At 36.3% G+C, this 57,267-nt stretch overlaps 11 protein-coding genes, 1 long non-coding RNA gene and 3 pseudogenes across 15 annotated transcripts; 6 read left to right on the top strand and 9 right to left on the bottom strand.

Moving 5' to 3' along the window:
* Positions 1 to 2,874: 2,874 nt before the first annotated feature.
* Positions 2,875 to 5,629, bottom strand: LOC147933718 (uncharacterized; annotated as a pseudogene).
* A 7,778-nt stretch (positions 5,630 to 13,407) lies between these two features.
* Positions 13,408 to 14,571, bottom strand: LOC147933717 (uncharacterized). The gene is made up of 2 exons (XR_015571812.1): positions 14,352 to 14,571; positions 13,408 to 13,726 (listed from the first exon to the last, which is right to left on the bottom strand). It is a non-coding gene; the product is annotated as an uncharacterized LOC147933717 (long non-coding RNA).
* A 1,275-nt stretch (positions 14,572 to 15,846) lies between these two features.
* LOC104727733 (putative F-box protein At4g21240) lies at positions 15,847 to 17,377 on the top strand (annotated as a pseudogene).
* Positions 17,378 to 18,537: 1,160 nt separating this feature from the next.
* Positions 18,538 to 20,189, top strand: LOC104722304 (putative calcium-binding protein CML21). 2 transcript variants are annotated; one of them, XM_010440445.3, is made up of 5 exons: positions 18,538 to 18,801; positions 18,968 to 19,275; positions 19,365 to 19,567; positions 19,651 to 19,819; positions 19,926 to 20,189. In XM_010440445.3, the coding sequence occupies exons 2-5, from the start codon at positions 19,077 to 19,079 to the stop codon at positions 20,054 to 20,056; spliced, it is 702 nt and encodes a 233-aa protein (XP_010438747.2). In that variant the 5' UTR covers positions 18,538 to 18,801; positions 18,968 to 19,076; the 3' UTR covers positions 20,057 to 20,189. The 2 variants fall into 2 exon arrangements, with proteins under 2 accessions (XP_010438747.2, XP_010438748.2); XM_010440446.3 differs by having other exon boundaries at positions 18,673 to 18,801; positions 18,991 to 19,275.
* On the bottom strand, positions 20,132 to 23,892 carry LOC104722305 (KH domain-containing protein At4g26480). The gene is made up of 7 exons (XM_010440447.3): positions 23,361 to 23,892; positions 22,584 to 22,669; positions 21,832 to 21,971; positions 21,232 to 21,345; positions 21,036 to 21,152; positions 20,808 to 20,951; positions 20,132 to 20,718 (listed from the first exon to the last, which is right to left on the bottom strand). Exons 1-7 carry the CDS (start codon positions 23,537 to 23,539, stop codon positions 20,572 to 20,574), a joined length of 927 nt encoding a protein of 308 aa, XP_010438749.1. The 5' UTR covers positions 23,540 to 23,892; the 3' UTR covers positions 20,132 to 20,571.
* Positions 23,893 to 24,324: 432 nt separating this feature from the next.
* Positions 24,325 to 25,324, bottom strand: LOC104722303 (nicotianamine synthase 1 pseudogene; annotated as a pseudogene).
* Positions 25,325 to 26,168: 844 nt separating this feature from the next.
* On the bottom strand, positions 26,169 to 26,989 carry LOC104722302 (uncharacterized protein At4g26485). The gene is made up of 3 exons (XM_010440444.2): positions 26,842 to 26,989; positions 26,527 to 26,731; positions 26,169 to 26,445 (listed from the first exon to the last, which is right to left on the bottom strand). Exons 1-3 carry the CDS (start codon positions 26,987 to 26,989, stop codon positions 26,169 to 26,171), a joined length of 630 nt encoding a protein of 209 aa, XP_010438746.2.
* Positions 26,990 to 28,192: 1,203 nt separating this feature from the next.
* LOC104722301 (uncharacterized protein At1g08160) lies at positions 28,193 to 29,447 on the top strand. Its single transcript, XM_010440443.3, has one exon. The coding sequence runs from the start codon at positions 28,428 to 28,430 to the stop codon at positions 29,241 to 29,243; it is 816 nt and encodes a 271-aa protein (XP_010438745.1). The 5' UTR covers positions 28,193 to 28,427; the 3' UTR covers positions 29,244 to 29,447.
* Positions 29,448 to 30,258: 811 nt separating this feature from the next.
* LOC104722300 (sufE-like protein 1, chloroplastic/mitochondrial) lies at positions 30,259 to 31,587 on the bottom strand. Its single transcript, XM_087471286.1, has one exon. The coding sequence runs from the start codon at positions 31,585 to 31,587 to the stop codon at positions 30,484 to 30,486; it is 1,104 nt and encodes a 367-aa protein (XP_087327412.1). The 3' UTR covers positions 30,259 to 30,483.
* Positions 31,588 to 31,703: 116 nt separating this feature from the next.
* LOC104722299 (uridine kinase-like protein 4) lies at positions 31,704 to 36,312 on the top strand. Its single transcript, XM_087471285.1, has 16 exons — positions 31,704 to 32,054; positions 32,148 to 32,198; positions 32,690 to 32,859; positions 32,961 to 33,052; positions 33,293 to 33,362; positions 33,638 to 33,750; positions 33,932 to 34,028; positions 34,226 to 34,305; positions 34,490 to 34,684; positions 34,766 to 34,849; positions 34,929 to 34,989; positions 35,108 to 35,168; positions 35,271 to 35,364; positions 35,439 to 35,511; positions 35,648 to 35,730; positions 35,841 to 36,312. Exons 3-16 carry the CDS (start codon positions 32,703 to 32,705, stop codon positions 35,988 to 35,990), a joined length of 1,410 nt encoding a protein of 469 aa, XP_087327411.1. The 5' UTR covers positions 31,704 to 32,054; positions 32,148 to 32,198; positions 32,690 to 32,702; the 3' UTR covers positions 35,991 to 36,312.
* On the top strand, positions 36,307 to 38,360 carry LOC104722298 (fructose-bisphosphate aldolase 5, cytosolic). Its single transcript, XM_010440438.3, has 4 exons — positions 36,307 to 36,608; positions 36,709 to 36,962; positions 37,076 to 37,504; positions 37,739 to 38,360. Exons 1-4 carry the CDS (start codon positions 36,581 to 36,583, stop codon positions 38,105 to 38,107), a joined length of 1,080 nt encoding a protein of 359 aa, XP_010438740.1. The 5' UTR covers positions 36,307 to 36,580; the 3' UTR covers positions 38,108 to 38,360.
* Positions 38,361 to 38,496: 136 nt separating this feature from the next.
* LOC104722297 (fructose-bisphosphate aldolase 5, cytosolic) lies at positions 38,497 to 40,631 on the top strand. 2 transcript variants are annotated; one of them, XM_087471284.1, is made up of 5 exons: positions 38,497 to 38,750; positions 38,853 to 38,954; positions 39,053 to 39,306; positions 39,444 to 39,872; positions 40,114 to 40,631. In XM_087471284.1, the coding sequence occupies exons 2-5, from the start codon at positions 38,927 to 38,929 to the stop codon at positions 40,477 to 40,479; spliced, it is 1,077 nt and encodes a 358-aa protein (XP_087327410.1). In that variant the 5' UTR covers positions 38,497 to 38,750; positions 38,853 to 38,926; the 3' UTR covers positions 40,480 to 40,631. The 2 variants fall into 2 exon arrangements, with proteins under 2 accessions (XP_087327410.1, XP_087327409.1); XM_087471283.1 differs by having other exon boundaries at positions 38,528 to 38,750; positions 38,839 to 38,954.
* An 836-nt stretch (positions 40,632 to 41,467) lies between these two features.
* LOC104722296 (LRR receptor-like serine/threonine-protein kinase RGI3) lies at positions 41,468 to 45,359 on the bottom strand. The gene is made up of 2 exons (XM_010440436.3): positions 42,272 to 45,359; positions 41,468 to 42,173 (listed from the first exon to the last, which is right to left on the bottom strand). The coding sequence occupies exons 1-2, from the start codon at positions 45,078 to 45,080 to the stop codon at positions 41,707 to 41,709; spliced, it is 3,276 nt and encodes a 1,091-aa protein (XP_010438738.2). The 5' UTR covers positions 45,081 to 45,359; the 3' UTR covers positions 41,468 to 41,706.
* A 4,436-nt stretch (positions 45,360 to 49,795) lies between these two features.
* On the bottom strand, positions 49,796 to 51,974 carry LOC104727732 (protein transport protein sft2). Its single transcript, XM_087473999.1, has 4 exons — positions 51,510 to 51,974; positions 50,663 to 50,930; positions 50,463 to 50,567; positions 49,796 to 50,078 (listed from the first exon to the last, which is right to left on the bottom strand). Exons 1-4 carry the CDS (start codon positions 51,710 to 51,712, stop codon positions 49,968 to 49,970), a joined length of 687 nt encoding a protein of 228 aa, XP_087330125.1. The 5' UTR covers positions 51,713 to 51,974; the 3' UTR covers positions 49,796 to 49,967.
* LOC104722294 (peptidyl-prolyl cis-trans isomerase FKBP16-1, chloroplastic-like) lies at positions 51,923 to 53,743 on the bottom strand. 2 transcript variants are annotated; one of them, XM_010440435.3, is made up of 8 exons: positions 53,594 to 53,743; positions 53,286 to 53,480; positions 53,036 to 53,070; positions 52,831 to 52,924; positions 52,666 to 52,726; positions 52,539 to 52,584; positions 52,370 to 52,440; positions 51,923 to 52,275 (listed from the first exon to the last, which is right to left on the bottom strand). In XM_010440435.3, the coding sequence occupies exons 1-8, from the start codon at positions 53,644 to 53,646 to the stop codon at positions 52,198 to 52,200; spliced, it is 633 nt and encodes a 210-aa protein (XP_010438737.2). In that variant the 5' UTR covers positions 53,647 to 53,743; the 3' UTR covers positions 51,923 to 52,197. The 2 variants fall into 2 exon arrangements, with proteins under 2 accessions (XP_010438737.2, XP_010438736.2); XM_010440434.3 differs by having other exon boundaries at positions 53,286 to 53,483; positions 53,594 to 53,738.
* Positions 53,744 to 57,267: the final 3,524 nt, after the last annotated feature.

Here is a 57,267-nt window from a genome sequence, read left to right as displayed (position 1 = left end):
TGGCAAACAATCCAAGTCCACCGTTGCTTGTTTACCGCGGTTCTTGCGGTAGAAAAAATGTCAAAGAGGGCATTCTAAAACAGGTACGCACCTCTGTGATTTGTCTATAATTTATCTACGATATTAGATGACTCGGTAACCATTATTGTGTTAGATTTGAATTAGTACACTGTTTTATATCAACTGTAGACAAACTTCAGACACTTCACCTGTTTGGGAAGACGATGAAGCAGTTGACAAGATTGATAACATTTTGAGAGCATTCAATGGGGATTTTGGTCCATGGAGGTGGGGGAGAGGTTTGTGAAAGACAGATGGTATTTATGAATCCAACAATGCGAAGGTGAAGGTGGAGGAAAAGAGTGAGCCAAGTGGGAAGAGGCACTGTGCAGGTACTTCAACTGCCTTGGAGTTCAATATCTTGGATTCTATTAAAGAGGAGCTCGGCATGTGGGGAGCAGCTCTGCTCGATCAGATGAAGGAAGGTTTCAACATGTTGAATTGGAAGATTGAAAGCCTTGCTTCGGATCTTACCTAAATGAAGGGAGATGTGACTGGTACGAAAGAGGCTGATCCTTTATCAAAGGAACAGAAGGACTCTCAGGCAGCTACTGGTACGAAGGTGCCAAAGAAAGTCAGCTCTGAATCATTTGAAACTGAGTCAGACCCACCTGTATTTATTCGCACGGAAATCCCAACAGCTGTCGACTTGACTGCTAGAGCCACGAAACAAGAACCAAGGAAAGAAGCGGCTAGGATTGCGGCACATGGCAAGGCTGAAAGGGTTAAGAGGTTGGCGTCAAGTCAACGTTCTCCTTTCGTTGGTGATAACACAGCCAAGACTATCATGGGTGATAAATCAGCCATGTCAGCGTACAATCCTTTTGATAAAGCAGACATGGAGTTGGAGAAGGTTTTCCTTGATTTCTTAAAGAAAGATCCGTAAGTCTACTAACTTTTATGTGCAAAAATTATATTTGTCGAAACTCTAGTAACTTATATGTATCCAAACCATTTATCACCTGCATGACGTACAAGAACAAGGTCCCAGAGAAATCCCGATGTTGTCTTTGGTGGTACGAACTGCAGACAAAAACAGTCTGGCTACGAGATTCAGTAATTCTACTAGAAAACTTCGTCTCCAAGTATACTAGAAAACTTCGAGTCGGTCTTCAATATTATATAACTTCGTTTTAAATCCATGTGGTTATCCAGCACATGGATGCGGGGTTGAATCTATTGAGACATCAACACGCGCAGCATCCTCAGATATTTAGAACGAGTTGATTGGCTTTCCTAGACGCTATGTTCACTCATCTGTGGACAACGAAGTACCTTGACTTTGTCAATTCTAAGGCACATGCTAATGGATCTGGGAAACTGTTCCTGGCCAGTGCCTTCAGCTACTATGCAGGGGAGTATTCACTGTATGCTTAGACTAACAAGCAATGGGGTCTGGAAGTAGACGACTTATACGCGCCTTTAAACGTGAAGTCGACGCACTGGGTAGCTATGTGGATCTCGATTCCCATGAGACACATCGTCGTCTGGGATAGCACCCCGAGTGTCACCAACGACGAAGAGATTGCATCTGCCATCAAGCCTATTGCCGTCTTGGTTCCCTACGTGCTGCGGGAGTTAGCTAGCCCTGACCACAAGCATATGTATTCGTATGAGAAGTTCACTCATGAGCGGGTCAAAAAGGGAGTGCCTCCGAACAAGAAGCCAAGTGATTGTGGTGTGTATACTTTGAAGTACATAGAATGTCATGCTCTTGGGTTAGACTTTCCTACTACTTTGTGCGACGCAAACATCACACAGATAAGGGAGAAGGTGGCTTGTGAATTATTTCACGAGATTGAATGTCGTGGACCAAATGAGGAGAACTACATAGACGACTTTGGGCTCTATGATCCTCCCCCAATCCGGGACTAACTATAAACTTTGTTTGAAAGACTTAAACTCTTGTTTTAAGTATGTATAACTCATTAGGATGATGTAGGGTTGATGTTTTGTTTCTGTTTGGGGGATCTTTATATTTTGTGGGTGGGATCCTACTGATTAAACTCTGATGATGGGCGGGATCTTGATATTTTTTGTGTGATCCTCCTTTTAAACTCTAATGTGTAAGGATGATTGTTCTTGTTGTCTACTAGTTATACGTGGGATATTGGTATTTTTTGTTCAGTTTTTCATAACATATACATAACTTCAAACGTTAAGCGTTAATAATAGCGTACACTTGTCTGTTCCTCATTAGTTAGTTATTAAAATATTAATTACTTGTAGTCTTCTCTAAACAATAGCGTACAACGAAAGCCTAGTAGACATATTTCTGAAGTTAACTTGGAGACTTCAAATGGATATTGTTGTCCAATAGACATGTAGAACTTTTGTTCTTGTAGTTAAATTTTTTGTTTAACTATGATGATAGGCTGCTATCCATATATTTTTGTGGAATCCTCTCACCTAACATCTCAATGCTAAAACAGTGGTTCATCCTTTTGATATCGGACCTAATGTCAATCCATCTACAGAGTTTCAATAAAACCCAACAAAGTACTTTTTTATCTGTTCTCCCGCCGATACTCTACTCTTGCTGTCGGAACCAGAGAAGCAACATAAAATAATATAAAATGTGACAGAGTTATAAACTTTATTGGGGAATGTGTTATTTTTAATTTTTATTAAAATATTAATAAAATAATACAGAAAAGAGAGAGAGAAGAGAGAACCAATGCTTTTTTTTTTTGTCGACTCTGTTTATTTTTACACTTGTATGTTCCTCATTAGTTAGTTACTAAATTATTAATTACTTGTAGTCATCTCTAAACAATAGCGTACAGCGATAGCCTAGTAGATATATTTGTGAAGTTAATTTAGAGACTTCGAAAGGATCTTGATGCACATTGGACATGTAGAGTTGACATCAGCTTCCGCAACCTCTCTCATCTCCTCTAACCTCTTGTGCTCTGCCTAGAAGTCGACAAATTGTTGACCCAATATTTGATTCAGTTGGGATAGTTGAGCGTCGATCAGATCCACTTGATGCACAAGGGCGGTACCTCTTCCTTCTTCTTCATGTGATCTCTCATCATACGAAGAATGGCTTTAAAGCGGTCCTTCGTCTCTTCTTCAACCACGACTCTCGTCTTCTCAAAAGCGTCTTTCATGGCATCTATTACTTCCTCTTCCCACTCGAAATCGGAACTACTTCGCTTACGCTTACTGGAACTCTCTTCGGCCATAGCTCGTAACCAACTTATTCTCTTGTTATCGAAGAAGGAGATGCAATAGATTGAGTGGAAATTGAGAGAATATTTATAAGTGAAATTGAGACGGTAACGATACAATGAATGTAGAGAAATCGAAAGGGTACAACGAATGTAGAGATATCGAAAGGGTACAACGACTGTAGAGATAGCGAAAAGGTACAATGAATACAGAGATATCGAAAGGGTACACTGAATATAGAGACAAACGCATCATACATCGAAAGCTTAGTAGACATCAGATTGAAGTTAACTTAGAGACTTGGTACACATCCCAAGACACATTGCGATGACAACAATGAAACCTATCCTAGAGAGAACCATAAATTGTCGAAGCATTTTTTCCCTTTCTTTCGCTGCCAGTAAGTCACATTCAAACTTCTTCTTGTCTTCCTCATATGTGTTAACCACCCCAGAGTTCACCAAACTGTTAACAACTTGTTCTTTCATTTCTCTTACAGATTCTTTAAGTACCTTGATTTCTTCTCTATGCCGACGGATCTCATCCCTCGCATCCAATAAGCTCCGCATTTGCCAACCACGTGATGGTTCTGCGTCTGACCAATGGGAATACCCATGAACAGTGCATCTGAAGAAATTTCTTCCCGGATTTGCATCTGTCCATGATTTCACAATAATCGTTGATCTACTGCAATAGTTGCAGATTGGACCAGTTATTTGTATATGCGAATTTGTATCAGAAACTGACCCCGAAATTTGGCTCATCATTCTCTAGCTGATTGTGGTTGTTCACGAAGAGGAGTATCATAAAATGGTCTTACGAGTAAATGATAGTTACGTACTAGTCTTTAATAATGTCGACTTGAACACGTGGGATAATCCCGGAAAATTACAGAGACAAATTATAGCTAGGGAAACTCTAGATGACTTCACGATGAAGTTAACTTCTACTTGCCGTGTTCAGCAACCTATACAAATAATTGTTAGTGTAACCGACGATCATATACAAAACGTTAAAAATATATCAAGTGGGATTGTTACTTACACAATGAGGTCGAGTATGTCCAGGCTGTCTGCATTTTGAACAAGCATATTGCTTATATGGCTTCCTCGGCTTGCTCCCATTTTTACGTGACAGTTCTAGCCATGTTAGCCAACGAGACTTCTTTTGCCTTCCAGGCTTCCGCTTCGGTATGGGAGGTATACATCAGATATCTGGCCCAATTGGATCGTGCTCGACATTGGGCATGATGGTAGCCGCGTACGACGCATAGATATAATCTTTTCTATAGTAAGCTTCGACTACGGTAGACATATGCCATCTGCTTGACTTGACAGCCTTAATTGCATGTGAACATGGCATTTTCTCAACATCAAACACCCCGCATGAACAAGATTTTGCTTCCAAGTCAACCAAACAATCATGTTTCCCACCCCTAACGTAGAAACTCCAGCCATCAATGTGTTCTACCGTCATCATATCTGCGTAATGGTCCCTTATGGCCAATAAGAACTCAACACCCCGGCTAAAAGTGGTTGTGAGACTAAGTGCATCCTCTCGTCTTTTCCAATACCACCTACCTAACTTTTTTGTAATAAACTCAATGAAATATGTGATGGGATAATCTTTGGCTTTCTTTAGCATGGAGTTGATAGATTCCGCAATGTTGCTAGTCTTGATGTTGTATTTATCTTCTGGACAGTAAAGCCAAGACCATAAAGCTGGATCTGCCTCTTTCAAGTACGCTGCAAGGGCCGGATTTACGTTAGTAAGGGAAGCCATGTAGCGGTTGTAATCATCATACGTATGCGCATATGCTGCCCCTTTCATCAAGTACATCAGTTGCTTCCCACGGAAATTAGAAATTATGTTTTGTTGGAGATGGTAGTAACATATCCCTCGTGTTGCCCATGGCATAACATTGCAACATGCTTTAGCTATTGAACTGCACCTATCCGAAACTACTACCAGTGGATATTCATTCGAGATACACTCACTTAATTTGGTGAAAAACCAATCCCATGAAGCATCACACCCCGAGTCGACAATTCCAAAAGCCAACGGAAATATCTGAAAGTTACCACCTTGTGCGCAAGCGACTAGCAATACACCTTCATACTTTCCGGTGAGATAGGTCCCATCAACCACAATAACTCCTCACGTAACTGAAACCACGGATTGAAGTATCGAAAGATAGGATAAGGTATTTAAACCTATGCTCGTCATCAACAACAAGGTCAACGACACTTCCCGGGTTTGACAGCTCTATTTTTCTAAGCCAATAAGGCAACTTCGCATATCCAGATTCGGTGTTTCCTCTCACATATTCCAAGGTATATTGTAAAGCTCTGTACGAAGTTGTGTAATCCAATGTCATGCCGAACATTGTCCTCATTGAATCTTGGATATGTTGTGGGACAACACCATCTACTATTCCTACCCGGTCTACAAAAAGCATCCCAATATATTTGGACGTGCAATGCTTACGGTGAGCTATGCGGTCCACAATAGAACATGTATGCACGTTCAGATATTTGGTGACCCAAAAAGTGGTTGGATCATTCTTCACAGTGGCCACGACCCTCCACGTGCATCCTGGCACAAAGCATATTGCCACCAACCGAGACTTTGTGGACTTCTTAATTTTGAAAGAGAATTTTAGCATAATAGCGGTCAAACGCACCTCTGTTATGACATCATGTTTGCATGGAAAGCATTGACCTACTTTCAGTTGGTCTATCCAAGGATTATTTAACTTTCCATGAATACCACCAACAAACGGTTTCCCATCTTCAGCATCTACATCCGGGTGATCTCCATCTTCATCGTCATCTTCATCTTCAATTTTCCCGTACTCATTGTAATCGAAATCCATGTCATCAACATCTTTTGGCTTCTCATCTGTAGTGTCATGGAGAGATTTTTCACATTCTTCTACACCTTCATCGGCACCTGGATCTACATCGTCACCATATTCATCCGTTGGCTCCCCATCGGCAATAGAACAAGAGTTATTTATATCATTAACACATCCCTTAACCGACTGTCCATCCATGCATCACGTAGAGACGCAAAAGCGAACAACATTCCTACTACTAAAATCTATCAAGTTCTGAAATTATCTATCATTTGTGACATAGACAGGAGGGGTATCTTGGGGCAATTGCTGAAGCATCATCTCTGTTAAGGGATACGATAACTGAACCATCTCTGTTTCTTTGTCAATCAGATAATTTTCTACAGCCATTTCAAGAAGCTCAGCGTATGTACAACCGTGTCGCAAAAAAAACATTCTCCCACCATTGCGTCTATCCATATCAAAATGCCATGACCCATTTCTTGTCGCCCATACTCCGTAAACAACAGGTATTTGCGCCATCTACCTGAAAGAGTAAGCAACAAGTCAATTACTCATTACATAGCTGACTATCCGTAGAAGTCTTAAATCAATAACCTAGATGCCTAACAAAACCAAAAACATGATTGATCCAAAAGTATAATATATTATCATGACAATAATAGACAGAGGCAAGTACATAACTGATACAAAACATTTTGAACTACAAAATCAAAAAAAAAAATTATAAATTTCAATTAAACATTATTTCAAATATACAGACTTCACAGATAACTCCAACGGTTTGACTTCGTAAATTAGGCTACTTTAATGACCTAACTGCCTATGAAAACCAAAAACTTGATTTCTCCATATGTATAATATGGATTCATGTCAAAAACATACAGAGGCAAGTAAATAACATCTATCAAAGAATACAACAAGAAAATCTTAAAAATTATTCATCAATTTGCAATAATTTGGTTTTCAAAATCTGCTGACTTCATGTTGACGTCAACGGGTAGATATAAACTAGACTATATGAAGATAATTTCAAATGAAGTCTATTTTTGCAATTACAATTTAACAAAGCAGACAGCGGACGAAGTCTACTAGAACCGGTTGACTTCTTCTATGGTCATCCTTTGTTAATTTTTTGGTTTGTTTTGCAATTAAATAGATAAAAATAGGTAGACTTCAATAGAAAGTTCCACCTGTTAACTTCAATTATAGTTTACTCTGGTTATTTTTGCAATTGACCAACCCATTGACTTTACAGTAGACTTCATCTATCCGTCAACAAGAAAATGTAAACTTCGTCGTGGTTAGTATTGCAATTGACCAAGTTTGACTTTTGCCAACTAGACTACGTACGAAGTCTATAGTAATGATGACTTCGTTTGCAGTCTGCCTTGGTCATTTTTGGAGTTGACCAACATTTAAAATTTTTAATTAGTAGACTTCTTTTGCAGTCAAATAATTATTTTAATATAATAATTTTACGGTCAATGCTTAAATATTTTGGTCAATTCCAAAATAGTCACTATAGAAGTCTACTCGTTTATTATCGCAAGAAGACTTAGGCCAGCAGTCATCACTAAAAAGTCAAGAATTTGGTCAATTGCAAAAATACACCTTAGTAGACTGCAAACGAAGTATCTAACGGAAAGATTATAATGCAGTCTGAATCATATTTTTTTGTTTTCAAATGAAACTAAGGAGACTGAAATTTTAGTCTACGGGCTTGAAAGTCGATAAATTTTAAATTGCAAAACTGACCACATAGTAGACTTTACATGATATTATGACGGTTGGACTAACAAATGAAGTCTAACTTCGACAAAAAAAACAAAGAAAATCACGAAATCTACCGGAAAATAACCTTATCGGTGGTGGTTTCGCAATGTCAAGCACTGAGGACGTCGTATTTAGTCACCACTGAAGAAACACAGCGCCAATTTTCCTTGTTCACAAGATATAACAAGATTAACGAACTTTCAATTTTTTCGATTAAAATGGAGAGGAGATGGAAGAAAATGAAGTTCTCATAGCATTGGGTGTTATTTAAGCTCACAAATCGGGTTGTTAAAGCATTAAGAGCTTCAAATTTAGTTGTTCATAGTTGTTGGAAAATTAATGGCGGTGATACAACCGTAAATAAGACAAGAAGATGAGGATATGAATTAATGGCATTTCTGTGAATACAATGAATGGCAGAGGATTTAGTAGGAAGAAAGTGGCAAATGTTTGAGAGAGAAAAGGAGGAGTCTAGTCTTGCAATTGATTCAAGTTAGGGGTCTAATTTTGCAAGTGTCCCAATCAAAATTGAAGAAAAATCCAAAAATACCATAAACCAAAAAGAAAAAAACTAAGATTCTCAAAAATTACTAGGAAAATCTTATAAACCAAAAAGAAAAAAAAAAACTAAGCTCTTAAAAATTAATGATTTTTAACACATGAAAACCTTGGATATTTCATATTCACAATGAAATACTATTTAGTAAAATTTAATAGAAAATTATCATTTTATATTTATTTCATGTAAACTTTTAATTTAGAGTATGATATACATAGGAACGACATATATCACACACTATGTATAATCTATGTTTTAGTAAAATTAGAAATATGTTATTAATTAATTTATATCTACACTAGTAATTAAGCTTTTATGTATTGTTTGCGTACTCTTGCTTGCGGATTATATTAGGATATGACAGAATATGTCCAATATTAGTTAATAAATTAGTTACTTACCTATAGCAATTTATGTTTTGATAACGAGAAAAAGAGTACAAAGACGAAACCTCTCATCGAGCAATACATAAACGTAGCAAAAAAAAGAGGACGTGGATCTTCGAAGCAAGCCGTGTTTCACCGAAGTTATAGCTGTGTTGGCGACTCGTGTTTGAAACAGCGATTATCTAACAAATATAAAGTACTCTAAAATATGAAACAATGTGTGTTTTAATTTGTCTGCGATATGTTTAATTTGTCTGCGATTTGGTGTTTTGGTTTGATAATACTATATGACAAAAAATAGAATATAATGCTTTGAATGAAACCCTTGACTTTCTACTTTCATATTCTAGTCATATAATTTCCTTGACGTGGGTGACTCAGGGATGCGCATAGCCAGTTTCAATATGGGGGCAATTCACACGACTGATGACAAAACGGCTGCGCAACACATCATGGCGACAATGCAAAAGGCTTACTGTGAATTATACAGAGGTACTCAAGTTTTTCCAAGAACGTCCTCTACCTCTTCTCAGCATTCATGATCACATCTTCCCGATGAACCATCTGCATCTAGCAGTGAGTTCCATGGGGTTAGAAATGCTCACTAAGGTATATATATATATATATATATTCCATTTAACACAAACCAAATAATTTTTTTTCTATATATATTTTATTATATAAACTTTAGTTTTCAAAGTTAGTATTTCATATAATCGTGACATGTGCCAATATATCGATGATATTTTAACATGTGTGAAAAGAAAATTTATTTAATAATTATAAGAAAATTAAAAAATCATAATAAATAAAAAGATTACAATTAATATTTTTGAAAGTACATAAAACCAAAAGTAATATATTATATCACTAATTCTATAGGAACCTTATCTATTAAATTACTAATTTCAATAGAAAAATATGTGCAATTAATAAGAAAAATATATGCAATTTAATTGCAATTATTATTTATTATAATCATATAGTAAAAATAAATTTATACAGAAAAGTGATTAAAGTATGAAAAGGTTTAATATGTTAAAATTAGTGATTAACATAATGTAAGTATTTTCACATTTCCACTTGGCACTCAACTGTTATGTACTCACCTTTACATAAACAAATAATTTTCTCGTAATAACGTTTTCAAATTTTTGATTAATTTATGATAATTTTGGACAAGTAGTAAAACTATTAGTTATGAGATTATAAAATATGAAACAAATATATTAAAGATATAGTTATTTTTCAAATATGAGATAAAATTAGTTTTCGGTCTTTTTTTTTAGAATTATCTTTTATTAATTTTTAGTTTTTATAAAATAGTAAGTAAGGTATAATTTGATACAATGCACGTCAAATACCTAATGCCAAATCAATCATCAATTTGATTATATATACACATCAAATACCTAATGTTAAAAGAACTATTTGAGTATATATATATATAGGACACTAAACTATTGCATGTTTAACTAAATGGTCACGAGTTTTGAGGTTTCAACTGAAAATGAAATGGGACTTTTCATTTAAGTATTGGTTCTAAGATTCGTTATTATCTCTATAATTTTTATCAAACCATTTTAATTTTAAACTATGTACAAGCCCACGGTCCACCGTGGACTGAACATTTTATTTAAAGTAAACTAGGGATTGGACCCGCATGTACGTACGGTGTTATATTTGTAAACAAATTAGAGATCCGTTTAAAACCCGTTTGAAATGATTAAAGCTCGTTTAAAACAAATACGAATATTTAGGGAACAAATGTAATATTTGTTATGTCCCATTATGTTCTATACATGTTTTCAAATTTCCGTCACATAGCGAATGTATTCCCAATTAATATGGTACATTCTCAATATAGAAATTTTTTTTGTATTAACGATCGGAAACGAGATAGGCAAGAACCATTAATTTCTGAAGTTCTGTGTGGGATAAAACTAAAATTTGGCATAAAATTGGAAAATGATTATCAGTTACACGAAGTATACGCCAACACATGACTACACATCAAAACCTAAACGTCGGTCAACATCGGTCAACAGAAAAATAAATTAAAAATAAAAAATAAAAAAAAATAAATGTTGTCAACATCGGTTAACGTTAGTCAATATTGGTCAACACCCGATTCTGGCAAACAAAACACCCAAAATTGATGGTTATGATATTGTACACTGAACTCATGTTTATTCATGCATATCACTGTATGATGACAATAGTTCGTGTAGTTAATAAGATATTTATATTATTTGCATATGTGGCTATTTGCGTATACTTCGTGTAATTGGCAATCATTTTTTTCTATAAAATTTCTTAATTTAAACTTATATACTTATTTGGAATTCGATTCGAAACTACATGCTCTCATCTTGTATTTGTTATTCTAGAGTATAGTGCAAGTGAATTGTTTAGTAAATTGATTGATTGAAATAATATTTATTAATTGTTAATATAAATATTATTTTAGTACTTAATTTTTTAAACAATAAAATACCATAAAATTTTAAAATTTAATTATTGCTTTGATAAATAAGTAAATAAATAAAAATCTATATATATATATATTATTTTGAATATTTGAAAATAAGATATGTATCATAAAATAACATAGACACTTTAGGTTATAAAAATATATGAAAAATTATAAAATACATAAAGTTATATATAAAAGTTTAATAGTAAAAATTGGAATGGATTAATTACTCAATAATTGTTTGAACTTTAACTTAAAACACAAATGACAAAACCCATTTATGTTGGCCTGTTTTGCATATTGGCCCAAAAGCTTTTTTCGTGTTAAGTCACATTTCCTCTCCTTGTAGCTCTTCCTTCTACTACTACTTTCTTCTTCGTTAATCACGGATTCACTATGGTCTTGTCCATCTTCTTCTTATCAGTCTCTTCACCTTCTCAATTCTCATGGACTTCTCCTCTGTCAAACCTCTCGGCAGCTTACCTTCTCTGTCCTCAACGATCTCATCGTCTACTCCTCACCATTATAAATCCACCACGACACCTACCATTATTGTCGCCGCCATCTTAGGAATCTCCTCCGTTACCGATTCGAGATCCGATGCATTCCTGGTGGGAATCAGTCCCCAAGAAACAATCTCGTATCGTCTCTCCTCTCCGGCGACTTCACTTCCGAAGACAGCCAAATTACCCTTGCCTCATCTCTAGAGAATTCAAATCGACATGCATTGTAGTTAGCTTCTTCTCGCGCTGCTTACTCCTTTAACCCGATTTCTCTTTACAATCCAGCTTCAGGTTCTTGATCTGATCTGCTTTGTCGATGGCTATACAAAACTGACCTCTCTTTTGATCCACTGCTTCGTCTTGTCATCCTCTAGCATGCGTACAATATTTGGAGGCCTCTCTGATCCTTCAATTACAAAAAAAAAAAAAAAAAAAAAAAAAAAAAAAAAAAAGCAAGGTAAATTGTCTTTCAGTAACTCTTCGAATTGAGTTCATTTTTAAAAGTTGTCATAAGATCTTATTGTAATGGTTGTTATTAGTTAAAATAGCTCTGATTTAAGTAATAATATGAGGATTGTTGTATTGTTTATATGTTGTATAAAAGATTTTACATTGAAGCTACACCTGAGAATCGACTTAATATTAGTTCTAATGCATGATTAGATGACTATAGACACACAATAATGTATAGATAGTATTCAACAGTTACTCAATATCTATTCAAATCCTTATTACCTTGCTTGCTATTAATAGCTGGAGGACTAAATTGCGTAGAGATTCCATGAGTTTGTCTTCGTTTAGTTTGATTACTGGATGAGCAAGCACAAAGCTAACATCCCTTGATTCTTGTAAAGATGTTAAGCTGGATTTGCAGCAGATCCTGCTTCATTATATCAACAAATGTGTGTTACTTTGATGATTACAATATAGATCAAATAACTTGGTAATGCCATAAACTAACTATCACCTTATTTGTTGTTTAAGGAAGATCCCATTGTTATGTTCCTTGTAATTGCTTTCTCTTGATCGATGGTGCTTCTCGACCATGTTTGGCAAGACCAGGTATGTTTGTAACATCCTTCAAAACCGTTCTTTTTGGCAAGTTTGATTTTGTAGTAGATCCTATAAGATACAAACAAATAAGAAAACAATAATTTAGTCCCTCCCATCTATGTTGTTCCTTGTACACTATCGATGATTTCACCTTTACATTTCCAACTCGTTTTGAAAGGCTTGATGTTAGCGAGCTTTCTTCATCCACGATTAGCAGCCTTGGTGACAAAATTGGCTGATAGATCTAAAATATTGAGTATTAAGTTTGTTTATCGAGGTTTGTATTTATATGACTAATAGAGACGGTTTCGGGAAATGATAAATTCTATAATATGCTTATTAGATATTAGTGATAAGATACATTAATTAATTTCTTTTACTAAAGATCTGGGATAGTTGCTAAAAATTAAAGAATACGAATATTTAGTTTTGAATTTAGAAGGTAAGGTGTAGAAATCGGTATTGTTAAGATTGGCTGATCTTTATCAGATTAAATGACGAGCAAAAATGGTAATTATTTAAAATGCTGCCGTTTATTACGTATGGTAAGTTGTCTAAAACTGTTTTGTCTATAATCGCTGATTTTATGAAATGTTTAAATTAGTAACAGAACTTATATGGTAGGTATTGAATATTATACTTTTGGATTTGATTTCTCCTACAGGTTTAAGAAGAAGAGAGTGTTTGGATACACTTCTAATATATCTAAGATCCGAATAAGGTTATGGCCAAACACTTAGGATCCGCGTCCCATCTCCAAATATAATGATTTTGTTGCCCTTCAATTTTTTTTTTTGAAAAATACTTAGGTGAACCTTTTTGTTGTCTTTTGTGAACCTTTTTGTTCACCCCCTTTTCTCTCAACCAATCAGAATCTTCCATCTAATATTTCATTTAAAAAAAAAATCAAAATTAAATTAAAAAGCAAAACAAATTAAGAAAACAAATTTTGTATACTTTTAATTAAGGAAAGTTAAATATTGGCTTGGTTTAGATTTTTAAAATTAGAACAAAAGTATATGTCGGTTTGGGTTTACAAATGAAATGGTTAGAGTTTAGATTTTACAATTAAAACGAAATTATATGTCGGTTTGGGTTTACAAATGAGGTGGTTAGGGTTTAAATTTTATAATTAGAACGAAATTATATGTCAGTTTGAGTTCATAAATGAGGTGGTTAGGGTTTAGATTTTACAAGTAGAACGAAATTATATGTCGGTTTGGGTTCACAAATGAGATGTTAAGGTTTAGATTTTACAATTAGAACGACATTATATATCGGTTTGGGTTCACAAATGAGATAGTTAGGGTTTAGATTTTACAAGTATAACGAAATTATATGTCGGTTTGGGTTCACAAATAAGATAGTTAGGGTTTAGATTTTACAAGTAGAACAAAATTATATGTCGGTTTGAGTTTATTAAAGAGCGGTTTAAGTTTTTAATTTTATAATAATGTATACAGATTTTATTTGCTTATTTTATAAGGGGGTGAATGAAGAGGTTTACCCCTAGGGTTGAACCCAAGTATTGTTTTTATTTTTTCTCTTCTTCCTTGCTTAATCGTAGGGGCAATATATGGAATTTTTTGTAAAGTTTTTTTTCTGCTTTTGTACTCCCCAATTAATAGTATAGAATAAAATATATTTTTCTATTATTTTGTTATTCATAGTCTTTTGTGATTTGCAATTTATATGTGCATATTTTAAAACTGTTTTTTTAACTTTAAAATGAGTTCATTGTTTTAGTTTTGATTGTAATAATTTAAATTTTTAATAGCAATAATTTGTGTATATATACAACATGTAAATGAGAATTTACTTTGAAGATTAATTTTTATTTATTACTTTCAACATTACTCTTTATTTATTATTAAATGTAAATGGAAACTTTATCCTTATTATATTGGATAAATTTAAAAGAAATCCTACTAACTGAATTTGAAACAAATAATAAATAAAATCCATTATACAAGCAAATGAGTAACGTGTGAGTAACGTTTGAAAATGTGAATGCAACATCCTACTTACAAATCGGATTATTGCTGGAGAGGTTGTTGCCAAAAAAATTCTGTAGAAAATCTGATTATTTTTATGGTACTATATCAGAAAAAAAAATTCTTAGTTGTTTAACTGAATGGATATTTCAAAATATATTTTTTAGCAACAAATTTAATAAATTAATATTTGTTAAATTATCTTAATTATCCTTAATAATCATATCTTTTTTTGTACTATTTTCAATGGCATTCTATTGTAATTTTTTACACTTTTAATGTTACTTTTATAAATGTATTTCTCAATTAATATAGTAGGATATGGTGGCCGATTTAATAATTTTTTAAAATAAAAAAAAAACATAAACAACTTGGATAGAAATAGAGAAGCATCAAAATATAGATAGTTATAAAGTAAATTAAAGTATATCATAAAAAGATAAGTAAATTTATTAAGAATATATATATATATATATATATCCCGTGGTTAATTAAATAGATAAACAAAATATTCCCTAGGCTCATAGAGGGAATTGTTTAATTTAATATATATATAATAATAATAATATAAGAGATCTTTTAATATTAGTGTTATTAATGTACGGATTTATATATTTTTATAGTGTCACAAATTGAATTCTCATTTATACAGAAAGATCTTTGGTATGATATTCTTGTGAAAAGTTAATATGATTAACAAATTTAATAAATCCCAGAAGAAACACTATATATATATATATATATATATATTATATTAAATCAGATCTTTAATTACTCCATGTGTTCCTATAAGAGGATGCCATATAGCCATATATTTGAGTTCAAATCTAACATTATTATGCAATAGTTTTTCTAATTAAATGTTTTAAGAGAAAAAAATCTAACCTATATGCTTTAAATTAATTCAAACAGATATCCACATGTATATGATGATGAACTTAGATATCCAAACAATGTTATATGATAAACATGAACCTACATATCAACATAATATATATACACTGTTAAAATGAAAGATACAAAAAACAAAGTAATAAAAATTAAAAAGACCTCATAATTTAAAGAGTTTCAAAATTAAGAGCCATGGCAAAAGGAGATGAGAAGCTAAAAGTAATCCATAGAATCAAGAAATCTTCATCAGCTTGTTTTCATGGCGACGACAAATACGATAATACTGAAATATTTTCAGATCATGAATATATTCCCATTGATCTAACGAGGGAGATACTTATGAGACTGCCTGCAAAATCTATCTTGAGGTTTCGTTGTGTATCAAAGCTATGGTTGTCTATCACCACCCAACAAGATTTCATCAATTCGTTCGCGGTTCGACAATCATCAATTCCTCCCCAAAGTCTTCTTCTCACCTTCACCGATTATGATATTGAGTGGAAGAAATTCTTCTGCATGCTGCCTTTAAATGAGAAGTCTACAAGTTATTCTGATGTGGACAATTTTCATATCATTTCCCCTTTAAAATATTGTCAACGATACAGCTGCAGTAGCATTTCTATCAATGGCTTGATCACTTTCGGAAACAAGACAGAGATTGTAATTTGGAATCCCACCATGAAAAACATACAACCTTGCTTAAACCTAAAATCCCTAAAGTCGTAGGTAGCTGTTTAGGATACGATCCTATGGAGAATACATATAAACTACTATTGATGGCCTGTTATTCTTATATATTAGGGGAAGAATATCAAAACCCTCAAATTCTTACATTAGGATGTCAAGAATCATGGAGGGTGATCGAAAATAGCCCTTACCATAAGGCTAGGAGTGATTTTTATTGCATCAAAGGAGTTGTGTATTATGAAGCAGAAATATATTTTGAAGAAGATGGAGACGATCATAGCATTGTCCCTCCGTTTCCCAAAGAAATCCTGGCTATGAATTTGAAAGAGATCATTATGAGTTTTGATGTGAGGTCTGAACAGTTCAAATCAATCCAAATACCTGGTGGTGTGCCCCTATATGAATCAAATCTTGACCAGTCTTTAATGAGTTACCAAGGAAAATTAGCATGGGTTTGCAGTTATTCGAATATTATCAAAATATGGGTTTGGCAGGGTGCTGAAAAACAAGACTGGTCAGAAAATGAATTTGTTATGCCTTTGCCTATAAGAGATTTGCTTGGGACGACTTGGTCGTTAAATGGTGCCACTAGTACTGGTGAGTTTATCTATGTAGTAGTATTAGGAAATTTGTTTAAAGATATTTCTGTTTTTATTTATGATCCAGTGAGAGAGACGATCAGAAGTGTCAAAGGACTTGACTATGAGAAACTTAGGCGTTGTTATGGATCTAGCAACGAAAGAATGTTTTTTCTCACATCTTATCCGGATCACATCGAAAGTCTCATATCTCCAGAAAACCTTGTTTGATTATGTCTTTCATGTGTTTTAGGTTTTTGTTGTATTCCTTTTAAAAAACAAAAACAAAAATCTCATTTGAGAGGTTTTTTATAGTTTACATTTCATAGTATTGTCTTCCCCACCATTGACAACTTAATGATAACTACTATTGATTTTTTACATTGCAAGTACTTATACATATCTCTTCTATTGAACCAACGAAACAATCATTTCTTTTGAAATTTGCTTTCGAAATAGTTAAGAAAACATATACCATTATATATCTAATGGTTAGCTGAACAGAAATAAATTCTACATTTATTTTGAGATGTTATTAATTAACACATCAACAAAACAAAATTTTCCACTTTAATTTGTACGTAGGAAAATAATTTTTTTTTAGCTTTTTCTGAAATAAATTAATTTAAACATATGTTAACATGAACCTACATATACATAGATGTATATATATTTATATAGTTGTAAATATATATATATATATATAGTTGTAAAATCAGAGATTGAAAATTAGGAGACATGGAGAAAAGAGAAGAGAATACAAAAGAAATTCATAGACACACAAACATAATCTTCATCAATCATCAACCTCTTTTCATGGCGACTAATTCTAATAATCAAAGTCAAGATTAGTGGTAACTAATTTTCGTTATTCCTACTTTATTATTTTCCGAAGTATATGACTTTTTTTGTAGACTATATGTGATATACATGGGTTATTAGCTGGTTATAAAATTAAGACATTAATAATTTAAATGTATTTAATTGTATCATTTGTATAATTTAGCTTTACGGCGAGTTCGCTTGATAATCGAGATCGAGATTTTTAAGTGTATTTAAGTGTATCATTCATTCATTTGTACTGATCTAATTTAAAGAATAATATCACTTAAAGAAATAAAATATATAATCAATTTTTATAATGTAAACAAACTTTTTACAAATCTTACAAAATCTTCATAATTAAAACAATATAGAATCTTATTTATTATTTTTAAGATTTACATAATAAGCTTTTACCATTTTAATAAATATCATATCTTAAAGTTATTATTTGTAGTATCACAATTTAAAGTTATATGTACAACATTTTGCATATCTTATTACATATTCCATTATTATTTACCAATTGAAATGTAATTAGTTATATGATAAAATGAGTTATAAACTTGTAATTTTTATAAAAGATGACAGTTTAAATATAAAATATCAAGATTATATGATGATATTGTTTAATACTAAAATTATTAAAAAATTATTTTAATATATAAAAATTAAAATATTTTTATGTATAAAATAAAATTGAATCCGTGGGTAATAATTTAGTTGTTAAACTAAAACAATAATAGTCAGATGGAGAAAAGTCAGACGAAGATGGAGAGTTTGTTTTAAAATAATTAGATGAATGACATATGCGCAATTACGTGGAAGCTTCAGCGTTTTTCACGCCATTTATTACAAAAGCTTCTTCTTCTCAAATTAATCTGCAACATCATTGTTTTGTTTCTCCTGGTTAAAATATCATTTGACACATTAAACAGATCTGTGATTGTGTTTTGATCTCGTGACAAACAAGAAACTAACACAGGTTCTTCTCTTCTCCTTCTTTTTTTTTTCCTTTCGTCCTGATTCTTGTGTGACATTAATTGTCTGATTGTGAAACTTGTCCTTTATCTATTATGTCTCTATTTAGTTTTTATTTTTCCCCCGTCATTTATTGAATCTAGATCTCGTTTTGATAATCTTGGAATCAGACAGCGTTCGTGTTTTTGGACAGACAAAACGTTAAGCTGCCTTGTCTTACAAGAAACTAGATTTTTGTTTGGAGGGTGAATCTACGATCCGATCTCGAAGCACAGAGACATGGGAGGTGTAGTGACGAAATCCGAATCTCTGGAAAAAGAATGGGTACCAGAGACAAAGTTAGAGGCTAAGATCATAGAAGCCGTGCAACGCAGGGCAACGAGAGGCACCACAATGAAATCTTTTAACAGTATTGTCCTCAAATTCCCAAAGATCGATGTTGGTCTTCGAAACTGCAAAGCTATTTTCCAAGAGTTCGGTGAGTGCAAGCACCGGCAGATTCTAGATCGCTGCTTTTTTTTTTTCTCTCATGAGCTGATGGTTGTTTACTTGGTTGGTTTGGGGCAGATGAGGATTCCAACGGGTCTATCGATCACACGGAGCTAAAGAATTGTATCAGGAAGCTAGAGATCTCGTTCGAGGAAGATGAGATAAATGATTTGTTCAAGGCTTGTGACATTAACGAGGATATGGGGATTACATTTACAGAATTCATTGTTCTTCTCTGTCTTGTCTATCTTCTTAAGGACGATTCATCCACTCTCCAAAAGGTAACCCACAAATCAATGCTCAGTTTGATAAATCGGTTTATCAGTTGTTCGTGGTTTGTGAGAGTTTTTGGTATGATGAATAGAAATGGACGATGGGAATGCCAAAGCTGGAACCAACATTTGAGACACTTGTGGACACATTTGTGTTCCTGGACGACAACAAGGACGGATATGTTAGCCGTGAGGAGATGGTCCGAGCCATTGATGAATCTGGAGAACGATCATCTGGGCGTATTGCAATGAAGAGATTTGGTCTAGTCCCTATCTCTTTCTCTCTATATATATAAAATTCCTCTGCTTCTCAAGCTTTGTCCTTCCTTGAACCGAGTTATATTGATATTGATTCTTATGTCTGCAGAGGAAATGGACTGGGACAAGAACGGAATGGTGAACTTCAAAGAGTTTCTGTTCGCATTTACGCAGTGGGTTGGGATAGATGAGAATGAAGAAGAAGAAGAAGAAGAAGAAGACAACAAAGAGAAGGCTTGAATTTGATGAGTTTCTAACTCTATATACGTGTTTTGTGTTTGCAGAATGTAGTCAGCAAGTAACAAAAGATATAAGTTGATGCAAACAGAATAATTCATTACCAATACACAAACCATGATGTTTTACCCAAAAACTGGCTTTAACTAACAAAACTTATTAGTAGTCTCCAACTAAACCATATAAAGAAAAGAACAAGCAAGCCACAATTAATCTCGGACAGAGACAGCGACAGAGACAAAAGACTCATGCCTTTGTATTGCCCCTAGTTCTGTCGTCTGAACCCTATCCGGGACACGATAAATAAGATAGACACAGAATCATATACGACGGTGTTTTTTTTTTTTGTTTTTTTATTCCAGAGATTAGAAACGGTACCGGTAACCCGAGGAAGTGGAGGATGGGATGGAGACAGAATCTCCAAAGCCTTCTTGTTTTGAAGGAAGCGGTTACGGTGCATATATACCTTCTTGGAAAAGGTGAGAGACGCAAGCAAACACATGAATTCAGGTGTGCTTTTAGCCCCTTGTCTTGGCTCTCTTCATGCCGAGGCTATTGTAAGGGGAGATGGAACCAGACATTGGAGACCCTTCTTCTCGAAGACTTCCATTGAGAAGAGCCAATTCACGTAGCTGTTGTTTCTTGTAGAAATCATGAGTTTCCTCCTAAAACAAAACATAACAAATAGATAATTATATAGATAACTACTATGCGTATCTCTTGGTTTAAGATCTTTGAAGAGCTATGAACAAACCACGGGAGTAAGTAGATCGTCAAGTATTTCACGAGCTTGCATGAGACGTGCATCCACAATTTCAATGGGTAGTTCTGCCTCGACTAAGATGTGGAGTGGTTCATTGAGGTGCTCATACCCTGGCTTCCCTCTCATCATTTCCTCCTGCAACAACAATGTTATAGAATGAAGATACAGTTGGAGTCAAGGGGGGTATTCTTACCTGAACATATGAAAAATGTAAATAACCTTAATCGGATCTTTAATGCTGCCTCTCCCCCTTATCAGCACACGGCAATCAGTACTCGCTTCCACTCGTTTGAGGGAGTTTCCTCTAGGACCCAAGAGGCGACCAACAAAATTGTACTGCAAATTATCAAATTATAGTTTATACACTTTGGCAAAGATAGTTTAGGCTCTCAGCACGGAAGGTAAAGATTCATACGTTAGGGTATTTGTCGACTGGAATATCCACCCTGATTGTTCGCTTGACGATGAGACCAGACGAGCTACCAGGAGAGTTTAGCCAATTTGGTGCTGGAGATGATGAAACAGATCTCTGCAAATCAAAAGATTAACAAACAACCTGTTAAAAGCCATGTCAACCTTAACGCATAAGAACCTGTTACAGACATATATGATTGCAGCATCAAAACCAAGAAGAAGATGAAATAAATCTTATCAAATACTTCTTCCACGGAATAAGGGGCAATGTATTGCATTGTCGCAACTTAGCAACCTGTAATTGCTTATCCTAATTCATGATATTCATAGAATAATTTGTAAAGATTAGAGCATGTTACATCCAATCCTTCACAAGCTGCACCTATAAATTTAATATCTAGTTACTGCACTGACCCAAAGTCAAAAACATTGCACAACATTACTGATATACAGTGTTAGCCCTGGCTACCTGTCATTATGAACTACGATTAACCGTAAGTCAAAGCAAGTTATGTCAGTATGACTTAAAGTCACGAAAAGCTTCTACAGCAATAGTATGAATTAGATGAAAAAGAGTTATGTTAATGGTTAGTAGTCATACTTCTGATGGAAATTGTGAGGGCCATCCGTTCATGTCAGCTCTTGCATTCTGAAATATCCCTCCAGAAGCCAGAGGGCTAGGGTGGTCAAACCTACTCTGACTTAAAGCATTCTCCAACAGCGTGGTTACACGCAAAATTTCTGTTCCAAAAAATGTCAATTTTCAAGAGTAAGACGCACCAGTTAGAATTAGTCAACAAATCCATCACCAACAATGATAGTGGAATGGAGAGACATCATAGTCTCAACTAAGTTAGTGAATATTAACGTTCACACTCTAGTTAAAATAGATTGTAACAGACTGCAGACAAGAACTATACAGTGAACTTTTGCTATCATGTCTACGAAGGTCACACGTGTGATCTTTTCAATATCAGAAAGGTTTTTTATGCAGGGATTCCTATGAGACACAACTCAAGAGTAAGAATTCCAAGAAATTAGTTCTTCGTAATAAGATCAACATCAGTGAAAAGTCATGTCTAAACTCTACTAGAACAACAATTCAACTGAAATACTCCGCATTGTCGTTGAATGTTCTAATTAATAGTAAGGGAAGTAAGACTAATTGTCTTATTGGATAGTAAGAAATCTCACTTACAGGGTTGTACAACTACTCTGTCATGTGTTTTTTGCTAACATCTAACTAAATGAAATCCTTATGTATAAAAGTCGTAGTTCTGAAGCAAGAAACAATTGCAGTAGATCTTACGAAGAAGAAAAGAAACTCTAATTATAAAAGTATGGCGCGCTCACCTTGGCTCATCAGCCGGCAAAGATGTGGAAGCATGGGCAAAAATGGAGTAAGCTTGTGACGTTCTGCAAGTAACTCAGAAAGATACCTGCCAAGAGAGAAATCGCAGATTATCCAAATTAGTATGACCTTGAGGATACAAGAAAACAAGAAGTTCAACTAAATTTCACTTAACAATCACGTTTTAATAAGCGTATGTAAGAAAATGTCAGATCCTAATTTAGATTAATCTATCCAGTTTCTTCAGCAAATCCTTGCTCCGAACATCAGCATATAGGCAGAGTGGAGGTATTTATAGCTTCACGAAGTCAACCATCAACACAACAGATGATTCTATAAGATATTGAAGCACTAACAAATCCATTACCCAATCGATAAAAGACAAACAAGGTTCATAGATTCAGATAAATGTTTTCAAATTATAAGTATAATAGTTTTTATATAGAATCCAGTACACAACTGAAGTAGATTGAGCTAAAAAAAAAAAAAAAAAAAGCTTAATTTGCAGTGGTGGGTAGGTAGCAACTCAACAACACATATTTGAAAATCGAAGGGAGCATCAGAAATAGAAAGCATAGATCTCAGTACGAGAAACAAGAACCAGAAATGAAAAATAGACGATACCAAAAACAAAAACAAAAAAAAGTTTCGAGATTTGCGATAAAAATTAAAACTTTAAGATCCAAATCAGTAGAACAGAGATAGAACAAAAAAAGAAAACAAGTCAACTACAAGAAGAAGAAGAAGAAAAAAAAAAAACAGAGATTGATTTAAATTACTTCTCTTGCTCAACGATGAAAGAAGGCTGTGATCGGAGACCACCACCAGAGAAGTTAGGTGACTGAGGAGCCGACGGAGGCACAGAAAGAGGCGGCGGATACGTAACAAATCTGCCTCCACCAGTAACACCACCAACTCCGCCTCCTCCACCACCACCAAGTGAAGTCATCATCATCATCACAACCACGACGGCTACTTCTTCTTCTTCTTCTTCTTCCTCCTCAGCTGTTTGTTACCTGGAGAAACAACTGAACAGAGATAGAAAAGAACGGAGCGGAGCTGGGCGGAGATCGAGGAGGTGCGGCGGCGGCGGATCAGTAGGGAGCTAATCTGGCACACACACACACAAGTATTTTATTAAGACCTCTAAAATCTACAATAGACGTCGGTGGATGGTGTTTTCTTTTTTTGGGCCTTTATAGCTGTGTGCGTCTGTGTTTGTGGGACTGATTGATTCATTTTGATATTACCGGACATAAAACTCGTGTTTTTTTTACCGCTCCTTAGAAGCTTCTTACTGACTCAGAAGGTTTCTGGATACAGCTGGTTCCCTCTTAATCATTGAGAGGCTACCTACCTTGACCTGGCCCGCTTCTTCTACTATTTCACGTTTGTTGATTTGAATTTGTGTCAATCTCGGTTCGGTTCTGTAAATTTCTTGGTTTACCGGATTTGTCAAAAACGCTGCGTTTCTTTACCAAGCCAAAGAAAGCGCTTCTTTTATAACATTCGTCTCTACTTACTAAATCTGGTGGCTTGTAATTGTACCGATTGGGCTAGTTAATTGCTATATGAAAACGTTCAAACCGAGTATGATACAGAGAGATCAATACATCATAATCACAATAAGCAGAGAGAGAGACAGAGAAACACAGCAACTAATACAGATTTGGTCCAACACATACGCAATAACAAAAGACAGAACTATATAATAATTTTGAACTGGGAAGTGTGAGCCTCATGGGTCATAAGGGAAATCTCCCTTGTTCCACAAGTAACGGCTCCAATCTTGACCTAATTTCGTAACCTTGATCATGATGGAAATGATCATCTGCCTTGTTTATTATGAATTTATCCGATACACCACTCAATCAATCATTGAGTTTGCGTGCGACCATCACGGAGTTCACAAAGCCATCAGACATAGACGGGTGATAAATCGCCAAGACCTCGAAACCTTTTAGATCGCAAGGATCAACGTCTACATATAGGAAAGATCTAATTAGTTAAGGCCTCGTGCACTCCTAAGCATGAGAAGAGCTTGAGGAGACATGTGATTCTCCAAGTGTTCAATGACTTTGACTTTGGCTTCCTTGTCCACCCCAACAAGAGATGCCAAGAAAACGACATCGTAGTCACTTAGAATCTCCGTGGCGTCGAGTATATCCGTTGTGTGAAAGATCATGCGATTGGAGAGGTCGGGATCGCGTGAGACAAGGCAGGAAGCAAGGGAATTGGCTTGAGGGTCGATGTCGATGTTGTGAAACGTCGTGTTTGGGAGGTGAAACTTAGCCAAGACGACGGATGTTAAGGGCATCGAACCGGAACCGATGAAAGCGATCTTCGTCGGGACATGGCTCGTGTGTTGCGTGAGGAGATCGAACTCGACCTGACTAAGTTTGAGGTAGTTTGTGTAGTAAGGATAGAGATCTAAATGGTGAAGTGGGTCTTCAAGAGATCCTAAGATCGTGGAGAAGTGTTGCTCCGAATATCCTTCGGCTTCACTACGTAGCTTGACGAGATTAGTTCTGATGGCTTGGAATTTTGGGCACATCTTCTTAGCGTCGATGTTTGTCTCCGTCGGCAAGCACGTGGACATGATCTGTCCGAACAAGGAGTCTACATGTTCGGAAGGTTTTAAGGCTCTTGAGTTTAGATATTTGGTTGTACAGGTTAAGAATTTGCTTCTCGAATAGAGTCTTTTGGCAAGCCATGTCGACCCTATGAAAATATTTTGACCTGGTTTAAAGAGTTTGAAGGGATCTCTGTATAGTGGCTCTTGGCCGCTTGGTATATATTTATCGGCACGTGTAGGTCCATGTCTTTTGCATCGACGATTAATCAGAAGTTCCCACAACTTCCATGCATCACCTAAAATAATTTTGAATTATATAGTTCGAATCTCAACCCTGGGATATACTTTTAAAAATATATATATATAATAATAGAACTTTGGACCAACAATTAAACTAAATTGTTGTTAAGTCACAACTAATTTAATTAGTTTCTTAGTCTTTCATTTATTGGCGAAAAATGGATGCATATCGCCATTATTGACGTTCCCATGAATGCATGTTTAACTATCGAGAAAACGACAAATAAATCGACCAACTCTGTGGACCAACCAAATAAACTAACGTGTTGATCTCAAGTTCTCAACCAATTTAGCCTCCTCGTCTTCTTTTGTTATTAAGAAAAATAGATATATTCCCTAGACATGCAGGGCTGCATGTATGGTACATGTAAAACATTTCACATAGTTGCACTTGCATGATAAACAACGACAAAAAGTTTACTAGCTGACCAAAATTTTGAGGAAAATTAATTCATAGAACTATTAATTTTATGAAAATGCATGGTTTTTTAATAGATTATCTTGAAATTAAAGAGTGTTTAGATATTTTAATTATTATAATTTATGAGTTTTGGTATACTCATATACATATTACTCTAGAGTTTTAAGAAGGAACTAACCACTGATGAGCAAAAATAAACATGTAATAGGAGACGCGTTAAGGTTCGCTCTCGGACCAAAAATTTTAAATTAGTTATCATAATACCATATTGAAAGCGAGATTCGCATAAGTTTAGGATTGGACAAACATGTAAGTAGAACATTCACCAACAGGGAAGTAATCATTACTCCTACGTCCACCACTCCCTCTCTTGTTGATATAACCCGGATACTGACTCAGCTCGAACTTCGATTTCTTAGCCAGCCTCAAACCTTCTCCATTAGCCAGCTTCTTTATTCCCCAATCGCTAAATGGATACGTTGTCTTGTGTGTAATGTGAATCTCCCCGTCGTCTTTCAACATTTCCTCAGCGTTCTCAAGAAACCCCCTCACTAACTCTTTGTGGCCTCTGATCCAAAACACTACGTCTTATCATTACATCGGTCCAAATAACTACTATATTGTAAAAGAAAATGAACGAGTTAGTTACTCGATGGCTCTAGATAAAAATTCACGACCAAAGAAACGAGATCCTGCGTGAGGGAAATTGAAGACAATGCGGTCATAGCGTTGCAGGCTCAAACTATTATCGAAGCTCATTTTGTTTACGTCAACCTCATGCTGGATATCGCACCCGAATCTCTTCAATATGCCTATGTTATCCATTGCATCCATATACTTTACGCACAATTCATCTACATGTAAGATTTTGTTGATTCAAGTCATCAGTCACATGGTTAATACTACTAGCTATAGATAAACATAAATATTATATATACACTCCTAAAATATGGTTTTTATATACCTTCCGAATCGAGAGAGGTCGCGGTAATGTTCATGGCCGAGCCAAAAGCTGAAGCTAGACATAGTGAGAATGAGAAGTTTCCTTCTCCAACAAGAAGGATTTTGTGTTTGCTACTATAGGGTCCTATCCATTTTTCTGAAATCTCCATTACATCTGAAGACTTCCTTTCCTATAAACCATATATATATATATACACACACACACACACATAGAGTCAAAACACAAAGGGTTGCTTCAAGTTCATTGTCTTGATTATTATTCGGCTCTTAGAGTTCTGTGCCGGTTTGATATATCGAAGTTACTTACTTACCCTTTCATGTACCTTCTTCTTGTCAAAATAAAACCGTTTCACATTCATTTATTCTTATAACTAGGATCTTAAATATCATATTTGAAAGTTGAATTCATTACCTTTAGACCTTTTACGAGTTTATCCATTATTAAATAAATCAAAATATCTTGGTCATTTTACCGTTAGATCAAATCATCGCCAATTAAAAAAAAACACATGACGTTTGATAAAGATATCAGTAATTAAAATTGATATTTGGCTGTAGTGAAAATTTTTCATACTCTAGTTATCTTTGTATTTTATCGGCGTGTGGGGGTTTTTTTGCACGTAATTTTAATTCTTATCACGATATCACATAAAATAGTGTTTTAATTATATGGACTAAAACATGAGCGAAATTCATATTGGGTTCTGAATAAAATATGCAATATAGAAATCAACTTATTTTTGTTTCACCAATTGTTTTTCTCACTGATAATACTCTTAAAAAGATCCAGGAGATTAAAATGATCAACTTACAAAGAAAAACCATGATCATTGCCAAAAGACAAAAATGTAATTATTATGACTTTTCCAAGGGGGGAAAAAGCTTTATCTTAGTGGTGAAGTGTTTTATGGATCCGCAACTAACCACACATTACAACTACCCAAAAAAAAAAGTGAGAAGAAAAACGAAGTACAGCAGTACCCAAGGAAGCAAACTCATTTTTATCTTCATCCAAACCCAAAGATAAAGCCGAAATGTTATTTTTCAAACATTTTGATTATCTTAATACAAAACCCAAAGATAAATCTTAAAACAACTTAAGTTTTGTTATCAAAAGAAAACAGAGTAATATATAGGTTAATCAATACTGCTCCTCAAATCCTATTGATTCTTTTCTAAAAATAACATTTATCTAGATATTTTCATACAGTATAACTAAGACTTTTAATATGTCAATTAAGTCCTAGACTATCTGTATTTTGTCCCCTGTAATCAGTCAAAACTCTTTGAAATCTCAGATTTAATTAGGAAAATCCACTTGTTAAGAAGAAAAATGAAAACGCATGTAGTTTTCAAACTTTAAATCCACCGAGATTTGCTTTAGTAGTTCTTCAAAACGACACGCATGGTCCCACTCATTTCAAAACCAAACCCCACTACGCAAATTGCAAAGCTCTCTTCTTTTGCCCAAAACTCTCGCTTTCACTTTTTTTTTTTTCACACATCAAAAACTTAACTTTATTTTTCTCCTATTTAACCCATAACCATTACACATTTCCAAATTTCCTTTCATTGATCACATAACCCATGCCAAATCTACCACCTCTTCCTCCTCCACCGCAGTTGCAACCGTCCGAAACGCCGCCATGGGAGACACCATCTTCTGTATGGTATACTCCAAGAACCACCCCATGGAGAACACCACAAAGTACGCTGTCAACACCAGTTAGCCAAGTGGTCTTAACAAAGCCAGCAACGGTTAGATTCAACAGTCTTGATACAGAGGCGAGGAAAGATGCAGATAGGGTGATTCTCCGGCAGCCACGGAATAGCAAGACTAGTCTGTGGATATGGTGTGTTGCCGGTTTATGTTTTGTGTTCAGCCTTTTACTTATCTTCCTTGGGATTGCTACGTTGATTGTGTTTCTTGCGATAAGACCAAGAACGCCTGTTTTTGACATCCCCAACGCCAACCTACACACGATCTACTTTGACTCTCCACTGTTTTTCAACGGCGATTTGTCCATGTTGGTGAATTTTACCAACCCTAATAAGAAGATTGAAGTGAGGTTTGAAAAGCTTGGAATTGAGCTCTTCTTCTTCAATAGGTTGATTGCACAGCAAGTGGTTCAGCCATTCTCTCAGAAAAAGCGCGAGACGAGGTTGGAACCAATCCATTTGATCTCTAGTTTGGTATGCTTGCCTGTAAACCACGCAGTGGAACTCAGGAGACAGGTGCAAAACAACAAGATAGAATATGAAATTAGAGGTACCTTCAAAGTCAGAGCTCATTTTGGAATGATTCATTACTCTTATCTGCTACACGGGAGGTGCCAACTTCAGATGACCGGTCCACCAACCGGAATCCTGATATCTCGTAGCTGCACGACGAAGAAACAATGAAGAAGACGATATGGTTCTCTGAGTCAGAAGTCATCTTCAAAGTCTCTAGTTTGGCATGTTCTGCAACTGTATCTCTATTTGCTTGCCCACAAATTGTATAAAAGAACAAGACCTAGTGAACTCTATCCAAGAACAGAGATCGGAGTTTGTACTATTTCCAAGATAAAGAAACTGGAAAGATATTATCTTTCTACGCAACAGATTCATAATTGATCCATTAGACACAGTGCCAAGAACAGTGTTGTATTTTAATACAGTTCAACATACCTGAACCACCATAGAAAAGATTTAAGACCAAAAGCAAAAGAGGTACAAGCATTAGATTCCTATGTTGGTTCCCTTTACTTAAAGTAATCAAAAACACACAAGATAATAAAGAGGAAGCTTACCCATTTTCTACCATTTCCCAACATAGAGGATTTTAAAATTCAAAATACCAACTAAAATTAATATTTTTTCGAGGAAAGTTTTGATATTAGATACAATGGTCTCAGGGAGAGAAAAGTTAAGCAAAAATTGGTTGGCTAAAACCACAACTGGTTTCATTAGACAGACATGTAAAGCTGATTGTATATTATACCCCACAAGTCTCAGCTAATGGGGCTTTAAGAAACATTAACGGTAGACTGAAACAGGGATCATCGGAAAGAAGTAAAGCAACCAAATCTCTTTCTTTTTTCTGCAGTCCCTCAAACCAACTAGTATCAATGATTAGACAATACCAATTTTCAGTATCTAGAAGAATGAAAAATGAACAAGAAACTTCGCATGTCTAATGGTGGACATGAATATACCATGTTGCTCCATAAATCCCTTATACTTTCCTTAGGTGATGTGACACTAACGATTCAAACTTAGCCATATGGATACTAAGCTAGAGCATCCTCTGATCCTATTCATCTCTCGAGAACTCTCGAAGCGTAGACATCAAAACTTAATATCAAGAAACCATAGCAAAAGAAGACCTTGACGCTAGCAAGATAAAGGGACTTCAGTTTGAAAATTGCAAATCATGTGGTGAAAACATTATATATTAATCGGGATATATCCTCCAAAACGATTCAATATTTTGGCACAATCAATATCCATCTCTCATTTGGAGAATCCATAGATACAACATGATCCTCCTGATCAACCTCTTAAGCCTCAACATTATTAATAGGTCTCGCGACCAAAAACCAAAGCAAATGGACATAAGAAGAAAAAGAATCTGGACCTGACTTCTTCCATTGCCTCACCTTCAAACCTCAGCCGGAGTCTTAGCCACAATAGAGAGAGCATGTAACCCGTTCTTTAACTCCTCTTGCAACAAGTCATAAATCAGCCTATGCCTCTTGACCAAGCTTTTACCTTGGAAAGCATCCGAAACGATTCGCAAGTTGAAATGTGTTTCCCCATCATCACCAGCACTACCTCTAACAGCAGCATGCCCTGCGTGCTGGTAAGAAACATCTTCAACTTCTAACTCAACAGGATTCAACTCCTTCTCCAATTTCTCTCTTATCCTCTTCCCTCTACCCCCTAAAGCAACAACATCTGACCCACTATCAGAATCTTCTGCTCCCAAATCCTCAACAAAACTAGGCTTGGACTCCGTATCATTGTCAACAACACTTGCTCCACCGTTTGTTTCAGGAGTAGGTACGAAGCTAGACTCTAAACTCTCTCCAGAACTTGAATCTTCCTCACCTTTCACTTCCAAATGAAGAGCCTTTTTCTGCATCAGCTTAAGCATATTAAGGAATCCATTGTTTCTAGAAGGAGACAGACTCTGCTGCAAACCTAGAAGAAGGGCAAAATCAGGTGTAACCCTCAAAATCTCAGGGACAGGTCTACCAGATAAACCTTGAACTAAAAGAGCAGCTAAGCCTTTAGTGATAGACGAATCAGAATCAGCTTCATAGACAACGTTGCGTTGGTCATCAAAGAAAGCCCTAACCCAAACCTGAGAAACGCAACCTTCAACTTTATTCTCCCTCGTCTTGAATTGAGGATCGAGTGGTTTGAGATGTTCACCGTAGAATATAAGCTGCCTGTATTTAGCTCTCGGCTCTTGTACCGATTGGAATAGGTTGACGATCTCTTGTAGCTTCGGAGGAAGCTCTTCGATTGGTTGAACGTCTTCAGAACTCGACGGAGATGATGAAGCTGATGGTGGACGAACGGTTCCGGTTGAAATTTTCTGGAAAGTGATGATCGTCCGACGATATGAAGGGAGTTCCGACGGTTTTAGCGGTCGCAAAATCAGAGCTTTGGCCGGGTATTGGACAGAAGAAGCAAACAAGGTTGGTTTGAAGGAGATTAGACGAAGCGACGCAGCGCAAGACATCGCTGCCGCAGCCATAAAGGTCGAAACTTCGAGAGAGAGAGAGACGGAGGTGGAAACAGAGTCGCGAATATTCCCAAATCAACCACTTCTGATCTGGGTCAATTGAGTAAGTAGAGTAAACCGGGAATTGTACCGGAGTTTAATTGAGTAAGTAGTAAACCGGTAATTGAACCGGAGTTGGTGCTGGGTGAGTTGAACCAGTCTTTTATCGCAATCCAAAATTTTTAGATCTAAAATCACTATCGCGGGGTTGATTTTGAGAAATTATAAAAGTATACGACTCTTTTTTCATTAAAAGATAGATAGACATATCTAGATTTGTTTTTTTAATTAAATATAATAATTTTCCAAGCTTCGTCGTCTTCGTTTGATCTTCTTCGTTTACTTGCGTCTTCGTCACCACCCCTCTCTCTCTCTAAAACACGCTCCTTGAATTTAATAAAATATCAAATCAATCATGTCCGAATCCAGCTTTACCCAATGTAAGCAATTTAATAATATGCTAATTTAAAATCGAAATTAAAAATCTGTCCTTTTTTCTCTTCTCTGAGATTCTATTTTGTTTCTACTTCCAGAGAGAAAGTGCATTATTTGAGATTTCCTGAGATCCTCGAAGCTGCATCTGGGTAATATTTTGAATCTCATTATGCTTTTTTTGTTTCTCCTTTTGAACGATCTGTTTCTGTGTTATATAACATAACTTATGTGTAAAGCAACTGTTTCACCTCGAGATGCTCAATCCTTTTTGCGTTTCTGCTTCCAAGCTTCGATTTTTTTACTTCTGTGGATAACTCTTGAGGTTTTAGCTTCTTTTTTTGGACTCTTCTTGCATTTTGTTGATCTATGGAGATAAAAAAAAATCAGATTTACATTGCCTATCAAGATACTTCATCAGTTTTTGGTTGCAGTTGAAAAAAATTCACTCTTTTTCTTCTCTGTTTTGTTGGATAATTCGAGCTTTGTACTCACATTGTTATAGGAATAGTGAGTTTGGATTTTTTATTTCTATTGGTAGCAGCAGCTATAAGCATTCCCTGTGTGTTGTTGTTTTGCTTATGCATTATTGTGATAAGAGATTCAGACGTTTTATATAGCTTTATTTATGTTCAATGTGCAGAATTGTCTTCGGGATGGGTTCAAAGAATGTTGTTGACATGATAGAAACCGCCTCCAAGGTTCATTATTCTGGTTTCCACGTGAATGGGCACATGAATGGGTTGGAACCTGTATCAGTTAAGGATACCACTTCTGCATCAGATGATATCCAAAGACAGCCTTTTGTTATAGGTTAGTTCTGCTTTTTACAATGCTGTAATTTTTTTGCTGAGTAATACTGGTCGTGGATAAAGAAAAGCTTGACGGATTGTGGCTTGCGTTTTGATGGTTAGGTGTTGCTGGAGGCGCAGCATCGGGTAAGACTACTGTTTGTGATATGATCATCCAGCAGCTGCATGATCAGCGTGTTGTACTTATTAACCTGGTAATTTCTTTTTCTTAGCTAAGTTTCGTTATGACAAAGTGATAACCATCGGTCTTATCTGCGAATTGAATCCCACACAATTGAGAGAATATTACCTGCTAATAACCGTGTATATGACTGAAGTTTAGCATGGTTCAACCTTGTCACCATTGTTTACCTGCTAATTCTCAAATACCTTTGCCGTCATGTTCAATCACAAAATTGCTCTGACTAAATATCCAATGATAAATACTTTGGCAGGACTCGTTCTATCATAATCTGACTGAAGAAGAACTTGCTAAAGTTCATGAATATAACTTTGACCATCCAGGTGAGAATACATTAGGGGTGTCGCTGCTTGATGTAATCTACTCTTGTCAATTCATATTGTCATCAGGAGTAAAACATCTTTCCTTGCTTCTTTGGAATTATAATTGGCAACCATATTCGTCAGTGATATCTTAGTAATTGATATTTTCTCTTTTATCAGAGTAATTTTATCACTGACAGTGCCTTACTAGTTGCTGGGAGATATGAGCAAAAGTCTTATGTGTTACTCTTTGTCATCCTCCGATGGATTCTAATGAATTATTCATGTTTCTGTAGACGCATTTGACACAGAGCATTTATTGTCTTGTATGGAGAAATTGAGGCAAGGCCAAGCTGTAGATATTCCAAAATATGATTTCAAAACTTACAGGAGCAGTGTTTTCAGAAGGGTACCATCTTATCTCTCAGCGTCGCTCATAATCATATTGTTCATTGATGCTTATGAACTTGAGACGCCTTTTTCATTGATTTTACTGCCTCTATATGTAACAAGTTTCATAGATGCCATCACTGGCTTTTATCTGGTTCGAAATCTAACAAGACATGTATATTTTGAACTATGTATTGCAGGTAAATCCTACGGATGTAATCATCCTTGAAGGGATACTTTTATTCCATGATCCACGTGTCAGAAAGTTGATGAACATGAAGATTTTTGTATGCACAGGTAATTTGTTACCTCTTCCCATCACAATTACTGTAAACTCTTGTTTCTACAACATTCCATTCCCTTCATTGTAGTTTCACTTGGATTTTTCCTGCTAGTAAGATCTCGCATGAAGGAACAACTTCATACGCTTTAAGAAATGTTCTAAATTTGTTAGATTAGCAGCTCAGCTTCACTTTGCAATTTTCCCTGCGTAGATGCTGACGTTCGTTTGGCAAGAAGGATAAAAAGAGATACTGTTCAGAATGGTAGGGATATCGGCACAGTACTTGACCAGGTTAGCTCGTGTTAGTATTGTAACTGCATATATTATTTTCAAGTACAACAAGAAATGGCTAACTACTTGCATTACAAATATCCAATTGCTCTGATCCGTTTGTTTTTCGTACTTGTTAGTTTAAAGTTTTCAAATGTATATGTTTTCTGCCCATATCTTATATGATGTCAACCTTTTGATGCAGTATTCAAAGTTTGTGAAGCCTGCTTTTGATGACTTCATTCTTCCGACGAAGAAATATGCAGATATTATAATCCCCCGTGGTGGGGATAATCACGTAGCTATTGACTTAATTGTGCAACATATTTGCACTAAGCTGGGTCAACATGATCTCTGTAAAATATATCCTAATCTCTATGTTATACACTCGACATTTCAGGTATCTCATTTAACCAGAAACATTCTTTTAACTACCAAACAAGACTTCTGTTTGCCACATAAATTTGCTTTTTTCTTGCAGATAAGAGGGATGCATACCCTTATACGAGATTCTCAGACAACCAAACATGATTTTGTCTTCTATGCTGATCGATTGATTCGGCTGGTAGGTTTATTAAAAGCTCATTCAAAAGGTTAAGCAAATATTTCTGTCATTGGTTGAATCTTTTTTCTACATTTATCAGGTTGTAGAACATGGTCTTGGACATCTGCCTTTTACTGAAATGCAAGTTATTACTCCTACCGGTAAGCTTAATGATTTTTGTTTTGCAATGTTGCTCGTGAATTCACAAGATTATTATGTAAATGTAGTGGTTGAACACGATGACTAGTAGATCATAGATAACCCGGTTACCTGTCTCAGGATGTGTGTATTCTGGTGTGGATTTCTGTAAACGGTTATGTGGTGTATCTGTGATTAGGAGGTACTTTCCTATATCCTAGCTTTAGTTTATTCAAGAGGAACTTCCGCATTCGTGCATATCCAACTCTCTCACAAACGTGATGATGTTTGGAAATAATGCTAGTGGTGAGAGCATGGAGAATGCGTTGCGAGCATGTTGCAAAGGTATCAAGATTGGAAAGATCCTAATTCACAGAGAAGGCGACAATGGTCAACAGGTAAATGAGTCCCTCCAAGTTTAAATTTAGTTGTTCTCATTTCATCCCTGTTTGATGTCTGAATCACTCTGCAGCTTGTCTATGAGAAATTGCCAAACGATATCTCGGAGAGACACGTCCTATTGTTGGATCCTATTCTCGGTACAGGTAATTGACTCCTCTTTCTTCATCACTTTTACCAAAAACACTTTATTTCCTTTATTCTCTTTGTTCTAGTGCTCATTGTTAGCCAATTCAACACACTTGAAGTGCTTAGTGACACTGAAATTGAACATCTTTTCAGGAAACTCAGCGGTTCAAGCTATCAAGCTCCTTATCAGCAAGGGTGTACCCGAGGGAAACATCATATTTCTAAACCTTATCTCAGTAAGCTAAAACAGATCCTTTTTCATATCATCTAACATTCCTTGTGATTCCAAAATATTATCCACAAGAATGCAGCTGGATTGAGATTTTTTATTTCTTTGTTCAATCAGGCACCTCAAGGTGTTCATGTGGTCTGCCAAAAATTTCCAAGAATAAAGATAGTGACATCAGAAATCGAAAATGGGTTAAATGAAGAGTTTCGTGTTATTCCTGGTATGGGCGAGTTTGGGGACAGATATTTTGGCACAGACGATGACTAGGCCATTGTAGTCCTGCAGCATTAGTTGTCCCTGCCAACGTCTTGCATTGCAGTTTATCGATGTATTCATCGTCCTATCCACTACAACGGCTACACAAACTATCAAAGGAATCACCTTTAACTCTGTTGGTTTTCCGTTTAAACCCTCTCAAGTTTTTGGGAACAGTTTTGATGTACTTATAAATCCCCAAATGAGGGGTTGATCGAACCTGGGACTTGGGATTCGGTGTACCATAGATAATTATCCTTGGAACTCTTGATACTACTCCATCTGGAAATCTTGTGTACCATATATAAATATATCATTGGAACTCTTTATACTACTCCATAAGCATAATACATCATTTGGCTTCTATATCCAAAAAAAATCTCTTGTTTGTGTTTGTAAGTTCGGATGCACAAACACATGTGGTTGAAATGTGAGAGAGGGACTATTCAGATCACTGTTTTTATTTTGTATCTTTCTCTCTTCTCCACATATCCAAGACTTTGAGGATAAAGCTGGTATCGTTTGGTAGTGTCCAAACAATCACTCAGTTTCTTCCATGTCCTCTTCAGCAAGAACTCATCTCTCGCACTCAAAAAGCGACCATGTCTGCTTTTGTCGGCAAATACGCAGGTACGTACATATATCATGCACTCTTCTCGTTTAACTACCTCTTCATGTTCCAGTATCTTCAGTTAGATGATTATCCATTCTATGTGCTTTCTGAGTTTAGATGAGCTTATCAAGACTGCCAAGTACATTGCAACACCGGGGAAGGGCATTTTGGCGGCAGATGAGAGCACAGAAACCATCGGGAAACGATTCGCCAGCATCAATGTTGAGAACACTGAGTCCAACCGCCAAGCTTACCGTCAGCTCCTCTTCACTTCCCCTGGCAGTTACCCTTGCCTCTCTGGTGTTATACTATTCGAGGAAACCCTCTATCAGAAAACCTCTGATGGCAAACCCTTCGTGGATGTCCTCATGGTCCGTCCCAGAAAAAGCAAACTCCAGCTCTAGTCTTACCATTGGGTTCAAGAGTGACTTAAATGGAACTTACGGTTTCAATTTGGACTCTGTTTCTTTTTGTTTTTTATCAGGAGAACGGTGTTATCCCCGGAATCAAAGTGGACAAGGGTTTGGTTGATCTAGCAGGGACCAACGGCGAGACCACTGCTCAGGGTGTAGACTCGCTTGGTGCACGTTGCCAGGAGTATTACAAGGCAGGAGCCCGATTTGCTAAATGGCGTGCATTCTTCAACATTGGGGCCACCGAGCCAAGCGAGCTCTCGATCCAAGACAACGTCAAGGGGCTAGCCCGCTATGCCATTATCTGCCAGGAGAACGGACTTGTCCCGATCGTCGAGCCAGAAGTGCTGACCCGTGGGAGCCACGACATCAAGAAATGTGCGGAAGTGACTGAGAGGGTTCTTGCTGCCATGTACAAGGCCTTGAACGACCACCATGTCCTCCTCGAGGGCACTCTGCTTAAACCTAACATGGTCACTCCCGGCACCGACAGCCCAAAGGTAAGGAAACTAAGGTGTGGGCAATCCGGTTTGGTTTTGGCTCAGTTGTTTCCGATTTTTTTGGTTTTATTTCTCGAAACTGAAACCACAATAGTATGGTTTAGATAGGTTTGATGCAATTCTATTTAGATTTACATGCCTGCTCTTTAGGGAACCACAATCAAATGAATCACAGAGACATAAATACCTCAAAATGCAACGTTAATTTGCTAAAAAACGCTAAAACTGTTCTAGGTTGCACCGGAAGTAGTGGCGGAATACACGGTGACTGCTCTGCGCCGTACAGTCCCACCAGCTGTTCCGGGAGTCGTGTTCCTCTCAGGCATACAGCGGGAAGAGCAAGCTACACTAAATCTAAACGCAATGAACAAGCTTGATGTGTTGAAGCCATGGACTCTCACTTTCTCTTTTGGGGGAGCCCTCCAGCAAAGCGCTCTCAAGGCTTGGGCCGGTAAGACCGAGAACGTAGCCAAAGCTCAGGCCAAGTTCCTAATCAGGTGCAAGGCTAACTCGGACGCTACCCTTGGGAAATACACAGGCGGGGCTTCTGGTAACTTGGCAGCCTCTGAGAGCTTGGGTGAGATCATAGGTTACAGGTACTAAGAGCGTTTGAGAACGGGCGTTCGCATTTGATGCGGTTTGAGTATATGATCAATGTAGCACATCCTTTTCGTGTCACACAAGCTTCTAGAATTCTCTGTTTTCCTTTTGTTCTTCTCAATTTCTATATTCTTGTTGATTTTCATTGAATGCTTCTAGATCTCTAATGCTTGTAAAGAGGATCATCCTTGTGTTAAATTAATAAAGAGTTGTTATCTTAATAATAAAATAATATAAAAATGAAATAAAAAATAAATAATCTTAGGAAAATATAAAATTTATTAAAAGATCATAGGCCTAATTTTAGGTCGGGCTAAGTTGAGCTTAACAATTTTTTTAAAAAAAAATGCAGCTGGATTGAGATATTTTGGAATACTCCATCTGCAAATCCTGTGTACCATATATAAAAATCAATGGAACTCTTGATACTTCAGAAGCATAAAAAATATCTCTTGTTGTGTTTATAACTTTGAATGCACACACGTGTGGTAGAAGTTTGAGAGAGGTACTATACAAAACACTCTGCTTTTGTTTTGTACCTATCTCTTTTCTCTTCTCCACATATCCAAGACCTTTGGGGATAAAGCTGGGATCATTGGCTGCCATTTGGTAGTGCAGAAGCAATCACTCATTTGCTTTATCCGAGGTTGATAATTTTCCTCGGGCTCTCCTTCCTACACGTATGATAGATTCTAACAGTATATTCCTATAGTAGATGTTACCTATATATACAGTTAAAAAGTTGCAGGTACTTAATGCTTTGTCTTGGCATCCTCGTCCTCTTCAGCAAGAACTCATCTCTCTTCCACTCACAAAGCAACCATGTCTGCTTTTGTCGGCAAATACGCAGGTACGTACACTTTACATGATGCACTCTTCTCGTTAAACAACTCTTCATGTTCCAGTATCTTCATCAGGCTCTCTATTTTATTTTCTTTCTGAGTTCAGATGAGCTGATCAAGACGGCCAAGTACATTGCAACACCAGGAAAGGGTATATTGGCGGCAGACGAGAGCACAGGAACCATCGGGAAACGATTCGCCAGTATTAATGTTGAGAACATTGAGTCCAACCGCCAAGCTCTTCGTGAGCTCCTCTTCACTTCCCCTGGAACCTTCCCTTGCCTCTCTGGTGTTATCCTCTTCGAGGAAACTCTCTACCAGAAAACCTCCGAGGGCAAACCCTTCGTCGATCTTCTCATGGTCCGTCACATAAAATAAAATAAAACAAATTCTAGCTCTAGTCCTAATCACTGGGTTCAAGAGTTGCGAAGATTAAATTTTGGCATGACTCAAATTAAACTAACGGTTTCACTGATTTTTATTTTTTTTTGTATCAGGAGAATGGTGTTATTCCCGGAATCAAAGTGGACAAGGGTGTGGTTGATCTTGCAGGAACCAACGGCGAGACCACTACTCAGGGTCTAGACTCACTTGGTACACGGTGCCAGGAGTATTACAAGGCAGGAGCCCGATTCGCTAAATGGCGTGCAGTCCTCAAGATTGGGGACACCGAGCCAAGCGAGCTATCAATCCAAGAGAATGCCAAGGGGCTAGCCCGCTATGCCATCATCTGCCAGGAGAACGGACTTGTCCCGATCGTCGAGCCAGAGATTCTGACCGACGGGAGCCACGACATCAAGAAATGTGCGGCTGTGACCGAGACGGTTCTTGCTGCCGTGTACAAGGCCTTGAACGAACACCATGTCCTCCTCGAAGGCACCCTGCTTAAACCTAACATGGTCACTCCCGGCTCCGACAGCCCAAAGGTAATCCGGTTTGGTTTTGGTTCACTTGTTTCGGAATTTTAGGTTTAATTGGTCTATCGAAACTGAAACCAAAATTTTTATTTTATACAATTTGTTTCGTTTACAACGGTTTGATGCAATTTCATTTAGGTTTACATGCCCGTTCCTTACGGAACCACAATCAAATTGAATCACAGAGACATAAACACCTCGAAATGCAACGTTAATTTGCTACAAAACGCTAAAATTGTACTTCTAACAGGTTACTCCGGAAGTAATTGCGGACTACACAGTGACTGCTCTACGCCGCACAGTCCCACCAGCTGTCCCAGGAATCGTGTTCCTCTCAGGCGGACAGAGCGAAGAGGAAGCAACACTAAATCTGAACGCAATGAACAAGCTCGATGTGTTGAAGCCATGGACGCTCACTTTCTCTTTTGGCCGAGCCCTCCAGCAAAGCACTCTCAAGGCGTGGGCCGGTAAGACCGAGAACGTAGCCAAAGCTCAGGCCACGTTCCTGACCAGGTGCAAGGCTAACTCAGATGCTACCCTCGGGAAATACACAGGCGGGGCTTCCGGTGACTCGGCCGCATCCGAGAGCTTGTATGTGAAAGGATACAAGTACTAGGAGCAATTGAGAACGAGCGTTCGCCTTTGATGCGGTTTGAGTATATATGTCAAATGCTTCGTGGGCGTTCAACTGTTTAAATGTTTATCGATTTGGTTTAACATATGTGTAATGTTCTTAAACAGTATAATGTGTTTGTGATGGTTTCTACAGTATTTTCGCGCCATGACATAACGGTTTGGTTCAAAAGTTCGGTATTAACCTCTCAGTGGGCCCCACAACGGAATGAGAGATTTTTACTTGATATTTTATAATCTTTAGAATTCCCACAAAATAGTTTATTTGGATTAAAAAAAAATCTATAAACCCAAAAATGTTTTAACTTTTCTCATAAGTGATAAATCTAACATAGTTTATAACATTAAGGGCACAGTCGAATGCTCTTATTAAAACATCAATACTAAAAGATGGCCATGGATTAGGGCATGTCCAACAAATATCTTATTATGTGAACAAAATTGAAGAAACATTTATGCTTAAAATGTTATCTGAATAACAATCATAAAACTTAATGTTCACAATTTAATCGTACAAAAAAAAAACAGAAATGGTGTTATTTTGGCTGGAAAGTCGAAGTCATTTGTTATTGAGACAGCACATACATGCTCATGTGATGAGGGTGGCTCAAGGCCAAGGGTCCACGTGATCCATCCACGTACTCGCTTCTGTCTTAAGCCTCTCTTGACTCTTCTTCTTATTCATACTTTTTCACATATCACTAAAATTAACAAACAACCAAATACATAAAACAAATTATGAATCTTTCTCGCGTGTAACTCCAAATACTCCAGTCCCAATCTGTCATTCTTCTCCCTCTTTCCTTTCCCAAATTTTACGTCACTTCATTTATGTGCTGCATATCTATAGCTTAGTTAATGCTTATCCAACACAAAAATGGTTTTCGGAAAAATAGAAAATTAAACAGAACAAGAATATAGTTCTTAAACCAAAAAAAGTTGGAAAAGAGATAAGAAAACTCTTAACCAAGTATTGGAATTGAAAATTTTATAAGATTTACATCCCCCAAAAATGGTATGTATTCTCTTCCAGGTAACTTGTTTTATACTGGTTACATAACTTGTAAAATTACAGAAATAAATCATTACAATATATTGCAATTCTAGTACCTTATAACTAAAGCTCCAACAAATACATATTCACACAGCTCTCTGTAAACAATAGCTCATGGTTTTAACAACAACATTTTTTTTTACCTTTTTTTTTGTTTCAAACGGAGTCATCCGAAAACGCAAATGAACAGTTAGATGAACCGTGAGAAATAATAATTTTCTCATTTGACATCAATTGTTGAGGCTCTTTGCTTCCGCAACCTTCACTTTTGATCTTACCGGTCTCTGATCGCCCAACATCAACCTCCCTTATCTCCGTGAGCATTGCCACAACATCTTTCATCAAAGGCCGTTCGTTCGCCTTGTTGCTCACACACAAGAACGCGACCGCAAGAGTTTGAATCATCTCATGCATTATCAGGTCAGTCCGTCCAATGAGTCTCGGGTCAAGAAGCCTGCTAGGATCTTTTTTCTCAGCCAAGTGATCTCTCACCCACTTAACCAAGTGTGCACCGCCTGGTAGATCCGGATCTAACGGATGCTTTCCAGTTAAAACCTCTAACAATACCACTCCGTAGCTATAAACATCGCTCCTCTCGGTTATAAGTTGCATTGAAGCATGTTCTATAAACGCAACAAAAACAAAACAAATCAAAATCAACATTCTAAAACTCCAAATTAAACTTAGTTAAGAGTATATATAAGTACTTTCTTAAGCTTACCCGGAGCCATGTAGCCATAGGAGCCAGCCAGCGGAGGCCGGTTGGAGGGTTTCGATAAATCAATTCCGGTATTTGGATAACCGGATACGGTTCTAGCTAAACCGAAATCAGCTAAGTAGGGTTCCAAGTGAGGACCCAATAAAACATTCATAGCTTTAACGTCACCATGTATAATTGCGGGGAGACAATCGTGATGGAGATAAGCAAGTGCATGGGCCACACCAAGAACGACGTCGTATCGAGCCTCCCAATCAACACTTCCTCCTTTTCCGGCGCCGTGAAGCCGAGAGCTCAGGCTACCGTTAGGGAGATAATCATAGAACAAGAGTTTCAGATTCCGATTTGTGCACCAACCAAGAAGACGAACTATGTTTCTGTGACGAATCGATCCCAGAGTTTTGATCTCGGAGTTAAACGCACCGCTCTCTTCCTTCGACCACATTTTCTTCACCGCCAGTGACTCGCCGGAAGGAATCGTAATACGGTAAACCACACCGGAGCTTCCGGTTCCGATCACGTTCGCCGACGTCAGATTCTTAACGATGTCGTCGATTGAAAAATCGAGTTTTTGGTAGAGGGTCACTTCCCACGAATCTATCTCTTCGCCGAGGAGTTGTTTTCCGGCGATTCGTGCCCGGACTAGAGTGTAAACCGCCAGGAGAATAAGCACGGCGGTGAAGACGATGAGGATCAAAATGGTTAATTTGACAACGGAGCTGTTCCGGGTCGTCGGGTCGGATCGGGTGGAGATTGCGTTAGAGATGTAAAGCCCTTTGTTTGAAGCGAGATCAGAGAGTGGGAGCTTCCGGAAAAAGGGAGTGTCGGGTAAGTCGCCGGAGAAATCGTTGAAGGAGACGTTGAGAGAGACGAGGTTCTGTAAATCCGTTAATACGATTAGGTTTCCTGTGAGTCGGTTGTGAGAGACGTCGAGCACTCCGAGGTTTTTCAAGTCGGAGAATCTCGACGGGATTGCTCCGACGAACTCGTTGCAGCTGAGATTAAGAGAGATCGCTAGAGACGGGATTTGACCTAATTCGTCTGGGATTTCACCGGAGAATGCATTTTCGCCGAGATTGAGAAGCTGAAGACTCTGACAGGTGGAGATTTCTCTAGGGATTTCGCCGGAGAATCTATTCTTGGCGAGATTGAGCTTCGTAAGCTCTGTTAACAACCCTATTCCCGGAGGCAGAGGACCAAACAGAGCATTATCGGAGAAATCTATCAACTTCAAGCTTTTAGGAAGCGTACCGAGCAATGAACCGGAGAGACTGTTTGAGTGTAGATCAAGAAACTCTAGGCTTTCGCAACCAGAGATCGCCGGAGGGATTATCCCGACGAGACGGTTCTCACTCATATCAACAAAGTTGAGGTTTTCCAAGTTCCCTATTTCCGACGGGATACTTCCGGCAAGTCTGTTTCCGTTGAGTCTCAACCGGTAAAGATTCGTACAGTTTCCAACATCAGGCGGTATGAAACCAGACAAGTCGTTGGAGAGAAGAAGAAGCTTCGTTAGGTTTTGTAACCCGAAGATCTCTTTGGGAATGGGACCAGAGAGAGTGTTGTAAGAGAGATCGATAGCTTGAAGCTCACGACACTGTGAGAGACTTTTTGGGATGTTTCCGGTTAACTTGTTCTGCCACGCGAAGAACATTGTTAAGCTTCTTAGGTTACTCATCAACGACGGGATCTCTCCGGTGATTAGGTTATTGTCGATCTCTAAATGCGTAAGCTTGGTGCAATTCATTAGCTCTTCAGGGATTGTTCCTGAGATCTGGTTTACACTCAGCTGAAGCTCTTGTAGATTCTCAAGTTTCCCAAAGCTTCTTGGGATGTACCCGGTGATGAGATTTTCGGAAAAATCGATCAGCCAGAGCTCCGGACAGTTCCCGAGCTCGGTTGGGATCTTTCCAATTAGACTGTTCTGCCATAAGAGTAGGCTCTGAAGCTTCTTTAGACCTCCAACGGTCGTAGGGATCGATCCAGAGATCGAATTCTGGTACAAGTAGAGGTTCTGGAGCTCTGTACAGTTTCCAATCTCATCCGGGATCGGACCAGACAAGAGTGACGTATAAATTGCTATTGTCTGAACGAGTTTCAAGTTTCCAATGGACGCCGGAAGACTACCGGAGAGGCTAGTCTCGGCGAGACCAAGCATTACAAGATTCTCGCAATTGCCTATCTCCCAAGGAAGCTCACCTCTTAGATTCTTGTTCCCACCGGCACGAAAGACTTGTAGATTCTTGAGTTCTCCGATACTCCTCGGGATCTCTCCGGATAGCTTGTTGTCGAAAAGCATGAGCTCAACGAGGTCCGTCAGATTCCCAATCTCCGTCGGAATCGGACCTTCGAGATTGTTTGTGTTCAGAGACAGAGTCTTGAGTTTCTTGAGCGTGAAGATTTCCACAGGGATGTCGCCGGAGAGAGAATTATCCGATAAATCGAGTAACTCGAGCTCCGTGAAGTCTCCGATCTCCTTGGGGATTACTCCGGTGAGGTTAAGTGAAGATAAAGTGAGTGAAGTAAGAGACTTGAGGATGAGGAGACTCGTCACCGACGGAGAACCTTGCAAGTCCATGCCTTTTACTTGTATCTCCGAAACTTCTCCTCCACGGTTGCATTTTACGCCGACCCAATTGCAAGGAGATGTGGCGGCGACGTTCCAGGAGGATAGAGCGTCGCCGGAGATGTTCAATTGGGACTTCCATGACAAGAGAGCTTGACCTTGTTCGTCGAGAGAGAAACAGGGGAGGAAGAAGAAACAGAGTAGGGATGAGAAGAAGATGGAGAGTCTACAGATATTTGGTGGCATCGGAGAAGACGAAGAAGAATGAGAGAGAAGTGCGTTGGGATTGTAAAGCGAAGAACCAATCCATCGATTTTGGTTTTATTTTGTTTATGGGAAATATATAAATAAACAACAGAGCATAGGGAAAGAGAGAAGTAGTAGCAAATGAAGTTGGTTTATTTTTATTTTATCCCAAAAAGTAGTTCTATCACTACCCCTTTGTAAAACATGAAATAATAATATTTCTTTAGAGGCAGAGCTTTCTTTATATAAAAGTATATCTATATTGATAATAATGTCAACTAAAAATTCCTCATAAGATTTGAAATGTTACTCTTAAAAAAAAAACTCAAGAGTTGTAACACTGCAAGTTAATTTGCTTAGAAACTAACAGTATACTTCCAAATAGCAGTCAATTGAATAGAGAAATATATAGTAGTCCAAACTCCAAAGTTACAAAGTAGTTAACTCTTAGAAACGGGCTGGATCAAGGTTTAGATAACGTTTTTTGTAATAGAATCCAGTACTCAAATTTGGATCTGACAAAACCAACATATAGGATTTTCAAGGAATTGGACTACCTTATGTAGTTCAAAACAGTTTTTTTTAGTAAAAAACCATATTATGGCTGACAGCCAAAATTTTGCAAGTTAGAAAATAAGTAAAATATCAATAGTCAACAATAACAATACCGGTATGTATTTTTTTGGGCATAAATAGTATGTTATTTATCAAAAAAAACTAACAAAAATAGTATACTAGTATATGTTTATAAAGTATATTAAAATCGAATTATGAGAATCGAGAATGACATGTCAAAACAAGGGCACCAACTTTCATGGTTTTGAGACCGACATGTCAAATAGCCCTATTTTCTGTTGCCATATTTAAATTGCTTTTTACGATATATGCATGTACCAATTTGTAGAAGCTTCACTCAAATCCATTAATTAGAGAGCATCATCTCATGATCTTATAACATGTGAACGAGAAGTGTTCTCCACTTTGATAACAGGTATATAACTTAGTTTGCTCATAAAATAATGTTATACGTAATATGACAAACAAAATGTATATGTTGACGAGAAGAAGAATAAGAATTAGTCTTTTTGTTGTCTCTAATCATTTGTGTTTATGGTAAGATCATGAGAAGAATGTTCTATAGGAATAGTTGCGATCGATATATAGGTTTTGTAACTCTTGTTCAATGTGCCCAAATACGGCTGCAGCGCTCGCCATGAAGAAGATACAAAACTAGTGGATCTTATAGAAGCGGCAAGATGAACTTTAGTGCTTCTTTTTGATTTAATGACGCGATAAAGTGTTCAACAAATTTTAAATACATTAAAACGCACCGAACGTTTTAACCAATTAAATCCACGACAAAAAGGTACTAATGTGTTTGTTCAACAAAAAAAAAGGTACTAATGTGTTTTACGGAGTAGTAGTTTACATTTAATTTGGGTTTCTCTCATAGCAAGAATTGAAGTATCCATATCACTTAAGATACCCATTAAATGTCGACATTATATTGCATGTGTAGCTAGTAACAAGCAACCATGTATACATGGATCAGATAATTAACTATGCAGTATAGTGTGGATTAGTAGTTAAACTAAAATTAATTTTATCAGCATAAAGGATAAAAGAAAGAATACAGATCAATCTATACTTTGTGTTTTTTGATAATTATAAAAAATAATAAACTTGAAGTAAAACATGGAATCTTGGAGTGTGAAATTGCACATGCAAGCTAGGAATTTTTGTGACTGATTAACAATTAATTAATTTTACAACCATGTCCCTTGCTCATCTTGTCGGTCTTTAATTTTCAAAGGATTTTTAAGTTTTGAATATTGCTATCTATTAAAATGAGTTTTATATATATAATGAAGCAGACTTGAAAAAGAAATCAGGTTTGGACAGAATAATAATAGAACGAAAATGATTTTAAAATTAAGTGTAACGGGGTCAAGCAATAATATAAAGATCGAACACGGCACTTAACTTAAGGCACATGACATAGAGTATAGAGAGGTCATGTGCATCATGTATAGATTAAACAAAAAGTCATTTGTATATTTCTTTAGGATATACTTATACCGGGAGAGATAAAGTGGAAGCGAGTTTCGACTAGATTACACCAGTTGAGAATTTAATATCTTGGTTACTAATTTGCCTTAGCAATTGCACTTGAAAATTGGTTATATACATTTTTTTTCTCAAGCAGCCGTATCGTCGGTCCCTAAAGTGCTAAAATCTATAGAAGTCGTTGTTATGTTATGTGTACACAAATTATAAACTGATGATATATAAAGAGATAAAATAAACAGCAAATAATTATGGAAAAAAGAGAGAAATGAATGGTAATGGTCCTCGATGGGGCGAAATGAAAAAAGGGAAAATACGAAAAGAACAAAAACCAACAAACAAGAAGGAAGAAGTGAAGAGAACAAAAGGTGCGCAAGGGAAAAGACAAGCACTCCCAACTGTACTTCTGCCAAATCAATGAAACATTTCTTTCACAAATCTTATGATTATCGTTATATTAATGGTCCCTGTTTGTTGTGTGACAAGACCCTTCCATCCAAAACATTATTCCTAAATTCTCTACACCAGTTATCATTTACTAGATAACTGCTCCTATATGATGATTACATTGGGGACTACTAGTGAAAGTTTACGTTATATATAAAAACAGTGGTTGAGTACTAAAAAAACTTCACGTTTACAAGTTTGTTTAAGAAAGATTAGTCTATGGGTGGCTAGTTTATTAGTTTTAAAAGAAAAGATGAAAAATTTGTTATAACTTATGCAAATCTGATGAGGAGACTAATTGAAAGTGTATAATATAACGAAGAAAAGCTTAAATGCGGACAATTGACGAAGACAATGTAACAAGATCTAGATCTAATCAAGATTCAATTAGGTCAGAGATCTCATCACATGAGAGAGAGAAACAGACATATACATAAAGGTGAATTAAGCTTTGTTAATGAGTGGCTTGATCTGCTCTAAGTAAGTAAGAAGGGTGTTGGATCTAATTTAGAAGAGTATAATTATGGGTTAACTATTTCTATATAAGAAGGGTTTTTGTCTGTATACCTTTCAATCCGATTGTAACTTGGTTTTATCTTATTTAAAACAATGGTCCCTTGTGGGGGTATTCAGCGGCAGAAGCAGTCCAAGAATGTAGTGGCAGTGTGTGAACAGAAGTGGGCATTTCATCCAAAACTATCTTCTTCTTTTTTTGGTCAGAGATTAATCCAAAACTATCTATATGTGTGTATAAATAGCATGATCCAATGAATATGAATTTAGTATGTTACTATGTTATAAAAAACTTTAGTGTAAATATTATATAGACTATAGAGGATATTTACCTTTGCTTTTGCCTGATTTATCTGCTCCTTTTTTTTCTTTCTCCTAGCTTAGGTCATCTTTTAAAACTAGATTGAATTTGGTATTAAATTTTTAAGTTACAAAGTCATATACCTTCTGCAATGATTAAATGCTTTATTTATTTCTGTGTTTAGTTAATTTTTTTCAGCTTTGGTTTTCAACTTTCCGCTTGAATTTTCCTTTTTTCCTTTTACTTTAAGATTTTTGCCTAACCATGAAAATTTTCATTAAGACTTCAGCCTTTGCAAAGGCCTTTATCTAGCTTTTCTTTTCTAAATGTTGTACGACCCACGGATTTCGAGTTAGAGAAAGAGAAAGCAATAATATGTTATTACTAGTACTAAAACTTTGAACTGATTAAAAGTTAAAAACAATGATCTCATTCATGTCTTTTTAATCTAGTTAACATTGCTTAGTGGAGAAGATGGGCGTTTGCTTTCAACTAATATTTCTCTCGCTCTCAAAAGCTTTAGTTTAATCAAATCAAAAGAGTCATTGATGTTATACTTATGCAATAAAATACTCTTTTTCGAATAAATATTACAAACAATACGTCAATACGTGTAGTGTCAGGTGCACATTAGAGGTCAGATGTTCCTGCTCCATTGTTTCCGTATTTTCAGGAATTGGGTTTCCCGCACACAAAGCATTATACCCCCAACACCAAGATAAACAAATTAGATCGAGAATTATATTATTTTCTTACCACTATCGTACACCAAAAATTAACAAACATAAAACTTCCAAAATCTATTGTCAAGTGGCATGCTTATCAGAGATCGTCAGCATGATATATCATATACATAGAGCTTTTTATATGTGGTTCAATGTTATTTGAGTACAAATTTCTATCGTAAACATGGTGTGACTAGGTTGTTTAAAAGACAAAATGGTGTGAGTAGAAACACGTATATCATGGAAATTTGTAGTGCGGGTAACAACATTGTCCTTTCTATATGGAACCACTATTTATCTATCTGCGGTCTAATGTCAGATTTGCTCATCTTAATGAAGAAACTATCATCTGCAAACAAAAGGTTATTTTGTAATGATGATGTGCCAGATTGATCTTAATGAATTATAAGTTTCATTTGCAGTTCATTCACAAAAAAACTATGTATTTGTTTCAAGTTCTAGAATTTCATATTGTCACATATTATAACTTAGCCAACACATTTTGGGAAACTAATAAGTCGTCACCATCCTGCTTGGGAATTGGGAAACTGGCTTAGCCATATTCTTGGTTTCATGTATCATACATGATGTATGTATAACAATGGATTTTTTTTCGTTTTGGGTTTGGGAAATCAACTGTAATCAAAAAAGTAGTAAGAAGATAGTTATAACATCACTTGGGTTCTTCATTAAACATCTACTTCAAGATCATTTGTCTTTTTAAAGTATTTTCATCAAACCTATGTTAAAGAGCATACGGAAAAAGCTCTGACATCTTTCTTTGTACACCAATAAGTAAAGTATTGTTCTTTCTCACAAATTGGCCGTGCAAGCTCATCTCCCGAACACTCTTAGCACAGATGAGGTGAGAGCAGAACTGAGGAACCTCATGCCGGATGATCCACCAGGGAAGTAGGATATACAATAGTAAATCAGCGCAAGAACCTGTCCATTAGCACAGAGAAATAGATATCAGAATTACGAGATTCAGAACTCAGACGAATGTGCGGAGTTAAGTTCTTAGACCTATGCAAGTATCTTTTATACAGTCCATAAATATATATAACGGGTGAAGAACCAGATAAGCATTGACACTTGTTAAACAGCTAATAGTTGTTGCTAAACTGGGGTAGGTTCAAAAAGTTCCATCTCAACTCTCAAGACCGATTCAGCAATGAGGGGAGTAATGTTACTATATGATCTCAAAAACTTTGATGAGGTCCAATTTTGAAAATATAGATTTGCTCATAGGAAAATCTCATTTTCAAAAACTTCAACTCAGACAAAAAGGGAATATCGTAAGGGTCGGGAGATGAAACTATTTAGTACCTGTAACACAGAGAAGAGCACTGAGAGAATGTAGCTGTGGAGAACCATCGATACGTATATGGTACCAACCATGGTGGCAATGAAACCTAGGGTTGAAGGAAGCCTCTGGAGAAGTAGACAAAGATATATTAATAAGAGAGGAAGGAATCCACTCTTGGGGATTTAAGGCATGAAACTCAATACATAATAGTGTAGCATACCTCCATCGATGACATGTGTGCAAGCTGATTTTGTGGGCCACGAAGTGCGAAGAACGATCCAATGATGAATCCACATCCAATGGTGAAACAAATGGCAAATTTCTGTGGCATAAGCACCATGACTGGAAGAAACATTGTGAAGGCAATGAATATGAAGAATACACCACTTGCGAGAAATAAACCGAAATACATGAGTGCTTTTCCTGACGGCATACTGCTGGTTGCTGACTGCAAGCTCCCCGGAATATCTCTAACTCCCTTTGAAACCCTGTATTCATCAAATTCAGAGGTACATTGCAAAATCAACATAAAGAAGAAGAATTTCATAAGCGAAACAAAAGAAGAAGAATTTCATAAGCGAAACAAAAGAAGATTCCTGATAGCAAAACACAAGACACTCTCAGACCTATAACATCTGCACTACAAAACTGCTGATCAAAGGCTAAACAAAAAGCACGTAGCATAACAGACATAAGGTTCACATAGCTTAACAAACACAGCTAATCTTTAAAAGAGAGCTGCTATTGTTGAAAACTCACAAGTCACAACTGCAACTAAATTGCTTCGATGCCAGAGAGTGATAGATAACACAACTAGATCCATGTACTCAGATATAAATTACTCCTCAGACTCAATTCACAATGCAAAAACTCATAAACGCATCTCCCAATCTATCTTATATGTCTCCACAATCAACAAAGTAAAAATCTCAATTGCTCAGATTCACTAACACCTCACACTTCTCACTACCACCTAAATCCTCAAATCTTATTAGATTCAGTCACGAAATAAACACATTGAAGTGACTAATTGCATTATACAATCCCAAAATCGATGGATGACTTACACACTGAAGGTGCCCGAAACAGTGTCATTGGCAGATCTAACGGCGGATTCGATATCAAAGCCGAAGCTTCCGCCACTTTCCTCGAATTCTCTCGAGGCAGCGTAAGAATTCCAATCAGCGAGCAGAGACGAACCCGATTGCTGCTGCCCCTGCTTCTGATCTCCGCTGCTACTTCCTCCCATCGAAAACCATCCTTGTGACATTTTCTTTTCCAACTTGGTTTCAAGGGAAGCAAACAATGAAAGACCAGAACGCCGGAGATCGGAGATTTTCCGTGGACGTTTAAGGTTTCAGTAAACGCCGCAGCTAGAGAAGTATTATTCGTGAAGAAGAAGAAGAGAACCGATGCTGTAACGTCGATCGGTGTCAACGGTGTCGTTTCTTAGCTTTTAAGCTTTGTCAATGTTTATGTCTTTTTTTTTTCTTTTTGGAAACAAAAAGCTTTGTCAATGTTTTTTTGCGAGTAAATCAAAGTTATATTCCAAAAATACTTTTTCTCATATAAAACTTTCCAATAATTTTTGTATACTTTTTTGAATGAATAGCAAATATACATTTTATATATTTTGTGGTATTTTTTCAAGAAACTCGTAGGTAGGTTCTCCCCGTTAACCCAAGTCTCAAGCAGAACTCGTATGGTAGTTCCAAGCAGTTGGTGTTACAGATTTATGATAGAAAACAAAATATATCATAATACTTTCAAGAGCTGGATCTCAAAGACCAATGGCTCGTTTGCGTGCGATAGAAGACTGCGCCGTGGTCCAAACTGAAATCCACAAAGACGAATCGTTTTTGAGACATAAGGTATGTAGCAAGTTGATCATGGAATGGAGGATAAAGAGTAAGATCCAAATACGTACCTCCTCGGGGATTGGCTTCAATGTCTCGTTTATGTATCCTACTGATGGAGGTATCAATGCTCTACGCTTCCCTGGATCCGCAAAAGGCCATTATGTGTGTCATTAGAAACATGAATTTTTTTTACTCGAAACACCAGAGAAACTTGTTTGTTTATTTCATATTTTTTACCTCCGGCTTTCATGCCCACCAGGACTTCCTTTAATCCCTCAATTACCTGTCGTGTCAAAGCAATTTGTTAGTATGTGCCATGATTGGATCGCTGTATGTAAAAAAGCTGAGTGCAAGATGAATGTACATCGTTTCCATCAAGTATAAGTTTGACAGGAGAGCTTTCACCACTGAATTGGTCCACAGTGCTGAATCAAGAAACAATATGAGTTACAAAATATAAAAAATAGAATCAACTATGAGTGAAAGAAACTACCAAATTTTTTTTTAAGTTTAACATGAAAGCTCTCACCTATGAACGAAATATCCATTTGCACGCCGACATACATAGTTTAGTTCGACCAGGTCACCTTCACGAGCCTCTGGTCCTTCCCCTTCAATAATCTCTGAGAAACGAAGTTCTAACAGTAAGAAATCAAAAAGTAACAAATAGCAAAGTTCTTTGGATGTTTCACCATAATCCTTAACTATTATCATTCTTTAGAAAGAATAGTTACCTTGAAACCTGACGCCACTTGGGAGCTTAAACGTCCTGGACTCTTCAATCACCATTAAAAGTAAAAAAAAAAAAAAAAACATAGGATAAGGAACTAACTCAATGCAACAATCAAGCACATTACACATGAAAAGCCATATGATTATTGCAACTCATCGCCTTAACTAAGATCACATGAATTAGCATACCTAATTGAAATTACACGATTATGATCTTCTACAAATAGATAGCTCAGAGAAGAATAATTTTACCTGATGACTTGAGGGTCCTTCATATCAGGAAGAGGCGCAGCTAAACCAGGAGGAGAATCCAGAAGCGTCAAGACGGAACCAAACCCAGCGAGCTGCATAAACATCCTCCTTCTTGGTATATGAACGGCCGAAACCGAAGATAATCCAACACGAGCCGTCCCACAAACGCCGCTCCTAATCCTAGATTTTCCCACTCTACTAAACAAAAATAAAATAAAATCAGGTTCAATCTCCACTCTCAAATTGACGGAAAACGAAACGATTTGAGTCCCAAAATTGCGATTACGAAGGGCTGAGAGAAATCAAACCTTAAGGACATAGATGATGAATTAATGAAACGATGAGCAATCTCCATAGCCATAGCAAACGTCGTCAATCGTCTCTGCTGCTCTAGATAGTGGATAAGAGAAGAAGAGAGAGAGAGATCATCTACGGTTAATTTATGGAGCTTTTTTTGTTTAATAATATCTTTTTAAAAATTATTTTTGTGGATTTTCTTGATTATTTTATTAATATTAATTACCAGGTTTTTTTTGCTAACTTTAAATTTTTGTTTGCTAATTTTGGGGTTTTTTAAAATATTTATGGGGCTTTTTACTAACTATGGATCTATTATTATTTTTAATTTATTAATTTTTTTTAAAAAAATAGTAAAATGGGCCTTAAAAATTTGAGGTCCAGTATGAACGTGTCATATGAATTGGTGTAGGGCTGGGCCTGGCTTAAATTCAATTTATTGATGAACTAATTGGCTTAAAAACAAAAATGAACAATACATAGCTTAGATCATCGTGGATTTGATACCATAATAGAATATGATGAGAGTTTAGGAATAAAATAATTAATATTTACTCTCATGAGAATGAAGGTACATAGAGATACATTTATATAGGAAATGAATTAACATAATTGTCTAACTAATAGAATCATATCATATATATACAAATCTTTATAATATATTTAGAATATCTTTTCCGATCATTAGGATCTTCTAGATCTTTCTATATATATTCAAAGAAATTCTCTGATCATTAGTATCTTCTAAACTCTTTGCAGGTTATAAACCACATTGGGCACACCGCAAGCACATATCAGGTATTTACTCTTTCAGATTTCACTTTTAAATCCAAATATTATGATCAAGTCTAATGGAACTTTTGATATATCATTTATATTAACATTTTTGAAGTATATTTAATATTTTATCCTTTAAATTATACTAAATTACAAAATCAGTCTTTTAAAATATTGACAAAATAACAAAATCCTAACTAAAAATCCCATCAAAATCAAAATTGATATCGGATATATATAATCCTTTTGTTGCATAATCGCAATGTAACATCTATAGAAATTGAATAAATGTATTAAACACAATATTTCATAAAATTGGACAATAATTTACCCATATTTTGGATTACCTTATATTTTTGGAAACATATTTCATTAACATTATCGAGCAATTAATTATTTCTATATCATATAATTTAGACTTTGAATTACAATTGAAAATTTCTAGATAAACTACTCTCACGCTCATAAACTACTAGCATCTTATTAGCATATTCTATAGTTAATTTCTTACTTCTACTCAACTATTTCCAAAATTGTAGATTTGAAGATATTTCACAAGATTTCATTTGCTGTTCAAACTTTACTCTACTCAATATTAAAAAAAAAAAAAAAAAAAAAAATCTGCATTCACAGCACCTCCTAATCTCCTATATCACTAACTCGAGCACATTTTTTCCAAAGAAAGAAAAATTCAAAGGCAAACAACTAATATAGTTTTGAAAGAGATGTCTCCGAATTTTGGAGAAATTTTGGAGAAGTAAAAAGAATGATTGATATTCAACATATGGTTCTATATATAAAGGTACGTACGTTTACTTTATATATATAGTGGTGAATTGCATATGTAAATAATTAATGATTTTATGAAGCCCCTTTACATATCATATTATAACATGTTTATTTTATTTTATTTTTTTAATTGTAGGTAAATGTTCTACAGAGAACAAGAGAACAAGTAAGAGCTTATATTACCAACCAAACTAATATTTTTGTTTAACTTTTTTTTTAAACTATGTTTGTTCTACGGATTACCAGTTTAATGATTACATTTATTGATTCTATTATACTAGTAACAAAATAAACTCCCTAAAGTCTAAGCTATTCATCAAGGGATACAAAGAACTATAAATAACTTTATATGAGTTGGTTTCTAACATGTCTTCATAGCTTGATGACGAGTAATTAGCTACTTCCATTGATTGCCCTGTTCATTAAGCTTCGCCTATAAAGTAAAACATGCGTGACTTATATATAAGGAATCATTACAAGTTAAGTACTTATCTCTTTACTTTGATAAACAACTCTCAAGTGTATGTGAATAAAAAAGTTTATTAAAATTTGATACTTGATGATAACTATTACTCTTTGGTAGTTACTAAATATATGTATTTTATTCATTATAAATTTTGATATAGACTCAAAGAACTTTGTCCAAGCTGCCACAAGACAATGGAGTTTGCCCAAAAAAAAAAAAATTAATATAGACTTTTGGAGTTTACAATTACTACATTTTATTTTAAAAATACAAATAATCATATTTATTTTAAATTCAACACACATGAGATTTATCCATGATTGCAAATGATGCGCTACACCTTTTACAACTTCAACGTTACCTCGTTTCTTTGCCGATCAGCAGCATTGCCGATCACCAGCACTGCTGCTGAGTTTCTTAAACACCTCGTAGAGAGCCTCTAGCCCGTTTTGATCCATAAAACATCCCGTAGGGTTGGAAGAAGCTGAACTCCTTGTTGAATCCATCTCGATTTCGGAAAGACTTAGCGAATAAAGAGAGAACAAATCGATGGACCGAAGATCAAAAATGGAGATTGTCAACGCTCAGATACTAACCTATTCAGATATTTGAGAGAGGGAAACATATATAATAGGAATGAGTAGTTTATTCCTCAAGTAAACGTATTTATGTACAATTAGAGAATAGAGAGTACCACACCTGTTCAATAACCTTGCTAAATTACATTGTCAAAATCTTGAAAATGTTAGAGAGATTCAAACAAATAAACATGATACATAATCAGAAAACAAACACAATTCCCAAATAGTCTCCTCTGCTAGTATGATATTGGTTTTTTCTCAGGAATCTTTCACCTGCGAGTGGACAAAGCTCGAAGATGTTGTTGTGATATCCCTGCACGCAATCTTTCACCTCTCGATCGATTCCTCCGGAGCAAGCTTTGACCTGAATCCGCTTCTCTCAGGTTTGTCTCGAGTCTGAAAAGTAATTTTAAGTGAAGGTTTGACAAGTTTAATTGTTTCTGTTCTGTTTTCGTTAATGCACGGCGCCGTAGAAACTTAACCTAGATTTTTTTTGTTGTTGTTGCCTTGTTGGGAAATAATCATCTTCTAAGATCCGGAATCCAAAATTTGTATAGTGGTGATTTAAGTATTGGATTGAGTTTGATGGGGATGAAGGGGACTGTTGTTGTTCAGATTATCGAATTTGTGCTTGCTAGATAGTAATAATATGTATGTTTTGATTATGATTTCTCTCTCGCTGAATAATTAATGGGTATGTATTATGTTTGTAGTTTAAAAGGTATAGGAACTTATATCTAATCTTCTTCTGTCTCTTGTCAGATACACAGACAGGATTAAAGATACATGCATAGTTATGAAGAAGAGCAGCGAGATCCTGAAACATTCAGTCGTGCCTTAGAGGATGAGAGTATGATGAGGGACATACAGCTCTATCTTGAGAAAAGGAATGAGATAAAGAAACCGCTCTATCTTGAGAAAAGGAATGAGAAAAAGAAGGGGCAAGGTTCATCGTCGAATTTCAATATACCCGATTATCCAGAAGAAGCTGAACAAATGATCCTAAAGCTCAGGCAAGTAGTAAATAGGTATCAAGCCCCAGAAGAAGATCCTCATAGATCCGGTGATGAGA

The sequence above is a fragment of the Camelina sativa genome, chromosome 11 (assembly GCF_030686135.1).
Source record: "Camelina sativa cultivar CO46 ecotype springtype chromosome 11, ASM3068613v1".
Taxonomy (NCBI): domain Eukaryota; kingdom Viridiplantae; phylum Streptophyta; class Magnoliopsida; order Brassicales; family Brassicaceae; genus Camelina; species Camelina sativa.
The sequence above is the reverse complement of the archived record's forward strand: the minus strand, read 5'-3'. Positions and strand labels throughout refer to the sequence as shown.

What these genes read in the sequence shown, in the direction of transcription:
- LOC104722302 (XM_010440444.2), bottom strand. Translation starts at nt 26,989, where the DNA reads ATGGAGATTTCAGAAAAATGGATAGGACCCTATAGTAGCAAACACAAA. An exon ending in GACCTCTCTCGATTCGGAAG is followed by an intron (nt 26,732 to 26,841) that starts GTATATAAAAAC and finishes TCTTACATGTAG; the next exon opens with ATGAATTGTGCGTAAAGTAT. An exon ending in TTTTTATCTAGAGCCATCGA is followed by an intron (nt 26,446 to 26,526) that starts GTAACTAACTCG and finishes GTTTTGGATCAG; the next exon opens with AGGCCACAAAGAGTTAGTGA.
- LOC104727732 (XM_087473999.1), bottom strand. Translation starts at nt 51,712, where the DNA reads ATGTCACAAGGATGGTTTTCGATGGGAGGAAGTAGCAGCGGAGATCAG. An exon ending in GTTTCGGGCACCTTCAGTGT is followed by an intron (nt 50,931 to 51,509) that starts GTAAGTCATCCA and finishes TGATGAATACAG; the next exon opens with GGTTTCAAAGGGAGTTAGAG. An exon ending in TGCTCTTCTCTGTGTTACAG is followed by an intron (nt 50,079 to 50,462) that starts GTACTAAATAGT and finishes GCTAATGGACAG; the next exon opens with GTTCTTGCGCTGATTTACTA.
- LOC104722299 (XM_087471285.1), top strand. Translation starts at nt 32,703, where the DNA reads ATGGGTTCAAAGAATGTTGTTGACATGATAGAAACCGCCTCCAAGGTT. An exon ending in AAGACAGCCTTTTGTTATAG is followed by an intron (nt 32,860 to 32,960) that starts GTTAGTTCTGCT and finishes TTTGATGGTTAG; the next exon opens with GTGTTGCTGGAGGCGCAGCA. An exon ending in GTGTTGTACTTATTAACCTG is followed by an intron (nt 33,053 to 33,292) that starts GTAATTTCTTTT and finishes ATACTTTGGCAG; the next exon opens with GACTCGTTCTATCATAATCT.
- LOC104722296 (XM_010440436.3), bottom strand. Translation starts at nt 45,080, where the DNA reads ATGCCACCAAATATCTGTAGACTCTCCATCTTCTTCTCATCCCTACTC. An exon ending in CTATGGCTACATGGCTCCGG is followed by an intron (nt 42,174 to 42,271) that starts GTAAGCTTAAGA and finishes TTGCGTTTATAG; the next exon opens with AACATGCTTCAATGCAACTT.
- LOC104722301 (XM_010440443.3), top strand. Translation starts at nt 28,428, where the DNA reads ATGCCAAATCTACCACCTCTTCCTCCTCCACCGCAGTTGCAACCGTCC.
- LOC104722297 (XM_087471284.1), top strand. Translation starts at nt 38,927, where the DNA reads ATGTCTGCTTTTGTCGGCAAATACGCAG. An exon ending in CCTTCGTCGATCTTCTCATG is followed by an intron (nt 39,307 to 39,443) that starts GTCCGTCACATA and finishes TTTTTGTATCAG; the next exon opens with GAGAATGGTGTTATTCCCGG. An exon ending in CCGGCTCCGACAGCCCAAAG is followed by an intron (nt 39,873 to 40,113) that starts GTAATCCGGTTT and finishes TACTTCTAACAG; the next exon opens with GTTACTCCGGAAGTAATTGC.
- LOC104722300 (XM_087471286.1), bottom strand. Translation starts at nt 31,587, where the DNA reads ATGGCTGCGGCAGCGATGTCTTGCGCTGCGTCGCTTCGTCTAATCTCC.
- LOC104722294 (XM_010440434.3), bottom strand. Translation starts at nt 53,646, where the DNA reads ATGGCTATGGAGATTGCTCATCGTTTCATTAATTCATCATCTATGTCC. An exon ending in TCATCATCTATGTCCTTAAG is followed by an intron (nt 53,484 to 53,593) that starts GTTTGATTTCTC and finishes ATTTTTGTTTAG; the next exon opens with TAGAGTGGGAAAATCTAGGA. An exon ending in AAGTGGCGTCAGGTTTCAAG is followed by an intron (nt 52,925 to 53,035) that starts GTAACTATTCTT and finishes TTCGTTTCTCAG; the next exon opens with AGATTATTGAAGGGGAAGGA.
- LOC104722304 (XM_010440445.3), top strand. Translation starts at nt 19,077, where the DNA reads ATGGGAGGTGTAGTGACGAAATCCGAATCTCTGGAAAAAGAATGGGTA. An exon ending in AGCTATTTTCCAAGAGTTCG is followed by an intron (nt 19,276 to 19,364) that starts GTGAGTGCAAGC and finishes GGTTTGGGGCAG; the next exon opens with ATGAGGATTCCAACGGGTCT. An exon ending in ATTCATCCACTCTCCAAAAG is followed by an intron (nt 19,568 to 19,650) that starts GTAACCCACAAA and finishes TATGATGAATAG; the next exon opens with AAATGGACGATGGGAATGCC.
- LOC104722305 (XM_010440447.3), bottom strand. Translation starts at nt 23,539, where the DNA reads ATGATGATGATGACTTCACTTGGTGGTGGTGGAGGAGGCGGAGTTGGT. An exon ending in TTCATCGTTGAGCAAGAGAA is followed by an intron (nt 22,670 to 23,360) that starts GTAATTTAAATC and finishes CTCTCTTGGCAG; the next exon opens with GTATCTTTCTGAGTTACTTG. An exon ending in CCTCACAATTTCCATCAGAA is followed by an intron (nt 21,346 to 21,831) that starts GTATGACTACTA and finishes TTTGATTTGCAG; the next exon opens with AGATCTGTTTCATCATCTCC.
- LOC104722298 (XM_010440438.3), top strand. Translation starts at nt 36,581, where the DNA reads ATGTCTGCTTTTGTCGGCAAATACGCAG. An exon ending in CCTTCGTGGATGTCCTCATG is followed by an intron (nt 36,963 to 37,075) that starts GTCCGTCCCAGA and finishes GTTTTTTATCAG; the next exon opens with GAGAACGGTGTTATCCCCGG. An exon ending in CCGGCACCGACAGCCCAAAG is followed by an intron (nt 37,505 to 37,738) that starts GTAAGGAAACTA and finishes AAACTGTTCTAG; the next exon opens with GTTGCACCGGAAGTAGTGGC.